General features: G+C 47.0%; 1 protein-coding gene across 3 annotated transcripts; it reads left to right on the plus strand.

Moving 5' to 3' along the window:
- The first annotated feature begins 387 nt into the window (after positions 1–387).
- Positions 388–45,678, plus strand: FGB (fibrinogen beta chain). Of its 3 annotated transcripts, none has more exons than XM_076067453.1 (10): positions 388–412; positions 28,401–28,468; positions 36,584–36,628; positions 37,604–37,792; positions 39,622–39,805; positions 41,067–41,294; positions 42,184–42,297; positions 42,567–42,689; positions 43,181–43,466; positions 44,643–45,678. In XM_076067453.1, exons 1-10 carry the CDS (start codon positions 403–405, stop codon positions 44,866–44,868), a joined length of 1,473 nt encoding a protein of 490 aa, XP_075923568.1. In that variant the 5' UTR covers positions 388–402; the 3' UTR covers positions 44,869–45,678. The 3 variants fall into 3 exon arrangements, with proteins under 3 accessions (XP_075923568.1, XP_075923569.1, XP_032811271.2); XM_076067454.1 differs by lacking the exon at positions 388–412 and adding an exon at positions 21,905–21,992; XM_032955380.2 differs by lacking the exons at positions 388–412; positions 28,401–28,468 and adding an exon at positions 35,655–35,829.
- The last annotated feature ends 5,995 nt before the right edge of the window (positions 45,679–51,673 follow it).

Raw genomic sequence — 51,673 nt, forward strand, 5'->3', positions numbered from 1 at the left:
AAAAAAACAAGAATATGTCTTATGGTTGTTATTGTTTGACTTGCATCCCACTGGGACTTTTGCACACAGCGTTGATTTACGGTGCTTTTTCTGGAAGACTTTGCTGTTTTTCCCTGAATATTTCTGTTCTTTCCCTTCTACGTGACTTTACCGAAAGAACCAAGAACGTGATTCAAACTGTTCAGAAAATCAAGTGGTCTTGGGCAAGAGGCGTTGTTGGAATGAATGATGGTTTATGGTCAAGAATTGTGACTGGTTGGCGCTGCGTCCGAGAGAATCGTTCACCGAGGAGATGGAGCAATAAAATGATTTTGCGTGCAGGTGCCGCGTGGATTGTGCCATCGCTGGATGGTGGAATATGGCAGCGGCATTGGGAGGCGTTCATCCAGCAGTGGATTGACCATGACCGACGGTGATGATGACTGAAAGGGAATGTCTTGAAATTTCAGCCATCTCACCTGTAAAATATCTAATATATTGTGTTGTCATGGTTTACTATGAGTAATACATTCAGTTCCACCATTAAGGCTCGCCAACTAAACCATTAAGTATTTATCTCCCGGCATGTAAGATAACTCCTCTAATTTGTATTAAACCTGCCTCTTTTGTGGTCAACTGACATCGCATATAATTTTAAAATATATTTATTTACATTAATTGGCAGGCTCGTATGTAACGTAGTATAAGCGCTCACAATTTTACATTTTGATTGATAAAGTTGTCCGCATCGTGGCGCGTAGTTTTTTTGTTTTTGTTTCTGTCAACGTTTCCGATTAATACGATGTAAAGGGAAAGAGAGAGGAGGGGGAGAATGCTGATTTCTATTGACTTATAGACAGGACTGACTCCGGGTTACATTTGGGCTTCATAAAAGCAAATTGCTTTGGGGGAATATCATAGTGGGGGAGAAGAAGAGAGAGAGAGAGAGAGAAAAATATCCCTCCGTTCTTTTTGAAATTTTCTGACTGAGCATGACCCAAGGACACGACTGATCGAAAATCTGGACATTAGTGTCATTGGGCCCTCAATTATTCATGAATCAATATGTTAGGCTGTTTGATTACCATTTGAAGCCATCAAAACGTCGCCGAGTCCAAGTTTGTCCGATTGCCGTGGCCTCGATCCTCCTCCGTCTCTCCCCGCGCATTCCCCTTGCCCGAGTTTTATACGCAGCCCTCATTAACGTGCGAATTAAGTGCCACGAAGGCTGCTGGGTTGGTTATAGAATGGAGTGGAGTGGAGGGGGTGGCAGGGGAAGGCGGCTGGAGGCCGATTTTATTTTTAGCCAGACTTCAAAGTGATTGGGGCTGCCCGGGAGGTATAGAGGCGGGATCTGGAGGGGGGAGCGATGGTGCATAAGGCGGTGGTAAAGGGGTGCTGGGGGAGAGCCGGGTGAGCGGGGGGGGGGAGTGGAAATGATTGGGGGTGGTAGAGTTTGAGGAGAGAGACAGAGAGAGCCTGAGACAGGGAGCAAGAGAGAGAGAGAGAGAGGTTGGGTAGAGAGCAAGCTCTAGGGTTGCCATACATAATTGATGATCAAACTCCTCCCTACTCCGGCTGTTGGGGTCCGTAGGCCACGACTTGCACGCCCTCTTGAGCACACAGACGCGTCGACAAGAGGGCATTTGGTGCGGCTGAATACCAAACAAATGTGTTGCACGCCCATCGCACTCTGCAAATGAGCGGTTGTCTCAATGAGATCATCGCTCTGCTAAATCTCCGTAACTACGCCGTGACAATTCTAATTGCGTTGTGTTACGTTTTGGGTTTTTTAAACGCGTTCTACAAAACATTCCCGTGCGTACAGCTACACACAGCAGCATAGCACTGATTTTTAAATATAATTGGCACGTTTGCATATTTTTTGTCAGAAAAAAAATGAATCAAGGCCTCTAAAGACGTTAAGGATTCGTTCAAATAACCGGCAGCGCTTCATGTGTCTTTGCTGAGCCCGACGTCAGAGTTGAGTTTTCCAAACCCAACGTGGGATGTGGAACAGTGGAGGGGAGGGTGATGGAGAGGAGAGATGGAGCGGGTAGTGAGGGCTACACGTGCAGAGGTTGAAGTCTTCTGGCCAAGCAGGTCGAGCGTCAGGCTGCTAAAAATTTCCTGCCGCACCACGTGCCTCCCTTTTGGGTCACCTCACATTGGAAGCAAAAAAAATGTCACGAGGGTGCGACCCCCATTTTTTGCACGGCGGAGACAAATTCGGTCCCTCTCACTGTCACATGCACTCATCCACCTCGTCCCACCCGCTCTGCGCCCAAGCGCGCGCACGCATGCTTGCACACACACGCGCCCGTGAGTGTTGTGAGCGTGTGCCGAGTGTGTGTGGGTGCGTGTGCATGAGTGCACACGCCCCAGACCCTGCCTCTCGGAGTGCGCGCGAATTAATGTGCGCGCGCAGAAACTCGCTGACCACCACCGACAGATGCGCGTAGCCCTTGCCTACGCGAGCCCACTAATGCGTATCGCACGGTCCCCCGAGATCCCTTTCATTTGCGACATTATTTCTCGGTCTTGGGTTTTTTTTTTGCGCGCGAGCACTCGTGTGCGTGCGTGCGCGCGTGTGTGTGTGTGTGTGCGCGCACGCACGCGCATATTGGGCCTCTTCCAAATACAATTAAAAACGGTGAACGAAAAATGTAAATCGCGCTCCCGTCCGCGCCTGTCTGCCTATCATAATCTCCCGCGTGTCCACCCGACTCTGCTCGTCCGGATCCTTCCTTGTGATCAGCAGCAAGGAGAGTAAATGGGAGCTGACAGGGCCGGGAGGAAATGGATTGGGGTGCGGGGGGGCTTGAGGCTCGAGATGGCTCCGGATGGAGGTGGGAGCTGGTGTGAAGACCCCTCGCGTGCACCTAACGCTGATGGGAGCTGGCAGTGCATGCTCGACACACATACACCTTGGCTCGGACTGGGAACAATATTAGCTCTCGCTTGACAAAAACCCTTTTGCTTCGGCACTTGAAGTATAAAAGCCCACAGGTGTCAGAGTCGATATTTTTTTTATCCGTAAATATTTTTGTTTATATTTTCACGGGTGATTTTTTTACGTTTATGTAGTTATTTCCCCGCATGACAATGCTTAAAATTTTTAAATTCTGTAAACGTATGAATGTTTTTTTTTGTTTAAATGTAGGAGTGGAAGAGTGGCGCCTTGATTAGCAAACTGCACGATGAACGCAGATCATTCGAGTTGCATTCCTAGTCAGGATCAATATTAGGGTAAATTTATATCTTAGTCAGTGCTGCGACTCCCTCCCTACCCCTCTTCAACAACCTGCACTGACCAGTATGGTCAAGCAACTCCCACAACTGACATGGCATGGAGAGGCCTTCATCCAAGATCGGATTGACAATGGGCCGTAATTTATATTTTTTCTGTTTACTTTTAAGTGGTATTAAAGTATTATTTCACATGAGAACTGCATAGCACAGTGCCGATCAATATCTTAATCTCTTCGCTGCATTGACAACACCTGACATTTACAAGAGAATATTTCGGGAAAAACCAGGGTGCGTCAGTGAGAAATGGCATCAAGCCAGAGCTGGGGCAAACCAACTACGTAGAGACGCACGCCCATGAATTCCAGCACAGCAAACCGGATTTGAACTATTACCTTGACAGGGTACAATTATTTGTTCACTGCATTATCCATCCGCTGCTCGATGAAGGCCTTCCCAAGCCATCCAAATCCTGTACATGAGCCGATATGTGTCGCTCTATCTCACGTAGTGGAGGTGCTCTCTCGGGCGTGTTTCCTCGACTGACAATACACAACATGTAAAAACAACCCGTTGCAGGCGGTGTGGCAGCCCTCACGCTGATGGTGACTTCTCGGCGAAAGTGCCCCTCCCGCACTGCTCTGAAAATTAGTGAATAACACTGCTCCAGTGGCTGTTTCTCCGTTCTTACTCTTCATCGCTCATATCGTCCCTTCTACCCAAGCCCTCTTATTATTATTTTCCCCCAGCAGTCAACACGACGATGTCCCTAAGTTGCTTGCATCCTCTAATTCTCAACATTATTAATTAGCCATCAATAAACCACATCTACTCGTGAAATTTCTGGGCGTGACTGTTTATTTTCGCTGATCTGCGAACTATTTTGTATGTGGCACGTGGCGTGTGATTGTTGTACACACACCCACACGCGGCTACGTGTCAGGCGGGTGCAGTTACACGTGGTGTGGGAGTTGGGGAGGGGGGGAGGAGAAATTGTAACTTTAAGGCTTGTTGTTTTTTTCTTTGTCAGCAGGAAGAATGAACGCCGCTGTGAAAAGAGTAAGCAGTTTCAGCAGCAGGCGGCGATGGCTGTGAGCGGTGCATTTATTAGCGCCAACACAATTAAGCACCGAGAGTCAATAGTAGCGTCCGTGGCCGACAGCGGCACAGTTGCGTGTCAATCCCGCCGCGTTAGCTGCAAAAAAGTGGATTTGCCGCTCCGCTAATTCATTGGATGCCGCTTAATTGTCAGCTCTTAACGCAGAGCGTGCACGCACCGATCTAAAAAATGAGCGCAAAAAACGTCATCATTGCTCGGCTTCGTTATTAAACCGCCGCCCCTTGTCTGTCGGTGCATTTTTGTTGTTGTTAAATTTAAATCAATTTTGCTGGTAAGAAAATAACTTGCGACCTTTCACCGCGGGGAATTTCCTTTCGCGAGGCCTGCGAGGCACGGACAGGCCCTCCCCGTGTTTACACGGGTAACCCATAGGGATCCAAACCCAAATGTATCCACTCAACAAAGGCTCGCGTCTGAATTAATGCCGCTGCTTTTTTTGTTTTCTCCAGGTTCCAACTCCGCCCGCTCCCACAGGCCGCGCATACGATTAAAATGTCCACTCTTCTTCGTTTGTTTGAGATCCCTGAAAGAGTCCTCCGCTTTAACAAGCTGCAGTTTGTTTACTCGGTTAAAGGTTTTGTCTCCCTCTCTCTCTCTGCTGCATCAGCTCTGCAGGAGGGATCCGCTGAAAAATATTGCCTCGACTTAAAATTTTGGTTTGTAAGAATGATACAAAATATTTTTATTTATTTAAATAACTGTTCGACACGAGCTAGAAGTGCTCCCATACGTGCATTGTCTTTGTACTGTTCGCCTTTTGGCGTTCTCTGGTCTGACACTGGTGAGACTAGGCCCTAAAGAAGGTTGTCTCTGGTGTAGACCAATCAGTTTCAAAGATAATGCATATATTATCAGAGCATGTTTGTTTGCATGTTTTTCCACAAGTACCGTGTGTGGTTCATGCAGATTTAATGCCTTGCAAAAGGTATCTATTCGGTGTTTCATCATCTTAACACCTGTTTTATTGCCAGAAAGGGTAAGAAAGGGTAAGTCTATTATTATTTTTTAATAAATGTTTGATTCTGGAAAAAAAGGTCCCATAGATAAAATAAAGCAACGATCCAAAATATATGCAGTATATATGTAGAGTCCCTTTGTTAATCCACTGCTGGATAAAGCCCTCCCCTTGTCGTGCCCATATTGGAGGGTTGTTGGCCATACTTCCCCACGCTGGTCTGAACTGAAGATCAGGATTAAAGTTGTGACATGAGATGAAAGAGAGCAGGATAGGATGCATTTTGAAAACTAAATTTGATCATCAAATGTATCATACCGAGAAGAACGAAAACCTTGACAATGCCAAAGAAAATGGATCAAAAACTGAAAAGTAACCAACAAAGCATGCAGAGATATGCTGGAAATTACACTGAGAGATGGGAAATAGAGCGCATGGATCAGAGAGGAAATGCAAATTAGAGACACAATCTTGATTGTCAAGTAAAAGTAAAGGGTGTGCTGGGGCAGGCCACGTCACTAGAAGGGATGATGGCTAATGGATGAGATTTGGGGAGAGAATTTAATCCAGAAGTGAATGCACGCCCGAAGAGGACATGCACCGCGGAGACGGGAGTCATGAAATCAGCGCGTGCGCCGGCGCGAAATTGGATCGCAGCATCGCAAGACTGTGGGGGATAGTGACAAGATGGGGAGTCCTTCATCCAGCAGCGGATTGAGCCCTCGTTGTAAGTTACTTCTGAACACCGCGGAAACATTATGCCCGCGTGAATGTTGCCAGGTACTTAGGACCCTGAGAGCAGTCCATAAATTTGTAAAAACAAGAAAAAAAGAACTGCTTCACTGACTTTGAATTCAATTGAAAAAAACCGTTTAAAATTCAGCACTTTTTCAGGATGAATTAAATAGTGAAGCTCCATCCAACCATCAAGCCACAGGTGAAGTGTATTTTTAATGATCCTCGCAGGCAACCTTTTAAATGGTGCTTTTCTTCCTGATCGCTGAATTTGGCTATAGTGAATGTTTACCCAGCATGCCGATCTCGTGCGTGGTGCCTAGGGTTAAAATGAATATACGCATCGCCACCGGCCAACTCCGGATTATTATTTTTTTATCAAAAACTTCCGTGACCCAAAAAGGTGGCAGGATAAAAAAAATCGGTTACGCAAAGTAAGCGCGAGCTCGGGCAGGGAACGTCGCTAGACGGGGATGATGGTTGGTGGTCGAGAAGAATAAATAATGACAGAGGGGCAGCCAAGGAATGGAGCACTCATGAGCATATATCCACCCTGGTGGTGGTGCGATTAAATCAGCTCCTGTGCGCCTTGCTAGGTGGAATTATTATTTCGCAGGATCAGAGGAGATGGCCTTGCCTTGGGGAGGCCATCATCCACAGTGGATTGATCATTTCTGGTGATGATTATGATGAGTAACAGCCAGAAGCTGTTAAAAATGCAGAATTATTTGCGAGACGTTGGCAGCAAGGAGCGATAATTTACCCTGGCCAATATGTTTATCGGACGCGCGTGTGGACGCGCGATTTGGCATTATTTATTTAATTTTATACTTTGCTTTTGACGTCGTGTGCAGCCACAGCGCTTTTTGCGCGGCTCCCAGATGAGTCGTATCGACACTTCCGTGCGGTTGCCTGCGATCGACAGCAGCAATCGGAGAGCTTTTTGGGCGGAAGCGTGAGAGGCCGCTGTCATTAAAATTGATTTACCCCCCCCCCCCCAGCCTCCACCCCACCAGTTCCCCTCCCTTCTCTTTCCTCTATTTATTTTTTACGGAAAATGCTCAACAATTTCCGTCGTCGTTGTCGCCGTCAGACTAGCGCTGCTGCTGAGCAAGCAGCGCTGTCATCTCAAATCTTGAGGGGTGGGAAGCCAGGGTGGGTAGGAGGGAAGACATGGTCGGCCTGGAGGTGGGAGGGGAAATGACTTGGGTGGCTTTTATACGATTGCACCAGGCAAGCCGCTGCTATTCCGCTTGTGCTTGTCCCTGTCTCCAGCAGTCTCCCACAAACTGCAGCGAGAAAGAAAATAAAACAAACAGCTGAGCTGGTCTCTTCCAGGCGCACAACTTTGTCCGGACGCTACCTTTAATGGGTCTCAAAGCCGCCGCGACAGCCGCCACTTGCAGGCCACGTATCTGCACTGTGGATTTTGTGCACTCCCCGACTGTTATTGTTTTACACGCAAAACATGCAACCAGAAAAAAATGTTTTGGTTGCTTTTGTGCTCTTGCGTTCCGGTTCGTGCTCCATTATTACGATTAATAATGATCATTGTCCGGAAAAGATGAGCTCTTCTCGTTGGCCTTGGCTGCCCCTGGCCTCCCTCCTGAGGATGGCCTGGGACTGCGTTTTAGTCTGCCCTTGCTGTCCCGGCTATCGCTGAGGCACATTGTTGGTGGTGGTGGTGCTGTGCGTTGAACTTCTTTAGCACCGTACATAGCCAACCATCTCTCTCCCAGATTGCCTTGCTCTGACTTTCCCCCAACCCCCTCTGCACCCATAATGTGATTCTTCGTTAGTTGTCAAGTGTCTCGGCATGCGGTTGCGTTCATCACATGCTCACGTAAAACCCTGAGTGTGAACCCACTGCCTACTCGTGCCCCGTGCAGGCAGCGAGGGTTATTTGACCATACCTCACCGCACTGGTCAAGTAGTAGGGGAACAATGGATTTTTTGCCGAATTGTTCTCCACGACCCACAATGCCAAACTAAACCTGTTGTTTATTTCTTTTTTGCGTGTGTTCGATGGTCACCCATCCGAGCACTGTGCAGGCCCCCCAAAAACCCCCCGCCGCTTAGCTTCCAAGATCTCGCCGATTCGGGTACAATTCTGGCGATTTGGTCACAGGCTATTCGCATTTCGACACCCGGTTGTTCCCCAGCGGTGCCGAACGCGTCAAACTGCTGCCGAACGCGTCTCCGTCATCAGCGTGCCTTTAGGGTGTTTGTTGTTGTTGTTGCTGATGATGTTATAAATCCTGTATCTCTTTCACGCGACACTTCGCACATGCGCAATGTGCAACGCACCAGCAGCAGCGGCGTAGTACAGTGCGCGTTATTTATCAGAAGCAGCACTGTACGCGACGGCGCTGCGAACTCTGTTGCCGCCAAATTGATCGAGTGCGCCCCGAGCTTTATAATGCACAACACCTGCAACCCGCGGTAATAACAATCTTTCTCTCCGACCGCTGTAAGTAAGCGATGGGGCTGCGTTGCGTTCGGATTTCACGGCTGCACAGAGGGCCCATCACCATCCCCACGACCACCGCCGCCGCCACTCATCACCCCGCTCAGCTCTTCGGCTGCGGGCGAGTTGGAACGGCACGAGGTCTCGAGGCTGCTTCTCCACCGCCAAAGTGAGCGGAAATGGCCACATCGATCTGTTTATCTGTGGCCTCCTCCACGAGCTCAATTCAGCGTTGTGCGGGGCGGGCAGCGTGGCAAGGAGAGAGAGGGGTTAATCATTTGATCCATCATTTTTTTTGGTTGTTGTTGTTGGTCTCGTAGGCTTTGTAAAGCGGCCCCCTTCCGCGTCCTCACGAGGTCACCCTTCCCCGGCTCTCCCACCGGTTTTACCGGCAGCGAGGGCGAAGTTTTGACGACGCCCATTGCTGCGCGCAGATGCCCCCCGTGACCTCGGCCCTCATCACCACTAGCCCTCCCCCCTATATGCCCGCAGCGCACACAATTATTAATTACCGCTCTTATTGTCGCGAGGCTTTTGGAGCCTGGACCAATTATCGCAGACACTGCCCTCTTAAACCGAGGCACTTACGCCTGTTCCAGCCACGTAAGATCATCAGCGGGTCCCCGAACAGTCATTACTATTGCCGGGCAAAGGCCAACGATGCTGTAAAAGCAGCATGGTGGAGCATAATTGTCTCGCTCTTATTATTCGGTATTTCATTTACCTTTCAGCAGAATACATAGATATTATTTTATAGCCTTTTTGTGTGTCCGCTTTCGGGTTTTTTTTCGAAGGATGTTTTTTTTTACATAAAAGTTTCAGACGGCATGATGGTCAAATATGCAATGCTACTTTCCGTTATTTTTATTTTATGGATTTGCAGCCATCAGGAGTAATGTTTGGTGGGTGGGGAAAATTACATTTTAATCCGAAACGACGTCCCGGGCTATACGGTCGTTCGTCACGTTTAATTTTGCGTGTGAGATGCATCGGAGTGATTTCAATTTGTGTAAAGTTTTGTGTGTGTGTGTGTGTTCCACACCACCACTTAAGGCGGATCGATCACCGCCGGTGCTCTTGCAGGTTCCGGCTGGGCAAACAATAATAATAATACAGCCGCAGCGACGTATAAACAAACGCAAAACCCCTGCGTTCGTAGCCTCGAGACGGGAGTACCTCTCCACGCTCGCTAGAAGAAGAATAATAAAAAAAATAAAGCACGCTACCGTACACAGACAGGTAATGACAGCTGATGTTTACAGGCACAAAAATCTGTCCCGCTGGGACGACTGCACGTGTGTGTGTGCACTGGGTCCTGACAGACAGCCCCCTCCTCTTCAGCCACCTCAGCCATCAAGTGCTGCCCCCTCCCAACCCAAGTATTGCCGTGTGTGCAGTGAATTCGGCAGTGAATGCACAACTCCCGCTCCCCCCTATTTCCTCCGCACCTCCTTGTTGCCACCAGTCATTGAGGGGCATCCTCTCGCGGGGTGGATGAGATCAATACCCTGGCTGCTTGATATCATCGCTACAGGTCTGTCTGGCGAAGCTTTTAGTAAATCAAAAACACATTTGGAGTCCTCCTTCCGAGCGCTGCATTAATCCTCGTCTGGACACGGCGTCCTTCCCCAAAGGAGACGGTGATAGAGCGGAGAGAGGAACGGCTCCTGCCGAGAGATAAAAGAAAAATCTGCGCTTTTGCTGGATCGTTTTAAATGGGGTGGTAGCTCTACGGATAATGCAATACCAGTAATTAGAATATTCTTGGTTCTTTCGGTAAAGTCACGTAGAAGGGAAACAATCAAATAATAAAAATATAAAACAATTAAATTCTCACGACGTTTCGACTGCAACACAAGCAATCATCATCAGGTGTGAAAACCACAACAAGACAATTTTTAAAAAGTGGCGTTTTTTGTTGTTGTGGTTTTCACACGTGATGATGATTGCTTGTGTTGCAGTCGAAACGTCGTGATAATTTTATTGTTTCATATTTTTATTATTTTATTGTTTCCCTTCTACGTGACTTAACCGAAAGAACCAAGAATATGAATCTCTGCAGTCACGAAAGCTTTAAATCAGTAATTATAATAGTACGGTAAAAATGTGCGTTTGCCGGCCGCGACATATCAGCCCGAACCAAGTAACTGCCCTCATCCAGTACAGTATTTGTGCATGTGATCTAATTCATCTGCTATATATGTTCATAAATCTGACCTTTTCACATCAGTAATGTATTCCCAATCTCGCGAACATTCGCTTACGTCTGGGATACAGTACACAACGTTCCCACGTTTAAAGCAGCTTGTGTTTTTCGTCCACAAATCTGTTTGTGTACGAACGATGTGTAACTGCCATTTTCTACAGATGCTCACATATGCGACCCTTGTATATATCTATATCCGCCTTTAGTCCCAAAGCGAGCCAGATATTAATGCCCTCTGTTTACGCAGGAAAGCCTCGGCGAGTCTTGCCAATTTTCTGGTGTTTGGCCAAATCCGTTGCGTACGAGTGTCCTCCGTGTGGGAAGCAAGCCCCAGCACCCGGAGAAAACCCCATCACTCGTACGAGATACACACGATACGCTCCGTGCAGACGGATCCCGTCCATACACTCACCGCAATACCATATACTGAGTCTCAGCAACCTCTGCACGATCCACCAACCCTCGTGTACCAAAGTGCTGGATCACAGAGCGAGGCACTGCCACCACACCCGCGACCAAGTTTGTGAGAAGATTACATTGGTCCAGTTCGCCTTGTTTTACATTCCTATCAGAATTCCTATCACAATTTGTATAGTCTTCCTTTCAATATGTATACGGCGTATACATATATAACCATTCGCTTGTTATATATATTTTTCAGATTTGAGATTAACTTCCTCGCCTGGCCATCGGGCTGTTAGTATCTCGCGCATAATGCACGCACAAACCCCAGATCGATCAATCATGGATTCATCATCATCAACATCGTCTCTTTGGTTTGGAGCTTAGAAACATCAGAAGCGTGATGTACGGTGCTCCTGGGCTCGGGGCAATGCAGCAAAGGGAAAGTCATGCGCTGGCCTCGAGCGAGTCAGAAGCCGGGGTGTACCGATGGGTCGATAGCGTTGGAACACGAGGTGCTGTCCTTGCCCTTTCACTCTTCAGCCGTAAGCTCTGCTCACTGGAAAGGGAGAGACTGAGCGAGAGAGAGAGAAAAAAAGCAGCGTCGAGGCAAAGTGGTGGAATGTTTATGAGCAATGAGACGGCACAGCTTTTGTAATTGATACGTATAATTACGGCTGTGTTGGCCTATCTTAATGTGTTAGAAAATAAACCATTATAATTTAGGCTTGCGGGATCGTATTGGGATGCAGCGGTGTGCACGTTGATTCGTGAGCTGTGCTATATGAGCCCGATAACCTGAGTTCGATTCCCAAACGTGGCTTAGATCAGTGGTGATATCTGAACCTGTACTTATCCTCCACTCTAGGTCAATTCAACCTTAAATATGTAAAAAAAACATCGGCACTGGGAAGACAAAGACAGCTCAACAGTCTGTGTTGGAAACATGTCTTTGTTTTGCATAAATGGGTATGTCTGTGTGTGAAAGAGCGCAGTAGTGTAGTGAATCCGGCAACCCGAGTTAGATTCCCGCTCACAGCCAACACCGGTGACAATTATCTGAACCGGTCCTGGGCCCCTAGGTCGACTCAGTCTCAAATGAGTACTCGGTGCAATATGTAAACAACGCCACTAGGGAGGCAAAGGCGGTCGGGCATGGTGCTGGCCACCCACGCCCTCGTGTGCCACGTCGGCTTTCATAGGTGCTCGCTAACAGCACTTGCCCCAACAGTCTGTTAAGGCTATACGGGGGATCTTTGTATTTTGTGAAAGAGAGAGGGCAGGAATATTTGGGTGCAACCCACATGTGCGTGCATGCGTGCGTGCATGCGTGCGTCTGGCAGGATTTGTACCGTTCGCAAAAGGCACGGCACGGCATGGTCGGCAGAGCTGACCGAGGGGAGAGGCTCTGTTTGCTGGTCGTGTCAGTCCATCCCATTGATCTGCGAGTGATGAATCGCCCTTGTTGATTCAGTTCCGTCCAATATTACACCGCCCGTCCCCTCCCACACTCACCCTTCTCTCCCCAAATTGACTGCAGAGAATCAGAGCTTCCCAACGATGGCAAACACTCAGATAAGAATGCTATTCCATTAAATTGTGAGGGTTTCCCCCCCCCCCCCCTCTTTTTGAAGTTTGGTATGAGTGGAACGGACTGGTCTTAAGTGCGGTAGGTGGCAATGTTTGTGAGCGAACCAGGCTGGTGTATCCGGTCTGCATGCCCTAGGCACACTTGCACAAACTCATGGAATGTAACAATTGCTCTCGAGTATGGATGGACGAACAGCAACTTTTAAGTCTACGTTCCATATTATTTATCAAGGAAATTGATTCATTTAGCGTGCGGCAGATTGCTTCAATGCCTCCGTTGAATTTTTGGAGTTCACAGTGGTTCACTACATTGTGGTCGATGGTCTGGTCGGCGTTTCGGCAATTGCACACCGGGCTATCTTTAAATTTCCACAAACCAAAAGGTCGTGGGCAGTTCTGCCGTGAGACACAATAATGAAACTTCAGCCCAACGATGGGATACCTCTGCGCCCAGTGGCAACATCGGCATCAGCAAACCTAGCTAAGTCTTAGGGCCCTAAGCAGGCCACGAGCCTCCAAGCACCCTTAGGAGCCCCAGGATCATAAAATAATAGAGGATTTTCAAACATCGGTTCGAAATCTAATGTCATGAGCCAGTTAACATGAAGGACACAACTAATGTATTTAGTCTCTACATCGCCTGCACCTCTCTTCTCTCTCAGCTCACTACATCCGTCTTTTTTTGTCTAAATCTCTTCCGTCCTTTTCCCTCGAATTTCTATTCACTGGAGGTAACATTTCTCCAGGTAACATTTCTCCTTAGGCGGGCCCCATCCCCTTGTGCCCTGCGCGGCAGCCACACCACTTGTCGATGACCCCCCCCCCCCCCCCTGCACTCTGCGAGCCAGCGACACCACTTGTCGATGCCCTCCCCCTGCACCCTGTGAGTCAGCGACACCACTTGTCGATGCCCTCCCCCTGCACCCTGTGAGTCAGCCACACCACTTGTCGATGCCCTCCCCCTGCACCCTGCGAGCCAGCCACACCACTTTTTGATGCGCGCCCCTCCCCATCTCACCCGTCAGTCGTCGCCCGCGTCGGAGCGCCCACGCGATTTGAGGCCCGCGTGGCGGTGGCAAGACGCCGAGTTGGGTTGAGCGCCCGCGCGTGGGGTCACGCGCGGGCTCGGCCCGCCGAGACCCCCGGACTTTAACTCCACGACTGGGAGCTTGCACGCCGCTCATAATTGGTACTTTCCAATTAAAATGGGCTGATTAGGGCAGGCATGTGCTGCTCTCACACTGTGAGATAGTGTTTTGGAAACATCTCCCCTCCCCGGAAACCTTGCCATTTTGAGGCAATTACCACACGGCCAGAGGGCCTTAATTGCTTAATTGTGCCACGACCCCTGGATGAGGTTACGAGCTGCCGACATGCTATTAACGTCCCGCTTTATCCGGTTTTATTGGAAAAATTATACACAAGTAACAGCGTGAAATGCAGGGCTGGAACGATTCACCCACGGCCCCAGAGATCTGATGATTGGTCGCGATTCAGTCATTATACGTTTCAAGAATGAATTGGTTATTTTTTTTTACTTTGCGGTAACTGGTGGCACCTCTCATGGCTGCAAGGTTTAGGTGAACTAATTCGGTGCATACATATAATAAATCGCGAATAATTTACAGCCCTTTTCCGATCCACTGCCGCATGAAGGCAGTGTCAGTCATGAGTGTTGTTTGAGCATACTTCGCCATGCTGGTCAGTGCAGGTTGATTAAAATAGGGGTAGCACGCAAAACAGGTTCAGATATCACTAGCCACTGATGTTAGCCGTCATCAGAAATCGAACTCGGATTGCCAGGTCCTTAACCAGTATGCGAACCACTCCGGGCAGTGTTGCTTCTCCCACGAGTGACACAACAAACCATGAATGGGGCGTGGGGGGGGGAAATTCTGATGCTTACACCTTACATATGCAATTCGAAGAATCTATATTAGTCAATCAATTGACGCTTTGTCCCACCCTCAATTTAGTGTGAATGCGTGTGGTGTGTTTTTGATACAGTGGAAGATTAACAAGTATGGACTTCCCAATTAGTTGTGGAATTCATGCTATTATTTTTTAAAGTTTATTTTGAAGAGCCACGTGAGAAATTAAGAGACCAGAATTGTCTCATTTGCAAGAGCGATCTGCGGTATTGGTTTGCCAGTCGGGGGCAATGTTTGCTATGTATAAGCCTAATTGAGTAATTTGTGGGTAATTTTTGAATTTTTGATTTTATGAGTCAACACAATGGAAATTTAAGAAAAATACTTTTTCTTATTCCCAGCTTTTGTACAGAAAACCCAGGTGCAGCCCCATAATGTATGTATGTTGAACTTCTTTTGCACCGTACATAGCCAACCATGTTAATCGGATGTGTGGGGGAAGGACAACAAACTAAATACAAAAAGCACTACAGGAAACATTTCCACGAGATGGAACTCTAAGAGATCCCCTCTAAAAGGTAGTTTGGTCTATCTTTTCCTTTTTTCGTCCACTCTTCCATTCTGGTTAGACGTCTTGGAAGAGGTGGGAGCACCATCATTTTCCGTCATCACACACGACCTCTCGATTGACCGTGATGTGCCGATTTATACTGCTAGGTGGACAGAAGAAAGGAGGGGGGGATTTGAGAAACTTGCAACCGTTGTTTCAATTTCCGCGCCCGAGAGAGCAATCCGGCGACCTCTGGATCTCAAGTCCAGTGTGCAAACCATTGCATCACGGCAACAGCCCCGAGCTCTGAAAGTTTCTTTAGAATATATTTTGTGTCCATTACATAGGTTCGATATGGATCAAGTCGGCTAGGCCGCTGCTATATATTTATATCGGTTTAGAGGTCACGAACGCCCAAGGGAATGAGTCACCTTCAAAAGATAACTTTTAAATATCCTCAGCAAAATCAATGTGCTTATTTTCTGCAAAAATAAATTACCTTCGGAGTATTTAATTTCTTAGCTTTATGTTTTGATTGCCCCCCCCCCTCCCCTCCCCTCCGTCTTTCCTGTACCAGGTAAACCACTATATTCTGTGAAATGCCTGAATTCACTTTCACGGCAATGCCAATGCTTTAAAATCTCGACAGCCGCAATCCCGGTGCACACCGCTGCACTTACATCAACGAGATTTTTTTTTACTTTTCTTGCTATTTAATGCATTGCTACTTTTTTTCCTAAGTGACTCCCCTCTCTCTCTCTAAATGAGACGGAAACGCGATCGAGTGGGCTGAGCGGCATGGACGCAGTGCGCGTTTCCAGCACAGACGGCTTCAGGCGGATGTTCGTGGTGGCGGGGATGGGGGCGGCGATCAGCAGCGACGCTGGGCATCATCAAAACCGCCAAGCCAAAGCGTAGGGAGGGCCCAATGCATCTCAAGGGGGTCCCTGGATTCATTCAAAAATAGGGTTGTACCAAATGTCAGCTCGGTTTGAGATTGAAAAAAAAAGCCAATTAAATTATACAAACTAATGAATCGCTTTCATTTCTGGCTTGTCTGCAGCCCTTCTCTCTCATCTCATCACATCTCTGGCTGTTGATTACAACTCTCTCATTTCACTCCATTTTACATCTCATGTGATATATCTTCTCTCATCTCGCTACATCTCCGTCTCTTGTCTATATCGGACGAGGAGGATGGGGGGGGTTGGGGGTATGGCGCCTCTAATGGGTCCGCACCACCATTAGGGGCTCTCCGTACAGAGGAAGACTTGGCCAGGATTCGTCGGGGACCACTGGAGCTCCGCGCAGCCTTCCTACTACACTCAATAATGCCCCGTAGCTAGATTGAGCTAATGGGCCGCACGTGCTCAGCTCGGAGACTTCGAGTCAATTGCTTGAGCGAGCGAGCGAGGCGGAAATGCCGCTGGAAGAAAGCACGTCTGGGTTTGTGGGCAGAGTGTGAGAGCGTGCGCGCCGTGGAGGAGAGCGAGAAAATGAGAGTGATTTGAAGGTAAATGAGCGCTCTGGGGAACTTTAGGTTCTAATCATGGTCCTCAGCAGAGCCGAGGCTAACTGCTCGCAATCAGTATGTCTCTGTTTTTCACCCTCTCTCTTTGCTTTCTGCATCTCAGCGGTTGTTTTTCTCTCTCTCTTCTTTCCCCGGTGCTCCTCCTCCACGAGCTGGACTCGATCGCGTGATTATTATGTGCGCGCAATCGGTGCACGTGCACGTTTGCAAACGCCGGTTTCGAAAACTCGGTTCGTCCACTTCGTTCAACGGCGTTCTCGACGGCTGAGACACGATGGCTGCCGCAAAAGATAATCTTTCACAAATAACAACTTTTCGGTTTTCTAATGTAATCTACCGCTGGATGATTGCCTCCCGCATGTCATGTTAGTCACGTGGGTTGAATGACCATACATCACCGCACTGGTGGGTACTGCTCACTGGTGAGTACTGCTCACTGGTGAGTACTGCTGACGTTATCAATGACCGGAAATCAAACTCGGGCTACCGGGTTCATCTGACAACAACATACTAACCACTACCCCACCACTCCACCGCCAAATAATGAATTGTAATGTAGTTGAGGGGGGGGGGGCAATGTTTACATCCTGTAAATTGGGTCTGTAGCACTAGTGCGCAGTGGCCTATTATGTAAGCAGCATCGCCAGTTGTCTGACATGAGCCTTCAAAGCAAATTATGCATTTTGTTTATACCCAACAAGCAAATACCAGGCGAGCTGTGGGAATTGAACCATCGACCATGTGCGAACTGGCTCGGTAGCAGGGCGTGTTACATGCGTGACTTTACACCCACCCTGGATTCCGAAGAAGGGTGCGTAATTGGGCACCAAATCCGGCCTCGTCCTATGTATGTGTAATCCGCCAATTGGGTTTATGTGCCGTCGCGCCTTTGAAAGCGCAGATCGGTGAGCCCACACGATCGCGTCCAATCATTCGAACGATGTTCGTTGTAGCTCATTGCGGGTTTTCTTTGTAAGTTGTCAAAACAAATCGCACCCTTTTTTTTACTTTTACCATTTCATCTGTCCCAACGGAATTGCAATGACTAAGGAGGAAAACGAAACTGGTCGGAAAATTGCATTTTAAAATTTAACAAACCAAATAAACAAACAAATTAATGGCATATAAATACAATGAAAATGAAACGCCTGGCAAACAAAAAAACATATTCATTGGGCCGTGTCATTCCGTCTAGCACAAGGGACTAATATTTCTTGTACGTCAGCTCGCCGTTTGTATGCGGTGGGGGGGGGGGTTCTTTTTATTTTTTGCCCAGAGCAGCCCGTTAAGAGATAAATGATCGGTATTGCTGAGTGGGGGGGGGGGGGGGGGGGAGAATATTGCTGCGGTGGTCTGCGTGCATCGATTGCCTCTGGGTTGTAGCGGATAGCCGATCGGACTCCGCTAATTACCAGCGCCCCAAGGCCAGTTACACAGCCCTGGCAGCCCGGCCAACACAGGGGGCCTTTCGGTTCATTTGTCAGCGGAGCAAAGGGTGTGGGGTGGGGGGGTGGAGGTAAATTCTGTTTGTTGCAGGCGTTTTAGCAAGCCGATTTGTTTTCTTTTGATGTCGGGAGAACCAAATTAAATCTTAAAAACTCAACAACCCTTGTAGGGGCCAAGCGCCGACTCGAAACGGCACCGTTGGAAAAGCGTGAAATTGTTACAAGGCTCTTTCAGAGGTGTACTTTACCCCACGCCTGGTGCGATTCCATTGTCCTAACAATATATACGCATTCAATAAATGAAGCCATTGTTTATATTTCGAATGAATTTCATTTTGATAAAATACTAAATGTACTGTAATGTCTATATAATTGGAGGGAAAAAAATACTTGTGTTCAACCATGTCCGTTGCTTGCATTTACAAGCAATAGACTTCAGTAATTTCCGTGGCATTACCATCCGGACCTTGCTAACGCACATCCTAAATGCCATTGCTCACATGCAGAAGACATATATTGCTGTGGCAATCCCAATCCTATCTGAACACTGTTGTTTATTGCTGCTATCGTGCTTAGGGTGCCGGTATTCGAAAGAATCGCGTCCGGGCAGGTTCAGAAGCAGCAGATTCCATCAGAAGATCAGATTTTAGCGAGCATTTGTCAACTCATTTTGCCTTTTACTGTTGAACCGTGACTCCAACCATCCATGCAACGGCTGTCGGAAAACGGAAGGGGGGGGGGGTGGTGGTTTGGAGGTATTAGTGGGACACCTGGGAAATAAGGATGCTTTGCAGTTCTGCTCTGATGATCCTGTGATGTACATCAGTTTAGCTTCAGCCAAACAAAAGGGGATAGCGATAGGCCCCTCTCAAAAAGCCTGTTAACTAGTGACGGCCGTAAAAACAGCGTGTCTCCCCCCGCCCCAATCTTCGTACCCTCCCGTTTCAGATCGCTGCCCCCTTACTCTGCACCCCCATCTCATAGCCTCCGCCGGCACCGCCCACTAATGTGTGCGAAATATTTCTGCCCGCTCCCTTCCAAGCGTATTGCCCGCAGGAGAGCGGCAAACGATTTTGGAGGGAAATTGGCTCGCCGAGAGGCCGTTTCATTTATACAGCAGCCGGCACGGACGCGCTACAATCTCGACAACCCACGGCCGTGACACATTACAAATACAATCTGAGGACCTCTGTGCATGGCCAACAGACCTCTGACCACCCCAATCCTCGTGCCGCCCTTCACCCCTCCTGAGTACCCCCCCCCCCCACACTGCCTCTCAACCCACCGCCTATTCCCCTCTCCGCGTGGATTTGAGAAATCGTTTTTACGGTTTTTGGCGTGAGATTGATTCTGGAGGCTCGCGTCCGCGTGTCACATTGCTCGCGTGGCGTTCGCCGAGTGAGGGGGGGGTGGGGGGGGGCGGCGGAACGCCGGGCCGCGTCGAGCGAGCGGCCGCGTATGACGGGCCCGTCGCGATGTCGCGGGTCCTTCTCCCCGCCCCGATCGCCCCTTATCGAACACGAGTTTTTACAACGTGTCAGACAGACCTCAAGCGTCCAGCCACTCGATATGACTCTCCCAGCGCACGGCCGCGCCGAGAGGAGAGAGGGAAAAAAAAATACAATAACCAGCGCAAACGCTGTCATATCAACCGATACAAACAATGTCACTGGACTCCGGCTGACTCGAGCCCTTTCGACCACTTTACAAGTACACAGCAGCTATGTGAATTGTAGAGCGTGCAACGGTCCTTTATTTTGAGGGCCTCCACACGCTCTGTGGCTCGTGGAGCTTGTGTCACCAGATTCCACAATGCCCCTCAGTGCCGGTTGGTGAAAGCAGGGAGCCTAGATACGAGAGCATCGAAGTACGGTACAACAATTGATTTTACTACACTGCCCTCTGCTGCATGCGAAGAGGTCACGCAGCAACCTACAACGCATTTTATGCATGGCGGCGGTCGCCTATCCAAGCACTTTGCAGATGAGTGATGCTTAGTGTCTGAGATGTGATGAGATCGAGCGCATTCCGGATGATTGTAACAGAGCAGTTGTGCAGTTTTATCGTACACCAAATGATAAGATGAGTACTAATGGGTTAATTCAGTTATATTAATCTACTTGCGTTTATTTCACAGTGTTTATGTGCCTTTTCCTTTATCAGTATACTAGGCATGCGTCTTTTTTGTGTATTTAAACAGTGCCATATTCGTTATCACACTTCTTAATATGAAAGCGAGGCTTGCTGAACTGCACATTGCATGTTGTGTTTCACATGCCTGGGGGGTGGAGTGGTGGCACAGTAGTTAGCGCACGCTGAGCTGTGTTCGTTTCCCGCCCACGGCTAACATTAGTTGCGAATGATGTCCGAGCCAGTCCTGAGCCCCACCTCCTCATCAAGCCAGCACTGACCAGCTTGGTGAAGTATGGTCAAACAACCCCCATGCAACACGGTATGGGGAGGCCTTCACCCAACGATATATTGACAAAGGCTGTATTTTATTATTTATTATGGTATATTTCATCTACCTAAGAGAATGTTAACAATATCAGCGTGGGCTTTACCGTATTCTTGAAATGAATGCTAAATTGTCTACTTCCAATTTATTTACATATCCCATAAACGTACACATAATTATAGCCCTTGCTTTAATCTTTAGCTTTTGTTAATTATTTAACCATCATCAATCTGTTGCAGGGATCAGCTGGACCAAGGAATCGTTTTTTTAATACCTGAACATTCCAGTCTTGGCTATAATCACAGGACATGGTCAGGGACGCGGTACACAATACCATCGTATCGATTATGTGCCAAAACGGTGGTGCCTTTGTCATGCTGAAGAGCAGGTGTCCTTTCCTGTTACTCATTTCATATGAACAGAGCTTGTTCCAAACAGGTCAATTGCAAAACACCAATTTATGAGAAACTTGATCACCCACGAAACCTAATTGTCTTGCAAAGTAGGCATTTGTTGAGAGTAAGTTAATTCAGTGGCTGAAGTGAGTGAATTATTCTGCAGTCATCTCTAGGGAGATAATACAATAAAAACGACTGCAAGTGAATAGTAGTGTTCCATTGAGGCTGGCATGGGTTATCTTAAAAATGTGGGTTTTCATGTTTTTCCAGCACACTCCACGATTAAACATCCATAAAATGCTAGCAAAAAGCCTCATCGAGCACGATTTTTTTTACTTCATCATCAAAATTTTTGTTATTCAATGATAATGAACATTTTCAGGCGGCAAATGTATGCTTAAATATATAAATATGCATATATTTTGACTACATTTAAATCCATGGTTTTGCTGTTTGACAATTCCAATTTTAAAGGAAATCCAATATCTAAAAGCGCAATATTTATGGGACTTCACAACATATTAATGTTTCTGTGCACTTTCTCTTGCCTGGCACCTTCGTGAACTATCTTCAAGATCTATCTGCCGCTCTAGGAAGCCCCTCAACACTATATCTCATGTCTCGCGAGCTGACTTCATCGCTCAACTTACGCGGTTAATGCCCCCTTGCACGTGCCCCGGCCTTTGGCTGCCACTCCACCGTTAGCCTTGACCGCCGGCCATGGTCTCTTCCAGCGACGGTGTCCTTCCAAAGCCCACGTACCTTTTGTCGTAACAGACTTGCTCCGAGACGTACGCGAACTGAAACAACAAAATGATGGCTCAGGGTTTAATTCTTACGCGTAAATGCGCCACGTAATAGTATCACAAGGGTGACTTTACGTTTTCGGTGACATCATTTATTCACACGGGGTTTTTTTCTGTTTTTGCCTCTTTCCTCTTTGTAGGTGAATTTCATCGGCGTTGGCAACCAGCAGGGAACGCCTTTTGACCAGCGCCATCTCATGGAAGTTTACTTCATTGACCCGTGCCACTTGGTATTAAGAAATACATAGTTTACGCTTTCGCACCAGAAAAAAAAACGCAAAACAAAATATATATAATCCCGCCCGTCTGTTGTGTGCAGCTGATCTAGAGACACTCACAAGTGCAACACGCAATATAAATGTAATTCCGAGCAGGTGAGAGCGACAATATCACTTCAAATATTACAACCGTGAGCTATGGGCCACGTGTGACCTGTTTGGTTTTTCGTGAGTAATTTTCCATAATTTATGGTGCTCCTGTTGAATGTGTAGGAATCGTAAATTATTAACAGTTATAATATTGTTAATCATTTACAACCCTTTGTGAATCTACTGCTGGATGAAGGCCTCCCCACATCGTGGTGGGTTGTCAGTGTGGGTTGGAGAAGGGGAGAGGCCAGGACCAGTTCAGATATCGCTGGTCACTCAATGTTACCCAAGGCTTGGACTAAAACTCTTGTCACTGGTTCCATAGCACAATGTGCTAACCATTAAGTCACAGCTCCACCAATCAATATATATACGCATATATATTGTAAAAGACATTTTCAAGCATGATAGCCATACGTATTGGTAGACATATAATGGTAGCTTGATTGTGATCAAAAAGGACAGCTGCCATTGAAGAAGTGATCCACAAAGCATATCCAGTACAGCAGTGCCAATAATGCTCCAGTCAACCTCGTCAGGCCAGCTCCCAAATTCCCCAAAGTTCACCACACCACAGGTACCCCCCCCCTCCCCCCAGCATCTCACGCCACACCTCTCCTGCATCCCAGAGGTGGTGCTAGACATAAGCAAACTAAGCCAATGCTTAGGGACTCAAATTTCTCAAGGGGTCACAGATGTATGAAAAAAAAGCAAACAATTTGCGAGTGAACAAAATGTCTGCACGAATTTAGCTACTGATGTGCATTCAACATAACTGATTAAAACACTAATCTCTCCCATCCACACCTTGTCTGTATCTCTCTTCTCCCATCTAACCTCATCCTCGCCCCTTACCTGCATCCCTGTGATTTCACTCCACCCCTGTCTCAATTGCATCTCTCTGTGTCACCTTCATCTGTCTTCACGATAGTGACGTCTACATTCGTAGACGTTTCTCTCATCTTGCCGCAGCTCCGTCTCTTCTCTATATCCCTTCCGACATCTCGCTAGGCGTTTATAAATGGAAAGGTGGGTGGGTGGCTTGGATGACGGGAGGGGGGGGGGCACCCAAAATAATTTACGCTTCGGGCACACAGTGGGCAAATGCCACCACTGCACTCCCCACTCCCCGTGAATGTCCCGCTAGGCTGCTGCTGCTGCAGGCAGAGGCGATGTCTTGCATATCCTGGCTGCCTCTCCATCGCGCCCCCCCCCCCCACCCACGCCTTATCTGTCTGCAATGACGGATAATTAAATATGTATCGTTTGCTGAAAATTTTCTATGTGGGCTAACGCTTTAAAAATGTATGGCCTGAATGAATAAGGGCCAGCCTCGGCGGGCCTTAATTAACGAAGCAAAGTCAAATGACCCGACTGTATAATTAAGGAAGAATAAAATATCAGCTAATTAAATACATGTCATATTACCGGTAATTACCCATCATTATTCCTATAATTTAGTTGCATGCCTAACTGGAAGCTAAAAGCCCTGCTTCCTTTAAGCCAGCAAAGGCTTATCAACAAGAGGCCTAGGTAAGATGCTGTAAAGATTGCCAGAAGGGACATGCATTAATTATTTTACAACTCTGCACAATTAAAAAATGTACAGTTATGCCCACATGCAAAACTGCTACATTCCGCTCTGCCAGGCTACTGCATGCAGCGCTCTCACGCTTCCAACAAACGGCAAATCTATTGACTGTGATATACCGCACACTGGACTTGCGATCGAGAGGTTCGCAGGTTCACTCTCCCAGCGTGGCAGTCGAAACCGTGGGAAACTTTATTCACACCCCCCCGCCCAGCGGTATGAATGGGTACAACACAGTCGATCAAGCAGGCCACGCGTGGAGGGGTAAAGTGTGGGTCTAGTGGATGCCCTTCCTTGAACAAGGAATTGCGAGGGACGTGAAAACTAATGCGTTGCCATTAGCCTTCAGTTCAGTTCAGTTCCATGTATTTGGTATAGCCCTGTGAGCCATTCGGCTCTTGAATCGGGTGCAACCGCAACAAACAAAAAACAAAAACATGAACAAGAAAAACATCTTAAAGTGACTATGTGTGACTGTGCTAACAGAAAATCCAGGAAAAAACATTAAAATATTCCTGAAATAGCACCGTACACCAACGCTGTGTGCAAAAATCCCAGTGGGATGCAAGTCAAACAACAACAACAACCACAAGACAACTTAGATTAAGGCCATCAATCTAACTCCGTACTACAATAAACAAAAACATGGCCAAACCAAAACACGTTTTCGAAATCACCAAAAAATAAAGCCATAATTGCAACGTGCTGCATTGTCACAAACCTAGGCATGTTGTATTACCGAAAGACTAACGTGGGGAGTAGAGTGGCAGCACAATGCACGGTGCACTGTGAACTTGGCAACCTGAGTTTGATTCCTGATAACGGCTAACATCGGTATCTGAACCAGACCTAGCAACCCCTCCCCCATCCTTCAACAACCTGCACTGACCAGCATTGTGAAGTATGGTCACCCCCCCCCCCCCCCCATGAAAAGCAGAGCACATGTGGAATAGGGTTTACCACCTTTTCCACTGTAGACCAAACCTGACCATATTTCTCAGTCGGCCTTGGTCTGGCCAAACTGGGCAGTGAACCGTGATGAAAGTCAACACAACCCCAGTACCAGATTTTGGTAGAAAAACATATGCTGGCATCTGAACGCAGAGGCGAAGTCAAACGTGGACATTTGGCTGCTATCAATTTCCGCATGATAAGCCACTTAGTTAAGCTACCGTTTGTGGCCAGGTCTCTTCTGAAAAAGAGCTGTATAGCTCAGTGAGCTTTACCTGGTAATATAAAAATAGTAGCAATAGGAATCCCTTATCCAGAATCGGATTTTGACAAAAGGTAGTAAATTAAATTAGCTATATAGCTAAATGGGCTTTACCTGGTAAGATACAAAGGTTCGTTTTAAGTTTAGTTTAGTTTTCATCCAGCAATTGATTAACAATAGGCTGTAAATTATTACTGTAATCGTTATTATAATAATAATTATATACCCGCAGTACAGGGTGCAAATATTCACACACCAGCATTTTGAAACAGTGGTTATTGCATTTCTATTTTATCCGACTGGACTGGTTCAATTGCCGGCCATTGCACATCACGTGGCAATTGCTATATGAACCTGTCCCTGGCCTTCCCCTAGGTCAGCTCGGCCTAAAGTAAGTGCCTGGTGCCACGGGTCAATGTAAACACAAGGGACACATAGGCAGCCATGCGTACATAACGAAAGATTCCACATGCCACGTCAGTCATGGGGGTTGTGTGAACATACTTCATCACTCTGGTCGTTGCGTGTTGGTGAAGAAGAAGATGATGTAAATTCCGGGTTCAGATGTCACCCACCACTGATGTTAGCCGTGGCCGTAAATCAAACGCAAAGACGATGGGTTAACTGCGCAAGTGTGCTAACCCATCGCGCCCACCAGTCTGGCCATCGTCCCATGTTGTAGCGGCCTTAATAGGTGCTCGCTTACATCGGCACTCTTCTCCACAGCCTATAAGTCTGAGAAGAGGTTTTCCCCTTTTTTCTGGCAACAAAACAGGTGTTAAAGATGTTAAAACTCCAAACAGAAACATTTTACAAGGAATCATGTCTGCATTAACCACAATGCCTTTGGTCAGAATGCAAACAAAAAACACTGATAATATATGCATTGTCTTTTACATAGTACTGCACATTTGAACTGGTTTTTTTCTTCTTCGAAATGTACATAATACAGTCGTACATTTAATTATATGTACGTACATTTCCACGCATAAGTATGCGCGTATGTACGAGTATAATATTTATAACACACATGCGCGTAATGTTGATATAAATTTAAATTAAAATAGCAATCTCGTTAGAGTAACGGTCCTTCGAAATATGGCCCCCCCACAATGGCTCCCAAAGTCCCCTTTGTATAGCAACCCCCCTTTTGCTACAGAAATAATACATGAAGCCATTACAGCTCCATCCCTTAAATAAATAATCTGAATTTGTCGATTTTTAAGGATTCTGCATGTGTGGCGTATGTACGCTAATGCCTTACACTTAACGCTGAAATTTAACCGTCAGGCTGAAGGGCCAATGTACCTTTATTCGGAAAAGATGAAAAATGTAACGTCGGCGACAGGACATAGAGATACAATGTCGGTGTCGGTTAAATCAAGGCCCCCTTTCTGTTTAGGGGCCGTGCATAAATGACGTCACGCACCTGGGGGGGGGTCAGACGTTTGTGACGAGGGGGGGGGGTTTGAGAAATGTGACGTCACATCAAAATGCACAACTTTCAAGAAATATATAATTGTTATAACAACGCTCCTACAACATCAGAGTGCAGCGCCACATTAAATACGCACTACGATGACAATAGTTTAAAGCGATTTGAAGCATGTTTTATTTTCAAAATGGAAATATGATTTTGGGGGGGGGGGGAGGGGCAGAGCTTTGTGACGTCATATTTGAGGGGGGGGGTCTGACTTTTAATGACGCCGTGTGACGAGGAGGGGGGGGGGGGTCAAAAATCGTACAAACTCGCGTGACGTCATTTATGGACTTCCCTTCAGGGGCATCTCCAGTGCTTCGGCCAATAATACCCCGTGACTTCTTGGGGCGCCAGTTCAAAGGCGAATTTTCTCTAAAACAACGGTGGTTGAGCAGTGGTTTGCAATGCTACGCTCTGAAAACCAACCAACCTGAATTTGATCTCTAATGTTATTTGTATTAAAGAAACATATCACGACATATATATTCTTGGGTCTTTCGGTAAAGGCACGTATAGAATGGAAATAATAAAATAATAAAAATATACAACAATAAAATTCTCACAAATGTTATTTTTTATATTTTATAAAACAATGAAATTCTCACAAATTTTATTGTTTTAGATTTTTATTATTTTATTGTTTCCCTTCTACGTGACTTTACCGAAAGAACCAAGAATATGAATCCCTGCAGTCACGAAAGCTTCAAATCAAAATATCACGATGTGTTTTTGTCAAGTCTCAACTTGAGCCCAAGTTTTCAGCGGAACTGGCTCAAACCCTCTGACATGGCCACTGATGCACTGAGCCTCCAGGCCACCTTATGATTACTCCATTTCAATGCAACTTTTATTTGTATTCAGGAGCATCTCGTTGGGTGTGAGTATTATGAATAGCTAATGTTGTATAGCGAAAGGGCTACGGGTGCGGCTGTGGTACAGTGGCTTAATTCAGTGGTGCTATGAACCTGACGACCTGAGTTTAGTTCCCGGCTGCAGCTGACACTCGTAATGAGTGTCATCCGGCGAAGTCGTACTGACCAGTGTGGTAAAGTGTGGTCAAACAACCCGCATGACTGATACAATATGGAGGGGCCTCCATCCATCAGTGGATGCAAATAGCGATTTAAGTTACGTCTCTCATGGAGGCTGTAGAGGGTTTGTAATAGGCACGTGACGATACAGCAATTCATTGTTTAAAATATATTCCTACACTCGCAAGACTTGCATCGAATCAGGCAAATAAAAATCTTTGATCACAACGTGTTAAAATGATACCCACTTGTCACGTTTAGGATAATGGATCAAAGCTTCTCAAACGCGATGGGGGGAGGGAAAAAAATGAGAAGGAAAATGATCGAACATTCACACCGCGTTCATCGAATTTGCTGGGGAGAGGTGAAATCAAAACATGGCTAATCTCAAAACAAGGAATATTTCCCATGATGTTACCATTTTGACGTTAGGGGCCGTCCATAAATGACGTCACGCACCTAGGGGAGGGGGGGTCAGACATTTGTGACGATGTGTGACGGGGGGGGGGGGATTTGAGAAATGTGACGTCACATCAATATGCGCAACTTTGAATAAATATAGACAACACGTTCTACTTAATTAAATATACTTTTTTTAATACATGTTTTCTCCTACAACATCAGAGTGCAGCGCCACATTAAATACGCACTACAATGACAATAGTTTAAAGCGATTTGAAGAATATTTTATTTTTGGGGGGGGGGGGGCAGACCTTTGTGACGTCATATTTGAGGAGGAGTCTGACTTTTTGTGACGCCGTGTGACAAAGGGGGGGGGTCAAAAATCGTCCAAAATCGCGTGACGTCATTTATGGACGGCCCCTTACCGTTTTTTTCCATTGGACAGCACTACACGAGTATACAGTTTGTCCGGACTAACACATCTGTATATCCTCACAGAGCCCATCTCATAGCTTACTCTTCGTGGTGTTTTGTTGTATCCCTCCTGCTTTAGATGGCATGTGGATGGACGGACCTCACAATCGAAAAGATGACACAAGCGGGGAGATAACTTGCCTGGAGGTAATCCATTGCATTGTTTTCAACACCGGACAAGTGGAAATTAGTGGCGCGTTAGTTAACCTTGTGTAATTAGCCTCGCTTGCAAGGAACCTAATTAAACAGTGTAATACTAACTCATTAACATTTAAGTTGTGTGTCTGCAATTAGGCCTAAAACAAGCACCCGCTTAAAAATATACACACACTATTTGCTTATTTATTAATTCGGTAATTTCTTTCTTAATTCATCCACTTGTTGGTTCATTCAGAATCTGCAGAGGGCTGTGGTTATTTAATTACTACAGGACTGAATTTTGTGCACCAGGAATATGCACCCATTTAGCACTTTGATGCTAATTAATTACTGTAAAACTGGAGGGTGCTTTTCTCCTGTATATTCAAAATGGGCAAAGTTATTTCCTGCTCAACTGGGTATTGAGACTCTGCTCATCTCTCATATACAGCCTTGAGCCAATTGTGCAAATTCCACATTACTATGGTGGGGGGACAAGTCTCTCCATATCCATTGGCTAACGACTATTGACTTCTGCAACAAGTTTTACAAATTATGAACACTGCGACCTGAGTTCGATTCCCAGCCACGACTGACATCAGCGGCGATGGATACTTAAACCGGTCCTTGGCCGCCCTTCAGAAATCCACACTGGCCAACGGTTATTCTGTATGGGCAAATAACTCCGATGACCAAGACGGAATGGGGAAGCCTTCATCCAGCAGTGGATTGAGAAAAGGCTGAAAACAGTAAAGGTTACTAAAGTGTTGTCAGGGAGGACTTGAAGAATCTCAGTAACTGAGAGTGAGAACAAGGGCTAGGAGAGGGGAATTAAAGAAAGAGGAAGCAATGGAGGAAACTGACAATGCGACCTGACCCCAGCGAGTAGGAAATACGAGGGAAAAATAATTGCCGGCCGTAGGGGGGGGTTATTTGACCGTACAGCACTTTCGATGCACTCGTGGCGACGCCAAATGATTTGTGTGGTTTTGTGATTGCGTGCGGCACAGAAGTGGGCACGTAAAAAAAGCGCGGTCCAACAAGGGACACCGCTGCACTGATCACCGGGTGGTTCTCGCGCCCGTAATGTCACCTGCAGCAGCGATCAACCTACCTTGGGCGCGAGGCTCAACATATTGCCAAGGACAGGGAGAAGTGGAGGGAACTCACTGCAGCCTCATGTCCGCGTGGGGGATGAAGAGGATTAACTAACTATGTCACCTCCCATGACTGGACGGTGGAGGTCATAATTACCTCTCCCGACACTTCTCGTGGATGAACACTTAGCCAGGCGTTGGCGGCGACTCAAGTCGACGAAGGGGACAGGAGACATCCGCGATACGCTTTGCTTTGAGATGTGGTTGATCAAGAGCACCAGCCCCATTAACCGTGTTTGCGAGCGAGCGTTGCCTTGTCACCGCACTTAATTTTGCGTGCACACCCAGACTTTTACAGAGTACACGCCCGGAGAGCCAGCGCCTGCAACATTAATGATCTAATGCAGCCCAGCGCTGAAGCCGAGGCTCAGATGTTCACACCGTTGGCTTTTGCACTTGACAGCCTTTGGCAGAAACTACAGAGAATTTCATCCAAAGTTCTACGAGAAAATTACAACAAACAATAATGAAATTAAATGTACATATTTCAATGAATTCAGAGGTGTTTTTGTTTCTTTGCTCACCTTATTATCCACCTTGTAATAAAAACGCAATCGCGCTTTCTGAACGGAGTAATATTTGACTCAAATCTATGATCAAATTACGAGGAAACACGACTGACCTCGTCGGATCTCGGAAGCCAAGCGGGTGCGAGCCTGGATAGCGCTTGGATGGGTGACCACCATGCACGGACAGGTTGTCACAGGTGGCTGTAGGGCCGTGCTACGTGTTTTTTCAACAGAGGGCAGAAAAACCAGGAAATTATCCTTGTGTTCTACAGTACTTCTATGCTCCCCACGTTCCACAAACCCGCATCGACCAACATGATGAAACATGAGTGCGAAGGTCTTTGAGCAGCGCATTTCAAAGGTTTTTAAGTAAATGTTTACGATCATTTCTACTTTGTGAATATGAAATTAATAATTAACCAATGCTCTGTCTGAAAAAAACACCACAATGCTTTGGAAATTATTCCTGCCGATTTCCTTCTTCTGTCCCGCTGTTTCTTGACGAAATTAACCCCTTTTTTGCCCGAGGCAATGCGGTTGATTTTCCCAACAGCATTCTCAGATAAAATCTCTTCGGAGACTAAAACTAAATAATGTCCTCGCCGGGCGTTGTGGCGCACGCATTGCAATCCAGCGCCGTGGAGGCAGCGAAGTGTTGGTGGATCGGACAAATGTTGTGAAACTCCCTTTCCATGATGCGCCGAGGAGGTGCCATACCCTGGCTCGCCAAGAGATGGCGGTACAGCACGTGGACTAACCGCCATCTGTTTACATCTGTACGGGGGATTAGTGTTGCCCCCTCATCCGCGTGGGGTTTTTTTTCCAGGTGCTCTCCAATTTCCTCCCACCACGGGTCATTACTTGGCTGAAAATAGCTTCAAATCCAAACCCAATGCAGTGGCAGGACCCTCTTGAAAAAAAGAGTCATAAGTAAACTTACGTACAATCATAATGCAACTATTATACTAAAAACACAAATGATAGCTCCACGAAGCGGCATATAATGTGGACATTTATAGCAGACAAATACTCTAAATGCATGTTTCTAAACATGGAGAGAAAAGTCAGAGGAACCGGAGAAAAATCAATGCAGCCACGGGGAGAGAGAGATGCGCACTCTAAATATAAAGGCATCAAGATCGGGATCGAACCCACGGCCTCCTGCATTCCAGGCGAGATAGTTAATATCTTGCCACCGTGGCAAATGATCATCAGGGTCCTTGGGGCAGAGGTGGAAAACTTAACACCCGTCGGTCGTGTCTGGCCCACGACTTCATTGCATACGGCCCGTGGCCAAATGAGGCCTACCACTTAGAAAGGCTTCCAAATAACGATAGCTATTTGTCACTGCAAGCTTATTTGATGTATGTCTACTTCTGAACTGTTGCCCGGCATCACCTTGTGAGTTAGAGGAAAGGAGGTGCAAACATCGGATTTGTGCTGGGAAGGCGAGCCGATATATTTTTTTCGCATTATTAGAAAACCCTATTAATGCGTGTGTATTAATGCGTGGCCAGAAAACAATGTTTATTTAAGTCAGTTTCCTTACCCGTTTCCTTACCCCTAATGTACTTGTGTGTCACCCTACCGTTACATAGCTGCGGATCACTCAAAGACTGCAAGGTAACTACTTTTCCCTCGCCGAAGTTCATCCCCTTGTTTAGGGGAACGAGCGCCACGGGAGACAGCGGAAATCTCCGTCAAGTGATGCCACCTGAGGGAACGAAAGTTGGCCAAAGACCGCACAACGTCAAGGGACGTGGGGAATTCGGGGGAGAAAATGCACCAATCTAAATGCAATCAGTCCGCATAAGTTGCAGTAATTGGTTTGTAATTGCGACAATGTTTAACCTCAAACTGTGATTTCCTCCTGAATATTTATTTTTCGTCCAATTTAAACACTTTGGGCGGCCAGTATTAAATATTAAAGGCCTGTTTATATTTCAGTTTTGGCGGCGGTCTGCCGCACAAGCAAATTATAATAAGGGAGCAACGCAGGATGCTCGGATAATTTAATTTCATTAGTGACTGATGCCACCCACTGGTTTGCCTTGAATGCTGCACTAGGAACACCATGCGGAATATTACGTTCAATTAATTCCCATTTAATTCCATTCAATTCAGTGGCACTTAACCGAGTGTCCCACGTGCAGTTTGAACCCTACGGGTATTGAGATTCCCACCCCGGTGATTGTAAGAACTGTCACAATTCAAGGCCTCGATACAATCGTATCGATGTATTCGTTCACGTTTTGGTGAATGTTTGAGCTCGGGTTTGTAGCGGGCACAAGTGGCTGCAGGCTTCACTTTTAACCCATTACAGAAATACGATAGAGAAAAAATACCCAGTCTTGCACACGTTTCGATTAATGTGTTGTTAGATTAATATTTGATAGTCATCGTTACAGCCCGCCGAAGAATACCCGGTCACTTGGGCACCTGATGTATCTGCAAGCAATACGAATAATTGCACCTATGAAAACGATTAAACTATTTTTATTTTACAAATGATAGCTCAACGAAGTGGCTTATCGTGTGGATAATTATAGCAGCCAAATTCTCTAAATGCATATTTCTAAATATTATTTGGTTCTTTCGCTAAAGTCACGTAGATAGAAAAACAATAATAATACAATTAAGTTAATAAAAATAAGAAAAAAACACTAATGTAGACTGTAGCCTGGTTATTAAGCTGGGTGAGTGTACTGGCAGTCTGTAATGTAGACTTTAGCCTGGTTCTTAACCCCGGTGAGTATACTGACAGTCTATAATGTAGACTGTAGCCTGGTTCTGAACCTTGGTCAGTGTACTGGCAGTCTATAATGTAGACTGTAGCCTGGTTATTAAGCTGGGTGAGTGTACTGGCAGTCTGTAATGTAGACTTTAGCCTGGTTCTTAACCTCGGTGAGTATACTGACAGTCTATAATGTAGACTGTAGCCTGGTTCTGAACCTTGGTCAGTGTACTGGCAGTCTATAATGTAGACTGTAGCCTGGTTTTTAACCTGAGTGAGCGCACTGGCAGTTATTTTATTCACTTTATTTATTATTATTATTCTATCTACGTGACTTTACCGAAACAACCAAATCATATGAATTCCTGCAGTCGCGAAAGTTTTAAGTCAAAATATTTCTAAATCTTGAGAGTGAAACCGGAGGACCCAGAGTAAAATGCACACGGCCACGGGGATACCATCCAAATTCCAAATGTACAGGCGTCAGGATCGCACGCACGACCTCCTACATACTAGACGACTGACGTGACATCTCACCACCGATGCTAACTGTCCATGTCCAGCCGTTTTGTCGACTGCTGCATGAGTTTTCCTGCACTTCCCTTGGCCAGCCCACAGTATGGCCCCGAAAGCAACCTGTAGCAACCTATTTTCTACGTGGCGGTCACCCATCCAATCATTTTCCATACAGCCTGAGACTCTGCTTAGCGTTCGAAACACGACGAGACCAATGACCAATCCCCGTGACTAAAATCAGCCGGAAATGAGTTGCGGTGCATTTTGTTAATATTCATTGCTGTTCAGTCGATTTCTGTTTGTTCTTCCGAAAGGGTCCATGGCCACTGGATGGCGGGTGTGCGCAGGTGGTCACAATCATTAGCGGCCAACCCAGCTGAGCATTCCCATAAAATGGTGCAACAAAAAAAGGGAGACGGAACAAATAAGCCGCGCAAGCAGCAGCCAAACCCCCATTTCCGAGATTAAACCTTTGTTGTGTTTGCGCCGACTTCCAACATCGCCGACGCACAGCAGCCAGGCTTATCAGTGCTCTGGAATCGAGTTAAATATTTATACATCTTGATCCGTGCGTGCGCACAGTTTGCAGGATAAGTTTCGCAACGCTTCAGCGTTGGCAGAGCGCGGCGCTTTCATCCGGCAAAGAGTGCGTGGTGTGTGGTGTGGGGAGCGGTGGTGCAGCGGTTAGCGCTGCGCTGCGTTACGAACCTGGATCATCCGGGTTCGATTCTCGCTCACGGCCAACACCGGTGACGATTATCCGGTCCTGGGTTTCCCCTAGGTCGACTCAGCCTCAAATGAGTAGCTGGTGCGGTGCGTGAACATCGTCACTGGGGAGACAAAGGCGGCCGGGCGTGGTGTTGGCCACCCACCCCCTCGTGTGCCGTGCCGGCCTTCATAGGGTGCTCGCTAACAGCACTTGCCCCAACAGTTTGTTAAGGCTATACGGGGGATCTTTGTCGTTGTGTGTTTGCCGGGAGATTATGCCCCAGAGAGCGTGGCAACATCCTCCTATTGTACCATCATAAGACTCCTGCCATGACAGAGTGCTTTCAATGTTCAATAATCTTTTTAAAAATTATATGAAGCGAACATCCCCTCCCCCCGCAAAAAAAAACAATACAGGACACTCGCAAAACAACAAATTGCAGAGAGGAAAAAAAAGTTTACACGATTAAATAAGAAAACAGCTTGTTGCGTGAGTAAATAAATGAGTCGTGTTTTATCTTCTTAAGATGACTGCCGTGGTGCAATGCTTCGCACGCTGGGTTTGCAACCCAGAAGTCGCGTTGTTTTAATCTCCCAGAGCGGCTGCAGGTGGAACCATTGGGAAAAGTGTCTCGAACTGGACCCGCATCTGACCACGCAGCAGAACGGACGGGTAGATCACAGTTACGTCATTCGGCAAGTCACGTGTGGTGGGGTAAAGTGTGCGTGTTGCCACCTGTTCTTAAATGGCTTGTCAGCGTGGGCAGGCGATTACAAAGAATAGAAATCTAACAAAATTGCAAGTGAAAATGAGTCGGGCTAATTGTGTAATACGACAACTAAAAAATATGTATGCATGTATGTTGAACTTCTTTCGCACCAGCACGTAGCCAACCGTGCTAATCAGAGGTGCGGGGGAAAGTACAGCAAACTAAACACAAAAATCAGTTCTACAGAAACGCGTTTTCAACATAAAGTGCATAGCTTCCAGAGGCTTCCCAATATCGGAAGGAAGAGCGTTCCAGAAGGCCGCAGAAGCGCGTCTGAAAGCGCGCGATGCGGTGACCGCCGCTGTTGTTCGATGGCGAGCAGCCAGAAGCCGCTGCTGCTGCTGCTGCTGCGAGGATGACCGGCGTTAGCGTGACGGTGGCTTCTACTCCTTGACGAGATCAGCGAGGTATTGCGGTTCATTTGTGGCAAGGTGAACGAATAAGCAAATCGGTTGTCCCTTATCCTTTTACGTGGTGTGTAAGGTAGGAGCCCTGCAATTCCTCACGCTGCTGCTGCTGCTAACAAAAGGGCCTCCACTACAGGGATTTTAACGTGGTTTTTTTTTGCCACAAACATATATTTTTAAAATAATCAAACAGGCACGTTCTGTGATGCTTGAATCAATAAACAAAGATGATAAAGATTAATAATTATCGACGGAGCATACAAACAAAAAGTTTGCACACAAGCAGGCATGGTGATCGGAGTCACCGTGTGCCCTTTCTGTTACTTATCAATCATTGGGCAAACAATGGCTCCTGTATAAAGGAGACAACAGATCTCCCAGCAGAGCAAGAAGTGAGCCCTAGCTGCAGGGCCTGTCAGGACGAGCGCTGCAGACGTGTGCGTGTAGACATTGCGGTCGCCACCACGAGAGAAATGAAGTGGTTTTGGATCTTGTGTCTCGTGCTGCCGCTCACAGCGGCAGAAGACCTTTCTCTCGTCGGTCAACCAGAAAATGACTACGATACCGGGGTAAATGTCCCATCCCGTCAGCGATGTCGTGCCACAGCAATATCACGGCGTTGTGTGTTCGCCGTTTTGCTGCTAAGTGTCGCTCTCGGATGTGTTTTCGGGTCGTACCGCGTGATAAAGAGCTTCATGGCTCATCGGATTCGTCCAATGTAAATATTATTCTGTTCGGCGTGGCGTCCGATGTTTCGCTCCACTTGGTGGGAGCTTCGGGAATTGAAGGCTATCGCTGAGTTCCTGTGGAAACTGACTTAGCTCAGTTTCTGAGAAAGCTCCCCAACATTTCGAGCGAAGGGTCGAACCTCATATCTAACATCACGGGTACAGACCAGAAATACGACGGAGAGCTTAGAAAATATATTGGCGTTGTTTTTATGTTCCTGATCAATGAAACCTCTTGGTGGATTTGCGTTTATTTCACATACAGCTTGACATTTTAAAATTACAGATTTTACATCATTTTGATGGGTGATGCCTAAAAAAAATACAAAGTTAACCTCCTACAGATGTGTTCTTGTTACTTGTGTGACGAGCAATATTAAGTTCCAATGGCTCTCAATCTGAAAGCCTGTTTTGTAATTATCATCACAAAACACCATATAATGTGAGCATTCGCTTTGCCCAGCAGCAACAGCTTACGGTGAAATGTTGACTCCTCCGTCAATTTGCTCGTCACGATGAGCAGCACGGCCGGCGCCTGCTGTTACTCTCGACGATGCGCGGACCATTTTACCCTGACGAGCGTTTCTCTTTCTAGGATGACGATACGGCCGCCGACCCCGACAGCAATAACACCGCCGCCGTGAGTAACGCTCCCAAACCCACCGCCGATTAGCACTGGCGGTTGGCTATGCACGGTGCAAAAGAAGTTCAACATACACGCATTTAGTAATACAACAATAATCATTCAAAATCTGGAGCGGGAGGGGGGGGGGTTGCAGCAGGATTCAGATTTCACTCACCACCGAGGTCAGATGATGACTAGGAATCAAACACAGATGACGCTTTCACGTTCACGGTGCAATTCACTAACCCCTGCTCGACCGCTCCATCCATCGCGTGCGAGCAAGTGAACCAATGTGAGTAAGTACTCGGACCGCACGCTGAGGAGAGACCTGCGAGGGGAGACCCTTGCAAAGGTAGCCGGATTGGCAGGCTGCGTCCGCTGGAGCTACCTGCTGGCAGGGCCGGATTCAGGCATGGGGGCTTTAGGGCCTGCAGCCCAGGGGCCACCGCCAACTGGGGGGGGGGGGGGGGGGGCTCCAGAGGTTAAGTGAAAAGTTGTTTCATTTGTGAATGCTGAATTTCATTTGTTGTTAGCCTTGTAAAAAAAATATATTTTTCTTTAACTTTGGTTTCCTTAAACTTTGACTTAAAACTTTCGTGACTGCAGGAATTCATATTCTATGGTTATTTCGGTAAAGTCACGTAGATAGATAAAAAAAAAAATTCGAATAAAAGTAAACTTGATAAATAAATAAAACTTTATTATAATTTGTTTTCAATCTACGTGACTTTACCGAAAGAATCACAGAATATTTGTTTTCCTTTTGAAAATATTACTGGGGGGGGGGGGGGCTCACAGCACTGATATCCCCGGGGCCTACACAATCTTAATCCGGCCCTGCCTGCAGTGGATGCCCATCCTCCGGCAGTGGCGTGAACAAGCAAACGCGGGGCTGCACCTCAACCGTGTCGCCGACGGCGATGACTTCCCCCAGCATGTGGTGTTGAACCGCGCCGCTGCCGGCACCACCGCTTCGTGTTCCCATTGCAGGCGTTGGACGTGAGGGGAGTGAGGCCCCTGCCGAGTGGCACCAGGGTGAGGAGGCCACCGCTGCCGCCACCGGCGTCTGGCTCCGGGCGCCGTTATGAGCCGCGACCCACCAGCGTCCCCAAGGCCGGCCAGGAGGCCCAGAAGGCGATCCGCGACGAGGGGGGCTGCATGCTGCCCGAGAGCGACCTGGTACGTACACGTGTGTGCGTGTGTACGGGCAGCGGTGGTGGGGAGCGGTGGTGTAGTGGTTAGCGCGCTGCGTTACAGACCCTGGCGAGCCGGGGTTCGATTCCCGCTGTCAACACCGGTGACGATTATCTGAACCGTTCCTGGGCCTCACCTAGATCGACTCAGCCTCAAATGAGCACCTGGTGCGATATGTGTAAACATCGCCACTGGGGAGGCAAAGGCGGCCGGGCGCGGTGCTGGCCACCCAGCCTCTCGTGTGCCGTGCCGGCCTTCATAGGTGCTCGCTAACAGCACTTGCCCCTACGGTCTGTTAAGGCTATACCGGGTATCTTTTGTCTTTGTATATGCAGCAAGTTGGCACATTAGGGGGTACAGCTGGTGCATCTAGCAGTCATCTCAGTCAGCCAACCCATAGCACCCTGGGTCTGTCCCGAGACTTGTCAGCGGGCCTTCGACACTTCACATGGCCTCAAAGTGCACCTGGCCTGGCACAGGCGCCGTGGTGACGTCACCGTCACTTCGTGGCGAATGACGGGGTATTGGTATGTTGAACCTCTCTCGCACCGCACGTAGCCAACCGTGCTAATCGTAGTTGCGGGGAGAAGGACGACAAACTAAACACAAAAAGCAGTTCTCAAGAAATGTGTATTCAATCTAGATTTGAAAGTGCATAGCTCCAGTGATTTCCCAATATCGGAAGGAAGAGCGTTCCAGACGGCCGCAGAAGGGCGTTTGAAAGCACGCGATGCCGTGACCGTCTGTGTTTGATGGCCAGCCAAAAGCCGCTGCGAGGATGACCGGTTTATGCCCTTTGACGAAATCACCGAGGCACTGCAGTTCATTTGAGGCAAGCACTTTGTACGTGACCGTTGGTTCGGCAACCAGAAGCCAATGCAACTCAGCGAGCATTGGACGGACGTGGACGGACGTGGTCGGATCTTTCCGTGACCGTACCCCCCACCCCCCCCCCGAGCCCCCACCGCCCCGCACCCCCACGCAAATGGTCAGACAACCACATCAAGACATGACGAGAGGGGAAGAGAAGTTGTGTACAATGGTACTGGTGGCAGTGACTTAGGGGATCACCAAAAGTTATAAGAATTCGTTGTTTTGTTTGAATCTACCTACTATAGGGCCATTGCCTGAAACGTCACCGGCTCTATTATGGCTCTTCCTCTTTGGGGCAGCGTTATTGACAAATGTGTACGGTTTTTGTTGTTTGTGCACCACTGCAAACGAAGGATCGCATGAGGAAAATATAGCATCGCTGTAAATAATGCACCGGTATCTCCTGAAATTGGTTTAAATATGAGTTAATGTAAGTAAGGAACAGAAGAGAAATTTTTAAAATTTGTAAAAAAAAAATGTCTTAATTGCTTGGCAATAAAACCAAATATTTTACGTTTCAGAGAATAAATAAGCCATTGTGATTTTTTTTAATGCAGCAGTAATTGGTGACGATGCTGTGCCCTTCAACGAGCTGCACTTGAAAATCGAATGTAACCGAGGGTGTGTGAAACTCACATTCTGAGCCCAGGCCCTCAGCGGTGCCGGATCAGCGATCTTACCCTGAGCTACGTGACCACCTCACCCACAGAGCGTCTTTTTTTTGTTTTACGAACAAGTTAATTAATTAACGAGCTCATTGATAAATTAATGAACGAGTTGAATACATTACCGAGCAAGTGATTGATCGAGCGAATTAACGATCGATCCGATGGAATAAATAAATAACCGAATGACCGAACGACTTTTTAGCGAATGAACGAACGTACAGGGCTTGATGGGTGTCCTGTGTTGTGTCTCCCGCGCGTGGGGGGGGGGGTCAGGGTGTGCTCTGCCCAACGGGCTGCGAGCTGCGCGAGGAGCTCCTCAAGCAGCGCGACCCGGTGCGCTACAAGATCTCCATGCTCAAGCAGAACCTCACCTACTTCATCAATAGCTTCGACCGCATGGCCTCCGACTCCAACACGCTCAAGCAGAACGTGCAGACGTTGCGCAGACGCCTCAACTGTGAGCAGCACTCGCTCGTGCGCCGACGCACACGCACGCACACGCGTACACACGCGTACACGCAAAGGCCAAGGACCCCGCCACCCGTCTAGCCTTTTACTAAAGACCTTTGGGGCGAGTGCTCTCAGCGAGCACCTGTTAAGGCCCGACACGGCACGTGTCCTTTGTCGACCATCCTCTTGTCTCCCCAGTGCTGACGTTTACACACCATACCAGGTACTCATGTTACAGCTGAGTCGACCTAGGGGAGGGCCAAATACAAGTTCAGATTTCTATTTCCATTTAGAGCTTTCGTGACTGCAGGGATTCATCTTCTGGGTTCTTTCGGTAAAGTCACGTAGAATGGAGATAAAACAATAATAATAATAATAATAACAGATGTTCGTTATCGATGTTGTTCGTGAGTGGAAATCGAACTTGGGTCGCCGGATTCGAGGGCTTAAGATCTCATAGAGTACTTTTGGGGTTGCTAGTTTATAAATAATTTGCAGCCTTTGTCAACGGTTGATGAATCTCTCCCTATACAATTTCAGCCACGGGTAGTTGTTTGACCATAATTGACCACGCTGGTGCAGCGAGGGGTGGGTGGTAGGACCAGTTACAATATCACTCGCCACTGATGTCAGTCCTGGCTGGGATTATCACTCAGGTAACCAGGTTCATAGCGCAGTGCGCGAATGGCTCCAACCACTACATCACACCCATAGCAAGAGGAATACTTGATGTTAATTGTTTTGCATGTCATTGACCCGGAAAAACCTGGCTGAAATTAAGCCCAGCCATGGGTCTCACTTTTGATTCGACGGTTTCCACTGTGCTAAGGCTAAAACACAGTTTTATATTTTTACCAAACGTTTTTTAATTTTTAAATAAAGGGGCACAATCCATTGGTGTCGCTTGGTGGGAATGGCTCATTGTACAAGAAATGAAATAGCGGCCCCATTTTCCAATTTCATATTAATGATCTGGAGGAACCTGGGCCCCTGCACTCTCACTCGTGAGCCCTGGTGCAGTCACACCGCCTGTACACTCGACAGCGACGCCACTGCGACTCAATCTACCAAATTAAGTTGGGCCCCTGTCCAATTTAATATAATTGAGCTGGCTGAGCCTCAGCCTTCTGGCTCGTAGTGCCCCGGTGCAGTTGTGCCGTACGCAAGCCGAATAGCTACGCCCCTGGCACTCTCTCAAGCAATAAACAGAAGCCTCACCTTCGCGTAGCTGACGCCGAGATGTGCGGGCCCGCTGTGTGACGGAACAGCTCGAAGCAGCACCCACGTGGACGCGCAGAAGGAGATCGAGAACCGCTACAAGGAGGTGAAGATCCGCATCGAGTCAACGGTGGCCGGCTCGCTGCGCTCCATGAAGTCCGTGCTGGAGCACCTGCGAGCCAAAATGCAGCGCATGGAGGAGGCCATCAAGACGCAGAAGGAGCTGTGCAGCGCGCCTTGCACCGTCAACTGCCACGTGCCCGTCGTGTCCGGAATGCGTACGTAGGGGGGGCTCACGCCGAGTTTGCACGGCAACTCACTCGCTCGCGATTGCAGGTGGCAATCGTCGCCCCCCTCCCCCCCCACCTCTGGCCCTGCTCCTGGCAGACTGAAATCCGGTTTGCAGGCCAGGTGTTGAGTTCACCTTGTGCCCGCAAGGGATGGCTGCCACTAGGGCGTGCCCTTTCAAATGTGTTGATGTGATGAGATGTAATGTTTACCGAGACGACCCGGCATCTCGGGCGCTATGTCAAAAACGAATCATTGTACGATACAATTCGGATTTATTACGTTTCTAAATTCGGTTGCATATCAAGACCCTACAAGACACTTCTCTTTCCTAGCACTGCTCAACTTTGGAACGCCTTTCCTTTGTACGATTCCCTTGTCCTTTTAACCTTGCTCAATCCAAGAAACACATTAACTCTTACCCGTTACAACTTCAGGAGTGCTCTTTGTTGCTGGGTCTTTGCACTTGTGCTCAGCAACTGTGATAAAAAAAAAAAATAACATATTAGCTGACATGCAGCTCAAATTAATTTGTATTTTTTTTCCTTTTCCCAGATATTTTTTTTCAACTGGGAGAAAGTGATGGGTAGGATGTGATAATAGGGTTTCGTCAAATAGAGTTAAACTCTCAGGGTACGTGTGTAAACTCAAGCGTGTGACAATTATCTACCAGCTATGTTAAACATATTCCGATATTGTAATTCGGCGAATGGCGCGAGCAAAACTGTTCAAACGAGACGGAAAATATCTTAACAAGAATCAATTCTCGAATTGAATAGCGAATCAAAACTGTGACATTCCCCATCAAGCTGCTGGCGGTGGAGGCTGGGGGTAAATTGTAAACATTCATGGGGACGCATGTGGTCCCGTGGTTTACAGACTGTGAGGACATCTATCGAAACGGTGGCCGCACAAGCGAAGCGTACTACATCCAGCCGGACCTCTTCTCGAAGCCCTACAAGGTGTTCTGCGACATGGAGAGCCACGGAGGAGGTGAGATCTCGATCTCAATCCGGAGGTGGTTGCTGCCCGTTTGAATTACTGAATGGCTCTGAAGTTCAAATAACAATGTAAAATAAAATATACATTTTTTTTTGCCACCTGAAAGATCCATAGTATACAGGCGAGGAGGGGTTTTTTTCATCCTGCGATGGATTTTGACAAAACGGCTTTTAATTATTTTGATTGTTGTTGAGTTTTTTTGTCGAGCACGAGACACGAAGTCCCTGTTTTACTTTGACGCTAATAATTTCCACTTCTAGGCTGGACGGTCGTCCAGAACCGAGTGGATGGCAGCTCCAACTTCGCAAGAGACTGGAACACGTACAAGGCTGGATTTGGAAACATTGCCTTCGATAACGGGAAGTCCATCTGCAACATTCCAGGTAACGGGTAAAATCGTCAATCTGCGCCGATTAGAACTCGGTTCCGTGACCGTGGTGTTACTGACTCGACGGGGTAACCTAACTTGTCACGCACGGTCTCAAGCCATCATCGGTCGGAGCTCTTCCTGGTGGTCATTTTTTTGAGGCTCTCGTTAAAAAGTCTTGAGACTCCGTGAGACTTGGTTCAATGACTCTCGTAACGATTCGCCTCTCCATCTGGCAGTGCTCAATCTCCTTCGTGCAAATTAACAACACGGCATCACACTGCACGTTAGTGCATTTGAAATCAACGCTCAGTACAAGTTAAAAAAAATGCCCGAAAAAAGTACAAGCATAAACGATGAGAATGCAAGAACATATCAAATGAACAATGCACATAGTAACCCGGAAACAAGCCACCTCATGACCCGCGCTGTACAGCTACCCGTAGGGACGTCCGGCACATTCGCCGACGATTTCCCCGTCGCCCCCAATCCCCCGGTCGAGTGCAGGCGAGTACTGGCTGGGCACGGAGACCGTTCACCAGCTGACTAAGCAGCACACGCAGCAGGTGCTGTTCGACATGAGCGACTGGGAGGGCAGCAGCGTGTACGCTCAGTACGCCAGCTTCCGGCTGGAGAACGAGGCGCAGGGCTACCGCCTCTGGGTGGAGGATTACAGCGGGAACGCGGGCAACGCGCTGCTGGAAGGAGCCACGCAGCTCATGGGCGACAACCGCACCATGACCATCCACAACGGCATGCAGTTCAGCACGTTCGACCGAGACAATGACAACTGGTAACGGTCGCACGTGCGCGAGCGCCGCCCCGTCCTTGCGCTGCGCGTGTGCGGCAGTCCGTCGGTAGGCGCGCCGCGCGACGGACCCGGCGACCCGAGTTCGATAACCCTCTCGCGAACAACGTCGGTGGTGAATATCCGAACCTTTCCTGGGCTCTTCCCGAGGTCGACTCGTCGCTTCAAAACGAGTACCCAAACATTGACACTGACACTGGGGAGACAAAGGCGGCCGGCCCGGGTGCTGGCCATAACCGCCCTCTCACGGGCCACGCCAGCCTCCCAGATGAGCTTATTAACAGCACTTGCCCCCAACAGTCTGTGTGGTTTATACGGGGGGATCTTTGTGTCCGTGTGTTTTCTCCCCTATTTCCCGCACGGTGCTTGTTTTGCGGGAAGCAAAACACCTTGTTTGCCGAGATTACACTTTGTGAGCAACCAGAAGCGGCTGACAATTCCCATTGCAGCCCATTTAGAGAACGACGTGCAAAAAAGGACTACTCTGTGTTCCGTCAATATTAGTTGAGGGAAACTTTTGAAATAATTTCAGAGCGTATTATAAGAGCAGGGTTTAAAAACTCCGCCGGTGCGGTTATCACAGCATGAATGAATGAACGAACGTGTTTCAATCGGCTCAGAACCCACTGAATTAATTATACAAATTAAACAAGGGCAGGATTGCAATTCAACAAGATAGGTACCTCGCAGGATTTTGCTACACTGCCCTCTGCTGCCCACCAAGTCACCCCACAGCCCGAGGACAAGCTGATTGTGTATGCTGTTTAACTTCCGAGATTTGACGTTCCACAGTGGTGAGACGCTAACTACCTCGCCTGGTATACAGGAGGTCATTGGTTCGATCCCGACCCTGACGCCTGCTGCTGTATATTTGGAGTTTGCATGCTCTCCCCGTGGCTGCATGGATTTTTCTCCATGTCCTCCAGCTTTTCCCCCCACATTTAGGCTCAACAACATGCGTTCAGAGTATTTGGCTGCTATAAAATTCCACGTGATAAGCCAATTTGTTGACCTGTCATTTGTGGGCAGGTCGCTTCTGAAAAAGAGATGTATAGCTCAGTGGGCCTTACCCGGTAAAATAAAAAAATAGTTTTTATGGTTTAGTTTTAGATCCGGGTAATTTTGTCACTGTCTGTTCTCTAACATCATTCACTTCTCCAGGAACCCCGGCGATCCAACCAAGCACTGCTCGCGCGAGGACGCTGGTGGTTGGTGGTACAATCGCTGCCATGCGGCCAATCCCAACGGCCGCTACTACTGGGGCGGCATCTACACCAAGGAGCAGGCGGACTACGGCACGGACGACGGCGTCGTGTGGATGAACTGGAAGGGCTCCTGGTATTCTATGCGACAAATGGCCATGAAGCTTCGACCCAAGTGGCCCTAGCCGTTTTTCTGTCAATTAAAAAAAAATACTCTCAAGAGCCCTTTCGATGCGTTGACGGGTTGTTCCACGTCTTTGTCGGCATGACCCCAAAAAACATCGGAGAACCATACAGCACAACCTTGAAAACCTACGTAGAAGCATGCTTTCATAAGGCCCCACGAAATTTGCATGGGATTCTTTTTTTAAAAATCAGTTCGAACTTCCATCAGAATTATTGTGTTCTTTGATAGGGTACAGGACCGTTCTGGTTTGCTGCAGGGTTTTGGAGTTGTAGAAACTGAATGCATAGAATTATATTGTGGGATATGGTTAAAATGTGGCCGTCAATGAGATACTGAGTATGTCAATTTGATGTGACAAGTGAGGAAGCTGTCCACAATTATGTAGGCTAAAACAAAGAGTGCAGTGAGTAAAACTAACAATCATGCCTTGTTTCCCACAGAGCCATCTCTGTTGCATTTTGAATTCCTATTAAAAATAACGCTTACATCAAAAGTTAAAATAAATCAATACAAAAGGGCTTTGTTTGGAGTTGTACTGTCAGCGCCTTGAAAAATAATGCATTTTAAATTAAGTGTTAAAAGAAAGCCAGTGCATTTCTGTTCTATTTGACCTATTTCCAAGGGAGGTCCCCCCCTCCCCCAGAACAATGTCTTAACTTTATCAAAAAAAACAATGAAAATAAAAAATAAAAAGTTGAAGGTATTTTCTTCCATGGCTGTATACATTGACTGAGGCTGTTTGAAATTAATGAGAGTGACTTCAAACACCAATAAAAAAATGAGCACTTGTTTATGCTCCATAAGCTTACACCGTCTTGTGCCATCTATGGATTAAGTATGCTTTTGTTTTACACGTAAAATAATGAAATATTTACTCAGAAGGCAACATGTTACATGCACAACATGGGGTAATCATGCCACTCTCTAATAACTGACAAAAATATGACAGGGCCTGCATTTAATATTTTCGCATGGAATGTGCGTAAACCTATAATAAGAAACACTAACACTGATCCTAGCATGTGGAGAAACGTTCCCAAATGGAATGTAAAAAAATATATATCAATATTTTTACAAACTGCAGCAGCTTACGCTGAAAACCCACATTTTAAAAATGTGTTTTAACAGAGGTGGCTCAGAAGGATAATACCAACATCAGAGCATTGAGCCAGGACTGCTCATGCCCCCGCGGTCTGGAAATTCTGCACACAACAACTCCCAATTAAAGCAGCTTCTCAAGGTCACCAAAAGATTACAACAACAAACATCAAACAATATTTTGATTTTCACTTATTTTTCTCATCCCAGCTCGGTGGAATTGAACATATTCAAATAAATTGCCATGGGCCAAAAACCTCTAGAAGAGGGCATATGAGAATGTTCACCACACGAGTGTTCATGAGAAGACGATTTCCACCAAAACATCACCAATTATATTTTTTTATTACTTTTAATGCAGTGTTATTGACACATTTGTTGAATTTGTTCTTTGTGCTTATGCACCACTGGCAACGTATGACAAAAAAAAGGTATTTTTTAGGTGTAGATAATAGGCGACTGTAGGGACCTCTGTGACATCCACTTCCAGGGGGCATACCCTGACACGGTGTGATGCCCTGCTTTCTGCGACAGTTCTGAATGGAAATGTCTTCATCTCAACTAGAAGACACTAGGACCCAAAGGTGTTTAACAAAATTAGAAAGAGGCTCATCAGCGCTGTTCTAAGACAATACCACTTCACCGTCACTCACATCCTCTCCTTTGCCAACGAAGAATTCAACAACACACACGTGACACCATGTTGGCAGTGGTGCAGAAGCGCAAATAACAAAACCTCATCACATTTTGCCAATAAAACTGCAATGAAAATATATAACAGGCAACATTTTGGGCAATGGGCCTTCTTCATGGCAGAGAGATTTACAGGCCACAGAGATTGAGTGCAAGTCTCAAACTAATGTCCACTCAATCTCTGGCCTCTCTAAGTAGCTGCTCTGAAGACGGGCGATTGTACAAAAACGTTGCATATTATAGAACATAGCATTGATCATTAACCACGTATCTCAATTTTGCTTTTAATTAACGTTCATCGCCTATATCAACAAAAATTCTGGTGAAGAGAATTGAAGGTGCATATGGCGATTGTACCAGGCGTTTTAGTGTAATCCCAAACCTGGGGCATACAAAATCTGCATCATGTGCTCGATTCCGGCATGGCTATGTCTGCACAGCATGCCAAGAGATCACAAGCCGACCGCTAAGTTCATATGTGGCAAGCCTTTGTAGCGACCTTTAGACGCAACCTTGGCTTATTTGCCCAGCGATGACAGATTAGCAGCTTATCAATGGTAGGGCATGTGTTCGTGAGTTTTGTAACAACAAAATTCCTGGTTTATCTTGGCTGATAAAAACATTTTGCTGTTTTTGCAGATCGAGCTAATGATTACGGACAATACAATATTTCCCGTAAAATTAATGTGAAATACTTCACTCGACTGCCAAATGTACTATCGTATCTGTAAGCCTATATGCACGTAAGAACAATTATCTGGAAATATCGCTTTGTAGAATGTGCGTAGCGTAGACTTATAGTCGATAAAGTCCACTTAGCACTCAACTATTAAGGCTGGTACAACAGGGGTAGAAACATCTGTTTATGGATGTTTCTTCTTAACCGTATTCTCCAGATCGTAAGACGCTACAAACATTAGAATAGACATTAAAACGCGCCCTAAACGTGATTTCCCGGTGTTAATAAAATCATAAACACCGTCCAGAAGATAAGACGTACTCCCCACTTGTTCTTTATGTATGTACGGTTGGCCACGCGTGGTGCGAAAGAAGTTCTACATACATACACTGCAAGACATGTATGTCCTATCCATTGCTGGCCTTCATCCAGCAGTGGATAGGTCATGGCTGTCCAAGGTAGGTGTGAACCACCGTTATTGTGCTTCTTGTTATTTTATATACTTTATCTATTTTTATTTATTTTAGTGATTTTGTTACCCTTTCTACACATTACAAAACCAGCGTTTTGTGCATCGCTTGTTGTTGTAACTCGATATGAAAAAGAGCTTCACAGCTCATCGGATTCCTCCACGATAAATAAAGATTCTGATTCCATAATCAGAATGAGTTAGCATTTTTTACCCTCTTTCTATTCAATGTTAACTTTATATCCCGATTGATGATAGCAATTTCGCTCGACGATTTCCCTTTTGGCAAAAAGTTAGACAAACGCGGTCCTGTGAATGAGCACGCGAGCTTCACAGCAGTGTGGCTCCCATTGCATTCCTGCGTGCGCGCGCGAACGCATACATCAGACGACAATTCGCTAGAGCTGCCTTCCAGCCGTCGCCTCTGCACACACCACAACGGCACGCGCACGCACGCACGCGCGGCCGTAGGGGGAGGGGGAGGCTGCCTGCTGTTTTGTTTTTGTTTCAAAGTGAATTCCGAGAGCGACGATGAGAGCGGCACGTGCACAACCGTTCATTCGGTGCCTCCGAATCAAATAATCAAATGAGTAATTCCCCAACCACTCTCATTCCACTTAAGGTGTCCATGAATGGATGACGGCCTCCGCGCTCTGTGTTGGTCTCACGGTGGGTGTTTCCACTACCACCACCACCCCATACTTCACCACGCTGGTCAGTGCGGGCTGGTGAAGGGAAGGTGGACGGGGCCGGGTTCAGAATCACTCGCCAGCGATGTTTGCCGTGGCCGGGGATCGAGCTCGGTTTCCTTCAGCACAGCATGTGAACCACTCACTGCACCATCTAATAGGACACTTAAGGGAGGCTCAATGGTTAGAGCGCAAAGTTGGCACGTCTGAGATCCTCGGTTTGAATCCGAATTTCAGCCATCCTTGGTAACAAACAAAAAAAACAGGTTCCCAAGCGTAGCATATCGATGGTGTCACCAGTGGCTGCACACACAAAACAAAAGCATGATGTGAAAGTTGCCTTTGCAATTGAGTTGGCCAAATAGCCAGCTACAAGAAAATTGTAATATGTACGGTAAATAATAGTATTGACCGTCCAGGTGACAATCTCGTAGCAGAACTTATGGAAGTGCGACCGCTACTGTAGTACTATACATTATTTTTTTTAAAAGCCGCTTGAATATTTGTCATAAGTCCTGTGTACATCTCTTTGGTCTCTGCGACATGCCCTTCTCCAACACACGGGATGCACAACTCTGTGGAGTGAAAATGTTGAATGACTTCTGAAGAGCATCGGATGACAAGAGTCTGACGGCACAATTGGAATAAATAGGGGGGAAATAAATAAATTAATGAAGAACACGAAGGCATGTGCCAAAAAACTTGATGAGACAGATAACAATGCATCAATTCGTCGCTTAAAACTCGTGCATGTGCTCACGCTACCTGTTTCAGATTGTTCCTGTAAGAACGTTTGTTTGACGACTTTTGCCAATGCTTTGCATATTTCCCAGTTAGGTTTCTTTTTATAGCATAGAAATGTTGTAGGAAAGAATCGGCAAAGAGCAATACAAATGAGATGGTGAAACCAGACAATCGTAAATTTATACTGGAATAAAAACTACAAGTTAAAACGTGATTTTTCATCGAATTACTGGCTTGGCGCCCAGCGCACGAGGTTAATGTTTATCAGCGCCTGCCTTGACGCAAAGCAAATATAATTTTCAAGTTGCTTTCCCTGAATTGTTACAGGAACTCCTGGCACCGTTTTCCAGAATTTTTCCAATAAATAAACCGATTGGAAATGTGAATTCCACAGGAAATGCGTGTTTCAACGATTATGCAATGACACAAAAGGGTGAAGCATAGTCGCAGATGCCGTGCATTTCATTTTTTTTTACGGTTGTGGCTTCTGCTAGCTCTGCTGGGATGTCAGTTAAGGTAATACGATTGTGGCTTCTGAACTGGTTTCAATTCTATCGCTGTTGACACGAATATCTTGGCTTTTAAGCCCCCAGGCTGCACTGTGTACGCTTATCGCAATTTCGGACTGCCAGGATATTTATCACAATAAACTTCCTAATAATTGTTCACTTGGAATTCACGTCCCACCTCGGGCTATGTCACCCACACGAGCCCAAATAACCCCGAGGTTTTTAATTTTATCGCAAATTGACTCGTAATGAGTACATGGAGTCTGTGTTACACTATTAATGAACATGTTGAATCTGTTAACACTCTTTTATGATTAGTCGAGACAGAGCCCAATGCTGTTACTGCCACGGTACCTTGCCATCACTTCAAGCTTCATTCTTCCGGATTCCCAGAGTCGTTATGAAGTCGATCACCGACCTTCACCCATCCTCTCTCAACGTAGTTATCCCCCCCCCGCCCCCCCCCCCGGTCTGCCGTTTGGTATATTTTTCTCGTGTGCTTGAAGTTGATTAGTCCACAGTTTTCTTATTACATTTCCAGCGTTCTGTCGTCTCACCTCTGCACGAAGGACTCCCCCCACGCCATGTTGGTTATGGCGAGGGAGTAGGTCGACCTGTAACTGCACCACGCCAGTCGGTATTGGTTGGTGAGATAGGGGAAGGCCAGCACCGGTTCAGAAGTCACTTGCCGTGGGTCAGAAACCACGCTCAGATCGCCAGGTTCATAACGCGGTGCGCCCGTCGCGAGTGTCGCACGTGGCGTCGTATTAATAACACGAAAGGAACCCTCATTATGGGCTAGATCAACATTCATGTCACCCATGTAATGTTGTGTTATTCTGTATGCCATAACGAAGCCCGCTTAAATCAAAACCAACACTTAATAAACGCCTCATAACTCGACGATATTTTTTTTTTCCTAAGGGCTCTCGAACACACTGAAATCATTACAAAGTCAAAACATAACTTAATTTTAAAAACCTACTGTCCCCAAAGAAAACACACGCGAAGGACGCATATGCCAGTTACGATCAAACCGCCGGTGCGGCTAAGTAACGTTGCACTTGGAATCTAAAACTAAACATTTTTGGGTCTTTCGGTAAAGCCACGTGGATAGAAAAATAATAAATAAAAAATATCACGACGTTTGGATCGCGACACAAGCAATCGTCATCGGGTGTTGCGATGGAAACGTCGAGATTTTTAAATTATTTTTATATCTACGTGGCTTTACCGAAAGACCCAAAGAATATGAATTCTTGCAGTCACGAAAGCTTTAAGTAAAGATTGAAACTTTTTTTTTGTCTTACCAGCTAAGGTCCACTGAGCCACATAGCTCTTTTTCAGAAACGACCTGGTCGCAAATGATAGCTCAACGAAGTGGCTTATCATGTGGACATTTGCAGCGTCCAAATAATCTAAAAGCGTGTTTCTAAACGTGGAGGGAAAACCCGGAGCACACGGAGAAAAATCCCCGCGACCACGGGGAAAGAGAGACACGCAAACTCCGAATGTACAGCAGCAGGCGTCAGGGTCGGGATCGAACCCACGACCTCCTGCATACCAAGCGAGGTAGTTAACATCTCCTAGCCACCGTGATGATGATGAGAGAGACACGCAAACTCCAAATATACAGCAGGCATCGTCATGGTCGGGATCGAACCCAGGCCCTCTTGTATAGCGGGCGAGGTAGTTAACATCTCGTAGCCACCGTGATGATGATGAGAGGGAGAGACGCAATCTCCAAATATACAGCAGGCGTCAGAGTCGGGATCGAACTCAGGCCCTCTTGTAGAGCGGGCGAGATAGTTAACATCTCGCAGCCACCGTGATGATGATGAGAGAGAGACGCAAACTCCAAATATACAGCAGGCGTCAGGGTTGGGATCGAACCCACGACCTTCTTGCATACCAGTCGAGGT

Source organism: Petromyzon marinus, chromosome 16, assembly GCF_048934315.1.
Source record: "Petromyzon marinus isolate PM22_M1 ecotype Great Lakes invasive population chromosome 16, UKy_Petmar_22M1.pri1.0, whole genome shotgun sequence".
NCBI lineage: Eukaryota > Metazoa > Chordata > Hyperoartia > Petromyzontiformes > Petromyzontidae > Petromyzon > Petromyzon marinus.

Excerpts from the sequence above, each read along its gene's own strand:
- FGB (XM_032955380.2), top strand. The coding sequence starts at position 35,734 with ATGAAGTGGTTTTGGATCTTGTGTCTCGTGCTGCCGCTCACAGCGGCA. Across the intron at positions 35,830-36,583 it reads AAAATGACTACGATACCGGG|GATGACGATACGGCCGCCGA; the intron begins GTAAATGTCCCA and ends TTCTCTTTCTAG. Across the intron at positions 42,690-43,180 it reads GTCCATCTGCAACATTCCAG|GCGAGTACTGGCTGGGCACG; the intron begins GTAACGGGTAAA and ends GGTCGAGTGCAG.